Genomic DNA, 71,260 nt, shown 5'->3' on the forward strand with positions numbered 1-71,260 from the left:
ACTGCACAAGCTTTCACACACACACACACACACACACACACACACACACACACACCCATCCTGCCCAGTTCTTACTGCTGGGGCCTCAAATAAACTCAGTTTGGGTCCTATCTGAACACCATGGCCACCAGCAACATCCCAGCTCTGCCCTCAGGGGGGTGGGGTAGGGGTAACGGGTAAGGGAAGGCTGCCATAAGGTAAATGGGGAAAACTCACTGGAATAGGTCTATCACTACTCCTCCCCCTGCTCTAGATACCCCCTCTCCTGGGAACAGAAGACGCGGCCCACTTGACCACCCTTCTTCAAATAGCACCACCCTCAACTGCACCCAAGCAAGACAGGCTGGCTCTCCAAACCCAGCCAGGGGACAGCCATCCTAGTGTTCAGGTAAGGTGGGGAGTGAGATGAGAGTGGACCCAACAAGGACATGTGCCACTGATACAACAGAAACGCTCTTGGAAATATTTTAGTGTTCACATTTTAAGACAAGGTATTACCTATGAAGCGCCTCCTACATGCCAGGCACCATGCTGGATACTTTATCTCAGATCTTCTCCAATAACCCAGGAAGTGAGTTTACAAATAGGTAAATTGTGGCTCAGCGAAGTAAGGGAACTTGCTGGAAAGTAGCACATGCATGTCTCTGATGACCTCTCACTGTAAGAGACCCATCCCCCAATGACTTCCACAATTAAGATGGAGAGATAAGAAGGACCCTACTCTGGGAAAGCAGCAGCAGGGGGGTTGCTTTGCAGGAGTCAGAAGCCCAGGAGGAAATAGCCCCAGGAGATATTAAATACCGCCTGGAGCCCCTTCCCAAGGCTCCACTCCGGACGCAACCCCCAAGCTACTCCAACCAGCACAGCAAGCCTCAGTGGCTCCCCTTCAGTACAACCTATGGAGAATGTTATAAGCCCGGGAGGATACAGCCTGTGACTTACCATGGGGAGAAACCCTCCCGTTCAGGTGAGACTTAGCTTGATGGCGAAAGGGTAACAGGATAGATGAGTGGCACTCAGTATAAATCCACCTACCTCACCCTTCCCCCGGGCACTCCTATCTCCCAGGCTGATCCCAGGGGTGGGAACAAAAGCCCAGGAGAATACAGTAAGCAGTAAGGACCCCAGCCCTGTCTCTTCAAGAGTCATTCAGGCAATATTTGACTAGGAGCACTCTGGGAGGAGACCACACCAACCACCCCATCCTAGCCTACCTTCCTCCCTATTTAGGCTAGACCAGTGGGCAGCTCTGTAGTCCAGGTTTTCAAAGCTCTGGTGACCCAAAAAGGGGTGGGAGAATACTCTGGATTCCACACTAAGGATTCTTTAGTTCTGGTCTTGGGGAGACAACCCTAAAGGTCAGATTGGAGGAAGAGGCAATGCTCTTACATTGGGTCTATTATTCCCCTTATGAAAGGTTTGCTTTAATAGAATGAGCCGTGCAGGAGCCAAGGCTGGGGTCCAGGTCCTACTGTCAAGATCTTCCCTCTCAAGACTTTCCCACACAGAGGAGGGCCTCTGCACACTTTCTTGCTCCCTTCAGGTGATGACTATATGACCACTACTCATCAGATTTCCTTGCAGAGCCCTCTTCTTGGTCAGTCCACGTTCCCAGTTCATACTCAGGGCAGAAAAATAGGACCAATAGTGCATCCAGGCCATATGGAGTACACCAGCCAATACCAGAGTGACTTCCAAGCCTCAGGGTGGAATCAAGTCCTCAAAACTGACCCAGACAAAAGAAGCCAGGGGATCAAGTGAGTAACCAGAACTGTTGGCAAGCTACAGGGTTGCTGTGGGGCAAGGGGCCAGAGGAGGGCTCTATTGCCCAAGAGAAAGGTACTGATGGTCCCCAACTTATGATGGTTTCATTTACAATTTTTCGACTTTCTGACAGTGCAAAAGTGATGCACATTCAGTAGAAACCGTACTTCAAATTTTGAATCTGGATCTTTCGCCACACTAGTGTGACACAGTACGATCCTCTCTGGTGACGCTGAGGGGTGGCAGCGACCCTCAGCTCCCAGTCAGCCCCGCGATCACGAGGGTCCCCTGACAACATTTCTGCACCCACGCAGCCATTCTGGTTTTCACTTTCAGTACAGTATTCAATACGTGACATGAACACTTTCTTATAAAATAGGCTTTGTTGCCCAACTATGGGCTAACGTAAGGGTTCTGAGCACGTTTAAGGTAGGCTAGGCTAAGCTATGATGTTCAGTATTTCAGATGCATTAAATGCATTTTCCACTTAAGATATTTCCGACTTATGACAGGTTTATGTAGATGTATCCCCATTATAAGTCAAGCAAGATCTGTAATAATTTAGAACTCAGTCTTCTGTCCAATTCAGAGACATGGCTATAGAAGGCAACAAAGCAAACGAGTAATTGTTTTAGAATCCTGGATCTTCAACTAGTTCAGATTTATTTCGTCCTCACCTCACATAAGTTTTGGGCAAGGACAAACTGCCTGCTGTTCATAACTGGGGGTAAGTCTCTTCCCCCGTGCATCTCTGAGAGACAGGAGCTCAAACTGCAAGCCAGGAGGTAAAGCAGCCAGGCTTATCTGGTACTCAAGAAATTACAGAGATTCGGGCATTCCCCTTGCCCATCCTTGTCCTGGCTTCTCCCCTATTAGAGCCTGCTTCCCTTGGGGGCCCAGCATGGCCCTCTACTTCCCTCTGACTCATCCCTGAAAGGTTAGAAGGCCCAGCTCCAACGCAGAGCCAGGCATATGCGCACAGTGCCACACAAATGTTACAGAAATGTCCTATTCCACGGTGGTAGAGGAAAGGATAACCTTCACTGGGAAGTGAACAGGGATGTGAGCCTAGCAAGTAAGAAAGCTCTTTTCCGCCTTCCCCAACAAACATACCTCCAAGCTCACTTCCCAAGACCACATTCTCTAAGCCAAGTCTCTAGCTGCCTAGCAGGGCGTTCTAGAATGCTTTCCATCACCCTATCCTTTGGCTGCAGGTGTCGCATCATCTCTGCTGGGTCTTAGCATGATAACTAGGGAGTGTGAAAAAGAAACAGAGATAAAATTAATTAAAGTTTTATTTTCAGAGGAGAAATAAATGTGTATTTGAAGTTACCTGAAAACACTCTGTACAGTTTAGGCAGACACACATATGAAAAGCAAAAAAACCACGTAGATGGCCCGGTGCCCCTCTATTTGGCATGCCGGGATTGGTTCCCAGGTATAGGTCCTGACTTCTAGAAATGTGTTTACCCCTTGCAGCAAATACACCCAGACTGTGCAGAAAGACAATGCCCCTGGCTGGCAGTCCACTATGCATCAGCATCCGAAGCTGAGATGGGTGAAGCAGGAGATGACCATCCTGGGTAGGAAGAGCAATGTCAAGTTTGACGGAGGCACAGTGACCAGGGTAAAGTGCCCAAGCTCTCTGTCTAGAGGTAATCAGCATGAGGGTCCTAACTACTCCCTCAACCCAAGGAGGGGAATGGGGGTAGACAGGGAACAAAGGAAAACGTTTACCCGACCAGGACACCCCAACCCCACTTGTCTTGAGAAATCCAGAAATTTTACTTTCCTGAATCTGCAGCCACTTATGGACTCTCATATTTGTCCCTGAACCACAGAGGTGAGGTACGTATGCACTTAACATATGCTGGACACGTGGTAAGTACTTAACAAAAGATAGCAATTAAAATCATCATTATTTCCCCAGACATGCATTCCTCTCTTCCCAGATGTCTTATCTACCTCCTCCCAAATCCCTGGTAAAAAGAGTCAAGGGTAAGTGCCCCTCTAGCACACTCAGGGTCTTCAAAGCCAAGTTACAAACTGAAACTACCAGCAAGCAATTCTTCCAGGACTGTAGAACTCAGCCCCAAGTATGCTACGGAGACCTTCATCACAGAGGCTATGAGAAGCCCCTGGTAAGAACTGTTGTGGGCAGAGGACAGACCTCTGGACTACCCCTTCACCTGTCACCTTGCTATCAGGGTGAGGGTGGGTGGGGGGAGAACTGTAGGGAGTGGAGTCTGATGTTTAAACCCTGGATCTTTCCCAACCTAGAGCAATTCTGAGCAAGTTAACCTCTCTGCACAGATGTTTTCTCCTCTGCCAAAAGGAAAAGAAAACAAACCTCGATTACTAGGCACTAGACATTGCATTTCTATCCGTGACTCCTTCTGAGCATAACATGCAGGGAGGGTAAGGTACACTCCTTTTTCAGCTGACTGCTCTCTGTCCCCTCAAGAGTGTGGGTTCGCAGGCACCACCTCAGGATCAAACTACCACCAGGACCTCCTACATGCCCTTGTTTTCTGAAAGATTGAACCTCTGTAAGCCCAAGGTCAACAGCAGCAAATGGGAGCCAAACAAAATTTCTCTACTGAGCAAAGGAAAACATTCAGGTACAAAGGAAATTTGTCTTCCCAGATACAATAATGTTTGTATACGGCCAAAAAAAAAAAAAAAAAAAAAGCCAGCGTCGTGGGGCAGACATAATTCAGCTCCAGCCTGGCCCCATAATCTCTCTGCCTATTTTTACAGACCAGTCCAGCTGCCTGAAAGCCGGCTCCAGAAGTACTTTTGACAAGAGGACTCAAAATCCCAAAAAAATAATAATAATCGGGAGAAAGAAACCGCCCAAATAACCTATGCAAAAATGCACAGTTGGGTACCCATATCGAACCTTAAAACTGAGGTCCCACCGTAACTACCTCATAGAACAGACTCAGTTTTCCCGCTGGGATTTCCCAGTCACACCCTGACCCTAATACAACTCTTTGAAACTAACTGAGCAAGGGTGAGTAACCTTTTTAGAAAGGAAGGATGCACTGTGAGTCTTAGAAGGTCAGTGTGTTCCAGGACTCCTGAGGGGAAAAGAGGTCAGACTATTTCCCCCTAACGAATGAATGGCAAAGCATCAAAACTTTTCTTGTCAGTGCCATCAATTAATGACATTCTATTTGAGCTACAGCATCTGCTCACTGCTGCTTTTTTTCCCTTTACATTCTCTGAGATTATAATTCACATACCACAAAATTTACCCTTTTAAAGTGTATAATCCAGTGGGTTTGAGTATTGCTCACTGCCGCTTAAGTCTAAACTTCAGAGTGGAGAAAGTGGCACAGGAAAGGAAGGAGAACATGAGGGTCTGGACTGATTAAAACAAACAAACAAAATCTTCCACGTAGAGAAAGTATCCAAAGCCTAAGGGAGAATCTCATCAAAGTCTAAACACCAGGTCTCTCTCTTAAAAATACTTACCATTTTGAAAACAGGATTACGTTTCTGGTTTTAAAAGAGGGATAAGAAATGGAATAGGCAACTGAATTTAGCCACCTATATCCTTGAGAGATGCTAAAACACGGATAAGACCCAGAGGCCTCCTTTCCCCAGTCAGGAAAAGGCATATCACACTGCCCTCTAGTAGTCAGCCTAGGGAATGACAGCCAGCCACCTGCTGAACAGACTTGGAGGTCTCTGCCCTGGAGGATGTGCTGTGCTCACACACACTAAAGCAGAAAAATCGGAGGGAGAAGAAATTCGTAAATTTTCACCAGTGCCTACCAAACACAGAGCTTACCTACAATAAAATCTATCTACTTCCCCTCCACCTAAGTCTCTGCTTGAAAACAGATAGATTCCTTTGTTAAGGAAAAAACAATGTGGCTTAAGGTTTCTAAAACATCTGAGCCAGTCTTAGTCCATTCAAAACAAAATGCTGTAACAAAAATACCCTATACTGGGGGGCTTAAACAACATGCATTTATTTCTCACAGTTCTGGAGGCCTGGGGGTCCAAGATCAAGACATTAGCAGATTGATTTGGTATCTGATGAGGTTCTTCCTGGTTCAGAGGCTAGCTTCTCGCTGTGTCCTCACATGGCAGAAAGAAAACAAGGGAGCTCTCTGGGGCTTCTTTTACAAGGGCACTAATCTCATTCATGAGGCTCCACCCTCAGGCCCTTATCACCTCTTAAAATTCCTACTTCCTAGTATCATCACACTGGGGCTAGGATTTCAACATGGGAATGTGGGGGGGGGGCGCGGATACAACATTCAGTCCACAACAGCCTCTTAAAGCAAGGTGTTCCTAAGAGAGTGTGGGGCCCCATTAAAATGAAGTTAAAACCTGGGCCCGTACGGAAATAAAACCCAGCTGTGTATAAGAGTTGTGACAAACGGCTAGGACTTGAATGTACTCACTGCCACTTCTGGCCAAGGAAAGGGGATGGCTCACAAAACAGCTTACAAAAGCATAAACTCTGAAGTAGTAAGTTAGAATAGGATCTGGGGCCTATATTCACTGAGGACTTTTTGTAAAATAAGGTTTCTATTTTGGAAAAAATTTAAACTTCTAGCAAACTGTAAAGATGATGTAGAGTTTTGTTTTGTTACTCTTCACCCCAATTTCTCGACTGTTAAACCTCTTACGTGACTACAGTACATTTGTCAAGACTGAGAGATGAACATCGCATGCCTTTGTAGGAACTAAACTCTGGACTCTATTCAGATTTCACCAGTTTCACCACTAACGTTCTAACCTTGGGCTTTTTCACAAAATGTTTACATCAAGGAGCCAAAGGACCAGCAAGGCAGAGCGCAACCCAGTAGGACTCTGGGTTCAAGTCCCAACTATGCATCATGCTAACTGTAGAACTTGTTTTCTGAGCTTGTTTCCTATTTAACATACCTCCACCTCTCTGCCTACGCATCTCTCTGACAGCCACTGGCTACAGCTGGGGAACAGACCTCTCCAACTTGGCAGTGATTCCAGCTCAGGCTCTCCAGCTAAGAGAAGGGATGGAGTCCCTTTGGGATTTTTAGATTTCAACACTGCTTCAAAATCCACATATGTATCAAATGGCTGGAGGACGGACAGCCTTTCTTTTGGGGCCTGAGATGTGCACACTACAGCTGTCCAACAAAATCCATTCTCCCCTTCTTCCTGGGTGTGCACTGCATTTCTGGGGCTCTCTTGCATTAAGGAGCACCATGTAAGTAAGTTCTAGCCGTCAGAATAGGAGTCGAAGTTTGTGCCGCTTCTAGAGCTGCCCTGTTGCATCTCCCAAGCGATCTCCCAAGCTCTGCTCAACTCACTAAAATGACAATACCCAAAGCAAGCTTGGAGGCTGTGTTAGCATCAGCATCAGCTTGGTCCCTAAATGGCCCCCAAACAGAGAATGCTCCTCCCACTACGCCAATCTCAAACTACCCTGCACATTACATGAGTGAGGAAGGAGAAAAAACTTCTATGGTGGTAAGCTAGCCCATTCGGTGGCTGTCATGGCAGTCTGGCCTAACACAGTGCAAAATGTCAATTCTGGTAGAGCAAGACCTTGCTTCTGGATCTGTGCTCAGGGCCTCAGGGGCACAGGACTGAGGTGACCACCTGTCAGAGCCCAGGACACACGATCACATTCATCCACGTAAGGCCTCGCTTTTGTTTCCCTTTCCCTCCCATCCTTCGCCATCCCGGTTCCATTCTGTTCCCTCCTACAGACTATTCCAGGGTGTTAAGGTGTATAGATCCTCCTTAGAAAAAATGCTGCTTAGTGTGTTTTAATTTACTTAGCTGGTTTTTGCTGTAAATCGAATTCTTCTTTATTTTCCTCACCTGGAGTCTGTCATGTCACAGCAGTTCCTAACTGCTTGCGTCTGACTGCTTTTATGATATTCTCTCCTATGCACATACCACATTTTACTTATCAATTCCCTCAGGGACAGACATCTAAGTTGCTTCTAGCTTCTTGCTACCCAAACTATACACAGATAAACATCCTTTTATGTAACTCCTTGTGGATCTATCTGCAAGTTTCACTGAAGGATACAGCCAGAAGTAGAGCTGCTTTGATGTAGAGTATATACATACTTAATGCATTAGTTACCTATTGCTGTATAACAAATTACCTCAAAACTTAGCAGCTTAAAACAATAACACCCACAGAATGAGAGAACACGTTGGTAAATCATGTATCTGATAAGAGACTTGCAACCAGAATAAAGAACTCTACATTAGAGAGTGTGTGTGTGTGTGTGTGCACCCGCGCGCGTATGCATGCACATATGTGTGACACACAACCCAACTGAAAAATGGGCAAAGGATTTGAATGAACATTTCTCCAAAGAAGATATATACAAATGTTACACATTAGGCATTAGGAAAATGCAGATCAAAACCACAGTGAGATACCGCTTCACACCCACCAACATGGCTAGAATCACGGCAGATAGTTAATAGGTATTGGCAAAGATGTGGAGAAACTGGAAGTGTCATACACTGCTTTGGAAGTTTGGCAGTTCCTCAAAAAGTTAAACATGGACTTTATGACCTAGGAAACCTACTCCAAGAGAAATGAAAGTGTATGTCCGTACAAAAACTTGTACATAAATATTCACAACAGCACCATTCATAACAGACAGAAAGTAGAAATGACTCAAATGTCTATCAGCTAATGCATGAATAAAATGTGCTATCCATACAAGGGAATATTATTCAGCCATAAAAAGGAATGAAGGACTGAGATGTACTACAACACAGATGAAACTTAATAACAATACGCTCAGTGAAAAGAGCTAGACACAAAAGGCCACATGTTGTAGGACAGTCCCATTCACATACTACACGAAATGTCTCTAATAGGCAGATCCAAAGAGACAGAGAGTGGATCAGTAGTGGCCAGGGGATGGGAGAACTGGGGACAAGTGAGGAGCGATCGCTAATGGATTCAAAGTTCTTATATCCAGAGTGATCAAAATGTTTTAAAAACTGTGGTGATAGGTACACAACTCTGTGATATCTAAAAACCACTTAAGTGTAGCTCATGGGAAATGAGTTAAGTGTATACTACGTGTGTTATAACTCAATAAAGCTTTTTAAAAAGTGAACACCTATTACCTCACTGTTTCTTTGGGTCAAAAATTCGGAGGTAGGTGATTCTAGCTCAGGATATCTCATGAGGCTGTGGTCACATGTCAATCAGGGCCACATTCATCTAAAGGTCTGAATGGAGCTAGAATATCCACTTCCAAGGTTGCTCACGGGGATGGGTAACTTGGTGCCATCTACTGGTGAGAGGTCTTAGTTCCTTTCCACATGGACCTCTCCAGAGGGCTGCCTGCGTGTCCTCATGACATAGCAGTTGGCTTCTTCCACAGCAAGGGATCCAAGAAAGTACAAGGCAGAGGTTTCAATGTCTTTTATGACCTAGCCTCAGAAGTAACACATTTCCGGTACACCCTACTGGTTACACAGGACAGCCCTATTCATTATGGGAGGGGACTACAAAGGGCTTGAATACCAGGGGTCAAGGATCATCGGGGGCAATCTTGGAAGCTGGCTATCAACACCTGATGATTAGGAAGACAATAATAATAATAGCTAACAATTTTGTGACACATACTATGTGCCAAGCACTGTTCTAAGCTCACAATAAACCTACAAAGTAGGTATTATTATCTCCATTTCACAAAAAAGTTAAGTGGCTTACCAAGGTCACACTATTAGTAAAAGACACAGCTGGGATTCAAACTCAGGCAGTATAGCTCCAGAACCACATTCTTAAAAACTATGTAATACTGCATGCCAGGTATTATTTCATTCCAGTGAAGTGTTGCCCATTTGTCTCCGGAATGGATGTACCAGTTGAAACTCCTCATGAGTTTTCATTCCCCATGAGAGCTCAGTCTCCTATTTTTGCCAAACCAATAGATATAAAGTAGAAACACATTAACATTTTAATTTGCGTTTCTCTAATTACCAATGGGGTAATATACTTATTAGTCATTATGGTTTCCCTTTAGATTTTACCTATTTATATTCTTTGCCCATTTTTATCTTGTGTTTTGTTTCTCTTCCTGATTTGCAGTAGTACTTTCTATATTCAGTCTTTTATATATGCAATCCCTTGTCAGTTTTAAACATTGCAAATATTTTTTCCTAATCTGTACACATCTTTAACTTTGACTATGAGATGCTTTGTTGACCAGAAATCTTTAGTTACGAAGTAGTCAAAGGTATCAAATCTCATGGATAGTGCTTTGGGGATCTCATTTAAGAAATCTATCCTCACCCCAAAGTTGCAAAGACAGTCTCTGATTTTTCCTACTGGTTTTAACATTTTACCTTTCATTTAGGTCTTTCATCACTTTGGGATGTCTTTGTCTTATATGGTGTGAGGTAGGGATCCAACTTTATTGTTGTCCATATATAACTCAATTTTCTAAACGCCATTATCTGTTTCTTCTCCACTAATTTGTGACACTACCTTTGACATACACCATGCCTCCAAACAGCTACTTCTATTCCTAAGTCTAGTTTAGCACTAATTCATATTTTCTAAGAGGAAGGAACTATCACTGCCAAAGTTTTTACTCCCACTGCTTTCTAGATTAATGAAAAATCCAACCATCACCCTCCAAGATCCATGGAGGTTCAACATTAGCTTGTGTTCTTCCCAAAAACAGAATACCCAGTTAAGAGCATGATTGTGAAAAAATAAATGTATGTTTATTAAAAAAGAAAAACCCTAACCAAGAACAAACTCTGGGACACTGAAAATGCAATGCTTCCTCTGAAGGCCAGCAATCGCCAGTGTTGGAACACCTGAGAAGTACAGGTGCCTCAGTCCAAACATCAGGTCTCAAAATATTCTTCTGTAGTCAAAACTGGCGTTCAGGTTGCTGGTCTGTGTGGACCCTGATTACTAGCATAGACAGCTGTTACAGCTCGATGTCTGGCTGCCCTATGTCCACTACCACAACCCACAGCCGCCCCACAGCCTCAGAAAAGTTACATATCCTCAACACTCCACTTGTAGGCAAGTTCCTCCACCGCCTTCTTGCTGGCAAGCCTGGCAAAGCGCTTCTGTTCAAATCCATTGGATCTGCAATCAAGAGACACTGATCAGCCAGAATCCTGAACTGGACATTCGTTTGTGAAAAAAGAGAAGAGTTCACAACCTAATAGATAAGGAGGAAAGTAAGGCAGTCATGTGAAAATATGTAAGGCATATGCAATAGAATCAAAAAGCCAAAATACATCATTCATCCTTTTATTAGTTCTTATTCAGACCCTTCTGCCACTCTTTTGACAACTGTTTCAAACATTTACTACTCTACAGGCCCAACTCCCTCTCAGCTGATGTCTACATCTTATAATTTATCCATTCATTACACAACATTTAGTGAATTCTTATTACAGGCACCTCTCTAATTGCACTTCACTTTACGACACTTCGCAGAATGTATTTTTTACCAACTGAAGATCTGTGACAACCATGCATCAATTAAGTCTATTGGTGCCACTTTCCAACAGCATTTGCTCACTTCGTGCCTCTGGGTCACCCTTTGGTAACTCTTGCAATATTTCACATTTTTTCATTATTTGTTATGGTGATCTTTAATCAGTGATCTTTAACGAAACTATTGTCAACTGTTTTGGGGTGCCACGAATGCATCCATATAAGACAGCAAACTCAGTTGATAAATGTTGTGTGTGTTCTGACTGCTCCACTGACCGGCCACTCCCCCATCTCTCTCCCTCTCCTCCAGCCTATTCTCTGAGACACAGCAATATTGAAATTAAGCCAATTAATGACCCTACATTGGCCTGTAAGGGTTCAAGGAAAAGAAAGAATCACACGTCTCGCTTTAAGTCAAAAGCTAGAAAAAAGACTAAGTTCAGTGAAGAAGGCAAGTTGCAAGCCAAGATGGGCTAAAAGCTACGCCTCTTGCGCCAGTCAGTCAACTTGTAAATGCAAAGGAAAAGTTACTGAAGAAAATTAAAAGTGCTACTCCAACAAACACAAATGATAAGGAAGCAAAACAGCCTTACTGCTGATATGGAGGAAGTCTGAGTGGTCTCGATAGGGGATCAAACCAGCTATAACATTCCTTTGAGGCAAAGCTTAATCCAGAGCAAGGCCCTGAGTCTCTTCAATTCTGTGAAGACTAAGAGAGGTGGGGAAGCTGCAGAAGAAAAGTTTGAAGCTGGCAGAGGTTGGTTCGTGAGATTTAAGCAAAGAAGTTGTCTCCATAACATAAAAGTTTGAGTGAAACAGCAAGTGCCAGTGTAAAGCTGCAGCAAGTTATCTAACAGATCTAGCTACCTAAGACAGTCAGTGAAGGTGGTTACACTAAACAGATTTTCAATATAGATGAAATGGCCCCCTACTGGAAGAAGATGCCACCTGGGACTTTCATAGCTACAGACGGGAAGTCAATGCCTGGATTCAAAGCTTCAGAGGACAGGCCAACTCTCTTGCTAAAGGGCTAATGCAGCTGGGGACTTTAAATTGAACTTCTTAAAAGAGCTTGTATTCACTGTCTACACCTCCTCACTTTTCATTCACTCCTTAACACATTGGAACCTAGCTTTTGTCTCACCATGCCACAGTTAGCTCTCTTTCAGGCCGCCAGTGACCTTCCCTATTGTCAAATCCAGTGATTTCTCCTTCTGCCCAAGTCAGCCACCAGGTCCTGACACCTCATCCCTGAACACTTCCCTACAGTTCAGAACTCCACCTCCTTTACCCTGACCTACTGCAATAGCCTTTTACCTTGTCTCTCCACTTCCAGATGTGTGCCTTTCAAATGCTTCCCATTACTGCCTTAGTGATTCATCTATCTAATATACAAAGCTGCTGTTATTCCTTCAAGGGCCCTCCTTTGCCTTTAGGGTGAAGACCACACTCATCACAAATGCTTCTAAAGCCTACTGTGACGAGACCCCTGCTTACCTTTCCAATCTATCACATACACTCCACGTCACACCTCATGCTCTCCAACAGTAGCAAACTGCTTATGACTGCCCCCCCATAACACTATGATGTCCCATACCCTTATGACTTCGCACTTCAACCTCCTTCCTCTTCTTATGTTGGCTGGTGACTGATATCCCTTAAGACAAAGCTCATGTATATTCTAGAAAGCTTCCCCTAACCGCACTCTCCCAAGGCTGAATTTACCCTACCTTTGTGCTCCCAAGCACCCTGAAAATCCTCTATACTAATACTAGCAAGTAGTATTGAAATTATTTACTTGTCTTTCTGCTCTAGATGGAAAGTAAGTTCCTAAGCTTAGGGACTATCACTACCTGTGAGAGCCCAGCAGCTGGTACACAGCTGCCTCAGGTAATCACATCTTTGCTAAGTGTTACTGAACTGATGGAGAGAACAGGCTTCCTTCCCTCTTGCCTAACACCCTCCCTAAGGGATGAGTAGGATGAATAACAGAGTGTTTTAGGAAGGGAAGCTTACTACAAACAGCTCCATCTCTAACCTCAAAAGCATGCAGGGTATTCTAGAGCACCAAGGAAACCACTGTTTTTTGCCCTGGGGAATAAGTACTTAAGAGAACCAACACTAATATGATCATACAGACGAAGGACATATGAATAACAAACCAAACCCCACAGAATCAAAAAAACAAACCACAAGAGAACGCACAGTAGAAAAGCCTTGGACTATAGAATCAGGAGCCCATGATTTTTAATTTTTTTTTAATGTTTTTATTTATTTTTGAGAGAGAGAGACAGAGTGCGAGCAGGGGAGGGGCAGAGAGAGGGGGAGACACAGTATCTGAAGTAGGCTTCAGGCTCTGAGCTGTCAGCACACAGCCCGATGCGAGGCTCTAGCTCACGAACCGTGAGATCATGACCTGAGCCGAAATCGGACACTTCACCGACTGAGCCATCCAGGCGCACCAGGAGCCCAGGATTCTAATTCCAGCTTTTTCAGGTGAGCTAAATAACTCTAGGTAAGTAGTTAAATTTATCTGGGCCTTGCTTGTCTTTTAAATAATAATGGGATTAGATTAATTGACCTTATGAGTTTTTCCAACTACAGACATGTTCTAGAAATGTTCACTTGCAATGGGCCAAAACCAGACAAACTAAAAGAGGTGACGAAAGAGTGAATAATGAGAAAGAAAACAAAAATGAGAAAGGGAACTAAAAGGAACGATGTCAGAAAAAATGCTAAGTGGAAGAAAACTCCTGGGAGAGCTGGAGACAAATCAGATATCAAGAAAATACTAGGTCAGGGAGAGTTCTGAGTGTGGGTCCAGAATTTTTTTTTTTTTTTAAATAGAAAAAAAAAAAAAGGATGGCCTCAGTGTAGCAGAGAAAATCTCTAGGGTTGTGGCTATAAAAAGATCCACTTCTGGCTATAAGACAAATCAGCATTCTAAAAAATGTCCTGCTACCAAACAAAGAGCCTATATCCAGTGAACTGCAAACCAAAGTAGTAAGCTAGCCTGAAACCACAGCCACCCTGAGGATACCCAGTATCAGGAACTAGAGCCTCAGATTTTGATGGCAGCTTGGGGGACAGAAGACAATGCCTCAGGTCCATAGGAGGTGGGGCAATGGATTTCAGTCACAGCAGAGGAACTTGAGCAGACTACTCTATTCTCAGACAGCAATTATAAAGTCTGGACAAAATATGAAAGTGCAAGTATCTAAAATTCTTTGAAGGCATGGGAAAGTGACCAAAAGCAGGCAGAACCTGGATGAGTCCATTTGTAAAAAGATTTGTGAGCTTTTTGCCAGAGGGCACTTCCCGGTCTGCACAGCTCATGGAGGCAGAAAGTCACAGGCTTATTAGCTTGAGGTATCAGTGCAAAGAAGGCAGAGCAGCTGGAAAATCAGGAAGGAAACTCTGAAGGGGAGGAAGCTACAAAACAGATGAACTCTGCAATGTACACACAAACAGCACCTAAATCCTTGGCTAACTGCTAAACTGTGCTTGCACAGGGGAACCACACTGGGCCCAGTGAAAAAGCAGCAGCTAGAAATTGAAAGAACTGAGCGGAAATTGTAGCTGCTGCCCACTGCAAAGTTCTGACAATGTATCACTTACAGTATCCAATATATGTTAAAAAATGACCAGATATGTCAAGGAATAGTAAAATGTAATCAAACTCAAGAAAAGGCTATTAATAGAAACCAATCCTGAGGTGACCCAAATGTTACAATGAGCAAACAGGACTTCAAAGCACCAATTATAAATATTCTCAAGGAAGAGGGAAATGTCTCATAATGAATGAGCAGATGGAAAATCTCAGCAGAGAAATACAAACTATCAAATGGAAATTCTAGAGTTGAAAAATACAATAAACTAGCTGAAACAAAAAATTCACTGTGTGGGCTTAATAGATTGGAGATGGCAGAAAGTCAATGAAGTGGAAAACAGATCAACAGAAACTATCTGACCTTAAGAACAGACAGAAAAAATGATGCTAGAAAAATGAACAGGACTTTAGGGCTCTGCGGAATAATATTAAGTGGTGGAAAATAACGTAACTGGAGAAGAAGAAACAGTAGTTCAGAAAAAATAACTGATGAAAAAATACCCAAATACTTCCCAATGGTGAATAACATGAATTTAAAGATCCAGAGAGCATAACAAACCCAAAGCAGGATAAATACAGAGAAAACCACACTGAGGTACATGATAAACTGGCTAAAAACCTAAAACAAGAAGAAAAATCTGCCAGAGAAAAACAATATATTACAATGTGGGGCAGGGAGTAACAATAAAATAAATGAGGACTAAGGATTTACTTCTAATTAGAAACAGTGGAGGCCAGAAAATGATGAAACTTTCTTAAAGGGTTGACAAAACTGTCACAGAATTCTGATACTATCAATCCAGAGTTCTATGTGTTGGTTCACAACCTTGTGAGCTTCCTGGGGGAAGTCTGAAATTGGCCCCAGTACGTGGAGGGCAAGGAGAGAACAAAAAAAAAAAAAGAGGCAGGCCACTCCACATTGATAGGGGGCAAGTTTAATAGGCAAGGGAACTTACATATGAAGCCTCTCTTGGGCAGCCACCTGGCGAATCTCAAAAACTTATACAGAGGCCTTAACTGGATTCAGCCACATATTTGGCCCAGGTGGTCTCAATAACACCTTACTCTTTCAAGGCTACGTCCTTGAAAAGGGTAGGCAGGACACACATTCCAAGGACAAGGGAGCGGGTAAGAGGCCTCTGATTGCCTGGGTCCAGCTTCTGGGTCAACCAGTGGTAATGTCATCTTGATGACCTCCTCCAACAATACATCAGTAAAACTATCCTTGAGAAATGAAGGTGAGAAAAATGTCTTTAATTTAATAGAATTGTGCCAATGTCAATTTCCTTATTTTGGTAATGTACTATGGTTATGTTAGATCATCATTGGGGGAAGCTGGGTAAAGGGTACACTGTAACACACTGTACTAATTTTTCAAGTTCTTATCTAAAATTATTTCAAAACTAAAGTTTTTAAAAATTAAAGGTGAAATAAAGACATCTTCACATCAACAAAAACAGAGAATTTGTCACCAATAATCCTACACTAAAGGAATAATAAAAGTTGTTTAAAGAAAAAAAAAAAAAAGAGCACCAGAAACGGTAAATACATGAGTTAAATATTAACACTTATATATTTTGTTGTTTTTTCAGTTTTCTTTTTAAATAACTGTAAATAAAAAATTAGAACACTGGAGGGGTGCCTGGGTGGCTCAGTCGGTTAAGCATCTAACTTGGGCTCAAATTATGATCTTACAGTTTGTGAGTTCAAGCCCCACATCAGACTCTGCACTGACAATGCACAGCCTACTTGGGATTCGCTCTCTCCTTCTCTACCCACCCATACCCATGCTTTCTCTGTCTCTCAAAATAAATAAACTTTTTAAAAAAATTAGAACACTATATTGTGGAGTCTATACCATTTATGTAATATATATGACAACAATAGCACATAGAACAGAGGGTAAGTGGAACCTCAGCATTACATACAAGGTTTGTGTATTTTATGTGAAACAGTACAGTTATAAACTCCCAGTAGGCTGTGATGAGTTAAAGATACATACTGTAATCCTTAGAGCAAACACTAAAAAAGAAAACTGCAGAGAGGTTTAGCTAAACAGATAACGGAGCAATTAAAATTCAATACTAAATGTACACACCTAAAATCCAAAACACTGACAATACCAAAGGCTGGCAAGGGTATGGAGCAACAGGAATCCTCATTCTCTGGTGTAACAAAAAATGGTATAGCCACATTAGAAAACAACTGGCAGTTTCTTATCAAGTTCAACATCATCTCACCATATATTCCAGCAATCACTGGGTATCTACCCAAATGAACTGAAAACTATGTCCACATAAAAATCTATACACAAATGTTTACTGTGGCTTTATTCATAGTTGCTAAAAACTGAAGATGTCCTTCAACTGGGGAATAAACAAACTTATACAGCCACATAATGGGATATTCATGCAAGAACATGGATAAACCTTACATGCATTTTGCTAAGTGCAAGAAGTCAGACTCAAAAGGCTCCATATTGTATGATTCCATTCCTGTGACACTCTGAAAAAGGCAAAACATAGGAACAGAAAGCAGAGCACTCATCACAAGGGTTTGGTGGACAAAGTGTAACTGACTAAAACAGGACTTACAGGGGAAATTTTTGGATGATGTAGCTGTTCCATACAGTAGTAGGGTGGTGAATAAATGACTCCATGCATTTGTCAAACCCCACAGAACTATACACAATAAAAAATAAACACTAACATAAGCAAACTATAAAAAGGAAAAATCACCCAGGATGTCAGGAGATCCCAGGATAGACAGGAACTATGACAAATGAATCTATATTACAAATGTATGACATAACAGTACTGGGGCAGGGCAGTTGGAAAATGGTTCTTTCACTAGAAATTATAAGGGTAGTAACAAAAGTAACTACACTATGTTTTTGTTGGAAATCTGTTTCTTACTCCTGAATCCCTCAATTCTGAAACTGTTTTACACGTATACAGAGATGAGCAAAATGGACGGTACATGGGGGTGCTAGGTTTCTCAATGCTGGAGAGAGAAGTTACAGACAAGCTAGAATAAAAGGTAATACTCCACTAGAGTCAACATTAGTATGAACTCATATTTACGTATCTGTATACATAAACATGTACATATACAGACACATACATACAGATAAGTAGGTACAGAAATAACAAATATGTGTGTGTACATGAATTACTAGACATGTACTACCTAGCTCTGTCTGCTGGCATAGCCTAGAAACAATGACACCCCAGTAACAAGTACTTCTAGCAGTCAGATCTTGGTTTCTAAATACCATTATCCATTAAAAGCAGCCAGGGCTGCTTGGAGAAATGGCTGATTCTAGGGCTGGGACAAGGAACATACAAGATGAGCCTGGAGCATCTTGCAGTATCAGAAAGTCAGAGAGTACTCAAAAAATAAAAGGACAGGGCATGCAAAAGGGACACCTTAAAGAATTCCCAGTAGCTAAAGAACAGAACAATTTATTTAAATAAATAACAAAATAAATAACATACTACTGGATTACAATCCAGTATAAAATTGGATGAATCATTACTGATATAAATAAATAACTGACTAAGCAAATGGGGTGACAAAACAAATCCCTACAGAAAAAGCCCAAATAATAAATGTAGCTATGCCACCTACAGGTCACCTTTTGAGTACAAGCTAAACTCAGTGACTCACTTCTAGAGAACTAAGTATGTACGGAAGGGGGAAAAGAATAACGAAAATGGAGATACCTGGCAAACACTCACTACAGCTGAACCAAGTGACTGAGGTTAACACTAGGGATGTCCTGTTGTTACCAGGTACCGGTTAAATGATGTGATGAGAAGGGCATGCCACCACTGTGGCATTCTTTCCAAAAACCCATAACCCCAGTCTAACCATGAGAAAAACATCAAATGAACCCACTTTGAGGGACATTCTACAACATAACTGACCATATTCCAAAAAATTGTCATGGTGACAAACAGCAAAGAAAGACTGAGAAACTGTCACAGACCAGAGAAGACTAAGGAGAAATGACAACTAAGTGCAATGTGGGATCCTGAACAGAAAAGGATTTTAGTGGAAAAAACTAGTAAAATCCAAGTAAAATCTGGTACATTAATAGCAACATACCAATGTTGTTCTGATAAATAAATGTACCATGGTAATGCAATGAATGATAATAAAATTGGATGAGGAGTGTATAGGAATTCTTTATACTATCTGCAAATTTTCTATAAATCTAAAATTATTCCAAAACAAAAAGTTTATGTTTAAAAAAATACAAAAATTAATTTTCAAAACACTCCCCCAAACAACTGCAGGATACATATTATCCTCATATGCAAATGGACTATTCACCAAGGTCAACCATATACTGGGCCATAAAACACATCTTATACATTTCAAAAGATCAAAATATTATGGAGGATATTCTCTGACCTCATCAGAATTAAACTGGAAATCAATAATGGTGAGATACTACAGAAGTCTAAATGTTTGGAATTAATGCATTCCTAAATAACTAACTAATAGATCAAAGAATGAACCAAAATCCAACACACATTCTGGAAAAAAAAAAAAAACAAAACTGTCAGCAAACTAGGAATAGAAAGGAACCTTCTCAACTCAGCGAAGGGAATCTACAAAAACACCTATAGCTTACAACATATTTAATGGTAAAACACTGACTGTTGTTCTCCTAAGATTTAGGAAGAAGGCAAAGATGTCTGTTCTTACTACTTCTATTCAACATCTGCACTGAAGCTCTAGTTACTACAATTAAGGTAAGAAAAAGAAACAAAGGGCATTTGGATCGGAAAGGAAGAAGTAAAACTCTATATTCACAGAGGACCTGATCCTCTAGGTACAAAATCTGATGGATTCTACAAAAAAGTTATTGTACAAAAAGCTTTAACTTCAGTAACAACTGATACTTGTCACCAATGATAAAATTCAAGACTTTAAGCATAAATTAGAATTTGAATACACTTGGATCCGCCACCATAAACTTTAGCTTCCTATTAAGATTTTGGTGATGAGATCAGAGGTAACGTTAACAAATACAAATCATTGATGTTGTATAACGAAAAATGTCAACATTTGGCAGGTCTGAAAAACTCAGCAAACCACTATTTTCCAAATGACCAGCACATGATGTTCACGCACTGGGAAAAGATCCCTACAAAGTAAAAAAAAAAAAACAAAAACAAAAACAAAAAACAATTTTAATGTAACAGTATTAAAAGTTCTTTGATATGGTTTCAGACTCCATGTTATAAATCACCTTTAAGAAACTATCACCTGTTGAATTTCTGTGTAGTACAAAATATAACACACCTTCCTTTTCTAACAACCTATGTATAAGGCTGATTTTTTTTTTTTTTTTTTTTTTTTTAAAGTAGGCTTCATGCCCAGCCCGGAGCCCAATGCAGGCCTTGTGCTCATGACCCTGAGATCACGACCTGAGCCGAGATCAAGAGTCAGACGCTTAACCGACTGAGCCACCCAGGTGCCCCACAGCTGAATTTTCTAAGGCTAAACTTTCTTTCAATACTCCAACTAAACAAACTGCAACAGACTCAATGCAGAATCCTGCTATCGACTATTAAGCCAAACATTAATAAGATTTGCAAAAATGTAAATCAATGCCATTCTTCTACTTTCTTTGTTTGGAAAACAGTTATTTTTCTTAAAAAATATAGCTAATTATATTAACGTAATGGCTTTATTATATTTTTAATGAACTAATTAATAAACTTTTTAAACTTCTCAGTTTAATTTCTAATAAGGTAAGGGGCGCCTGGGTGGCGCAGTCGGTTAAGCGTCCGGCTTCAGCCAGGTCACGATCTCGCGGTCCGTGAGTTCGAGCCCCGCGTCAGGCTCTGGGCTGATGGCTCAGAGCCTGGAGCCTGTTTCCGATTCTGTGTCTCCCTCTCTCTCTGCCCCTCCCCCGTTCATGCTCTGTCTCTCTCTGTCCCAAAAATGAATAAACGTTAAAAAAAAAAAATTTTAATTTCTAATAAGGTAAATATTAATACATATAAACCACATAAACAAAAGCTGTTTGGGGTTCTCAAGTATAAAGGGGTCTTGAGATCAGAAAGTTTGAGAACCACTATGGTAAACGCTAGAACAATGTCCTTCTGTAGGCAAGAGGAGATGGGATCTACCATGTAAACAGAGGAGCAGATTTTGAACAGAAGCACACAACAGACAGTAAGTTAGAGTAAATGGGTACAGATGCTGGCCGTAGGGGTCAGGGAGATATCGTAAGTAACTCATTCCTAAGTCAGTGAAGAGAAGGTTCAAGGGCTACATTTTTAAAGATACAACATACGAAAGACTCCAGACTACCGCCCATCACTCATCCCCACTAAACCTTAGAAAATATCTCTAGAAGTGACCAATGTCAACAACAAAGGGTATCCCATTGGAAGCAGCAGAGCTGTTCGTCCAGAGCTTTAAAAAAACACTTCGAAAAGGAAAAACGGAGAAGGAGGAAGAATATTTTAAGCATGGGAAATGGGATTTGGGGACCTCAGAAACAGAAGCAAGCAAACTGCATATTATTAACTTTGTGGTTAGAACAGAAAATGAGGCAGAGTGTAGAGTGATGTAAGAACGGCTAGGAAAGGTTAGGGTCAGATGGAAAAGAATACAAAAATGTAGGAAATACTCAGGCTTACCTGTCAACTCCATCCCAGCGATATCCAGGCCAGATATTGAATCTGTTGGGAGGAGGGGCAGGACCACTGTAGCGAGGTCTCACTGGTGAGAGGAGAGAGGGAGAAGTTAGTTACCTATATAACTCAATCCAGAGTCGGGTGGCAGTGGGAACAAAAATTTTATACAGAAATCTCTAGTGAGCTGAACGCAAATTTCCAAATACAAGGAACCTAAAAAACTGTATGGGAGAGCCTTCTCTGCACCTGACTATGTATCATCAAGCTAAAGACTATCTCTCTTTACACAAGTCACCTTCATCTCTGATGAATCCCAGAAGGCTCACCTTTCTTATTCTTGTTCTCCTTAGCCTTATTCTTCTTGATAAAGTTGGCCATGGGGTCCCCCTCTCTTTCCTGTTCTCGCAGCATCCGATCCAGATCTTCATCATCAATGTAGCGCGCCAGAGGCTTTTGCATTTCCTTCACTGCATCCTCCACATTTTGTTGCTGCTGCCGGCTCTGGGCAAGCCTGGGCAAAAAGAACCAAGAGTGTATGCTGTCCCGTTTAACATTTGCACTCTCACACTGAGCGGACCATACTGCTGCATTTGGGGAACTTCCTTTTCCCAGCAGCGTCGGCCAAATATTGAAAAGAGCAAAACTAGAATACCAATGCCAAGTGTGGAGTACCCCAGTATCTTAGGAGGGAGACCGAGCACACTGAACCTTCCATTCCTGAAACAGCTGTGAAGGCACAACGAACTAACTCACTGGTCAGAAAAGTAGAGAATGACCTCCTCCAGTCAGCACAGTCTTGTTCTCCGTTTCAGTGGTTCTCTTACCCTTTTCCCCACTGAGCGTACAGCTCCTCTCTCTCCGAGTCCTTCTCTGCTTTTCTCCTTTGCTCTAAACGTTCCAGTTTCAAATTCCTCTTACGACCAGACTTATCTCGAAATACAGTTTCAGCATATTGGAATTCAGCTGCAAAGGAAAATTATACTTTTAAAGATAAACACCCAGGTATCAGAATTGGGAATAATATTCTAACAGTTGAAATCAACGTGGGATTCTGATGCTGAATAAAAATTTTTGCAGCCAGACTACAAGTAGCTCCTACCAATGTCTAACTAACCTTTGTCAAGAAAGAAAAGAACCACTTGGGACCACTAAGAAGTTAAAATAATGCATAAAACCAGAGCTGAAATTTGATCTCAATTAAAAGTTTAAAATATCAGATACAATAAGTTACATTAAAAAAATAAAATCAGGGGCGCCTGGGTGGCGCAGTCGGTTAAGCGTCCGACTTCAGCCAGGTCACGATCTCGCGGTCCGTGAGTTCGAGCCCCGCGTCGGGCTCTGGGCTGATGGCTCAGAGCCTGGAGCCTGTTTCTGATTCTGTGTCTCCCTCTCTCTCTGCCCCTCCCCCGTTCATGCTCTGTCTCTCTCTGTCCCAAAAATAAATAAAAAACGTTGAAAAAAAATTTAAAAAAAAATAAATAAATAAAATAAAATGTACATGAGCCTCGACTGGTCTCTGCATTTTCACTTTTACCTTCAAACGCCGTAGTTTCTTGGTCCCGTTTCTTGAGCTCTTGCTGCTCTCGCTGTATGTCAGTTAACACCAACCCAGTTCTTGCCCCAGAATACATGTGAGCAGCCTATGCAATGGAAAAGGGAGCATCCAACATTAATGAGACGATGTAGCAGCAGGCTCCAGGGTAGACAGGTGCATTTTTGCCCAACGATGAGCAATAACCAAACCAAACGACTCCAACTTTGTATTCTCATTATCGACCACAAGATTCACAAAATAAAAAAGAAATAAAATTGAACTTCATGGCAAATTAATAGTACTACCAAGTTTGAAGAATAAACACAAACACAAACTAACAAAATACTAAAGAAAAAGCTAAGCATCTAAATAGTTCTGACTTTTCAGTGTATAAACTGCATACATGAAGACACATTCTCAGGTCACCTGATCAGAAGCCTGTATCAAGCTCTAAGCCCTTCAGTGGAGACCCACACTAATAAAATATTCCATTTAAACTACAAACTCAAGGAAGTCTAAGGTCCCTCAGTTGTGGATATATTTCAGGATAATGACAAGTTGTGACCAAATCAAACCTTCTTACTAAACCCTATTTCATAGCAAGATAACCAACCAATGCATAAACGGAGTATATAGTGTATTGTGGTATCCTTAAGCAATGTGCTTAATTTAATATGAAACTATCCATGAAGTAAACAGATACGTAAAATGTCAAGGGGTCCAGCTGCAACACAGACCTCACTCTGTTTCCCAGGAAAGAAGAACCCTACTTCCTGGGCCAGGGACAGGCTGCCAGGACCATGTGGGCTACAGAGGAGACTTGCCTGAAAAGTCTGGGTTGGAGGTAAATGTGCATACTACAGGCTCTATTATTCTGTTTCTTAACCAACTCACTGGAATAAGATTCTTTTCCTAGCACTGGGGTGCTTTACAAAACAACTGCTCCAAGTTCATGCAGATGTTCTGGGTAATTCATGCTTCATCACAGATTTAAAATAAAACACAGACTTCCCAGGTGGTATGATTCGTAAAAGTAATTTTATATTCTAAATGTCTCTTAAGATCTGCAAATGGAGACTGGTAGTCCAATTTAAAACAATCAATTGCTTACACTAAAGTCTGACTCTTTCTGGGCACTGTGCTAAGAGTTTTACTTATACAAGCTAATTTAATTCTCACAATAACCTCATGAAGTATATACTACTATTATCCCCATTTTACAGATGAAGAAGCTGGGGTTTAGAGATCTCACATATCTTGCTCAAATCTCATAGACAGTAAGCAGAAGCAGGAGGATTTGAATGTCATCCGATTAACACAAAGTTTGTGCTCCAAACTCTACTCTGTAAACTACAGCTCTCAGTTTATTCATGAGAAAATAGGAAGTTTTTCCGGACCCATTAAAAAATGACATTTGTGGAATAAAGAGGATATAAAGTCAGAAGCTACTTAGGAACTGGTATTTGCAAGTTCATCCGGGATGGGTCATAGGCAGTCCTGCCTTCAGAAGGAGCAAAGAGCTCCAGAGGTAACTCTGCAATAGATTTACTCTACTACCAGGAGCTACCCCCTCCCTCTCTGGTTTATATCTCTGAAACTTGTACAGAAATAGAAAAGAGCAGTCACTCTAAAAGAAGGTATGGCTCCTGAAAATTCCTACCTTCTTTCCTAGAGGCTGACTCCTTCGAGGTGGAGACAGATCGGAATCAGAAGATTTGGCCCTCTGTTTCCTCCTTGGTGGAGACAGGTCAGAATCAGAGCTCCGGTATGTAGGTCTATTCCGTGGAGGTGACAGATCTGAATCAGAATTTTTGTGCCCTGAACTCTGCTTTTGCCGTGGAGGAGAAAGATCTGAATCAGAGGCTTTCCGACTATCATCTGGGTAGGAGGAAGAGTCCAACATGTGACTCTGATATCTCCTAGGCGAAGAGTTTGTATGAAATTTCCTATGGCTGGGGGAAGAGTCTAGAAATTAAAAAATAAAGTCTTTAATCCCATTGGTGGAATCTTAAAAACGGAACTTATCAAGCTAATGTCCAATATTCATTTGGTCCTCCTCTAAACAGCTATCACTATCCTAAACACAAGTACAGATGACATGGGAAAAGAGCAGAGTCAGACACAACTTTTACAACCAATAGGCAGGATGTGGGGTTCTATTCCCAAGTTACTAGTGACTGTGACTAGCATGTGAGGTCTCAACATACTCACCTATGTCATATTTATCTGAGCACAGAATGGGAGAAACAACTCACACTCAGATCTCAGGGCTGTGGCAAAAGTTACAACTGCCTAGAATACACTGTGATGTCAGAGACTAAAAGATAACAATATACTTTATTTAAGAATGAAAACAGGGGCGCCTGGGTGGCTCAGTCGGTTGAGTGTCCAACTTCGGCTCAGGTCAGATCTCACGGCTCGTGAGTTCAAGCCCCACGTCGGGCTCTCTGCTGACAGCTCAGAGCCTGGAGACTGCTTCGGATTCTGTGTCCCTTTCTCACTCTGCCCCTCCCTCACTCATGCTGTCTCTCTCTCTCTCTCTCTCTCTCTCTCTCTCTCTCTCTCTCAAGAATAAAACAGTAAAAACTATTTTAAAAAATGAATGAAAACAGTACCTAGTGAGTAAACAAATCTCACTGCACAGGCCTGAGTTGTAGACAGAAACATCACAAATCACCTCCCAAAGAAGCAATGGGTATCCACAGTCTTAAAACCATACATGCCCCTTAACCAACAAATCAATTTCTACTTTGTTTCCCAGGAAACATATCTAGAAGTACTTAAATTTCCAGGAAATCTATCTAAAAGTAGATAAGGAAATAATCCAGAATGGAGCAATGATTTATCTACAAGGATGTTCATTTTAAAATTATAAAAACAAAATTTATAAATAACCTAAAATATGCACTATTAGGGAAATGGTTAAGTACATTTAGGTAACAGAACACCAATAAAGACCACGTTAATTTATGACACGGCGAAGGTAACATTAAGTGAATAAACCAGGCAAGATTACACATATAACATGTATATACTACATAGAAAGGGCTCAACTATATAAAAAAATGAATAGAAAAAGGCTTTAAAAAACATTGGCCACAACACTGAGAGCAAATGGCTTTCAATGAATTTTGTACCTTTCTTCTGCTTCTTTGTACGTTTCTATACACTCTGAAGTTTCTACATCAAACATGTTGTATTTTCACATGGGGTAGGGAGAAAAAACAAAAAAATATATAAAAATGTCTTCCTTGGGGTGCCTGAGTGACTCAGTTGGTTAAGCGTCCCACTCTTGGTTTTGGCTCAGGTCATGACCTCAAGGTTCGTGAGTTCAAGTCCCATGTCAGGCTCTGTGCTAACAGCATGGAGCCTGTTTGGGATTCTCGCACATGCGCTCTTTCTCTCTGCCCCTTCCCCCCTTAAAATAAAAATAAACTAAAAAAAAAGGTCCCCCTTGCCACTGTAAATTTTAACTCTCCTCAGCCCAACCTCTCCTCATTTCCCTACAGTTTTTAAAACTTCTCCAAAGAAATGCCGTTCTCATTTCTAAAGACCGCAAGAAGTAAAAGGTCCAAAAGAAAGCACTCAGAATAAGTCCCTCTATGAACAATCAAATGCTTACCTTTAGAATCATGCTTATGGGATTTTGCTCGCTTTTTTCGTGGAGGAGAGCGGTCCGAGTCATACTCATATTTGCTGTTCTTTGGGATTGATGTGTGAGATGGTCCCGGCCCCTTCGAATGTGGAGAAGTTTTCCTAGAAGCTCTCTCTGGGCCTTTACTGCTTTTGGGTCTGGGCAGTGAATGAGGGACACTAGCAGCCAAATCAGGGGAGTTATGATGGGCCCTCCTGAGCTGCGATGTGTCCAAGGAGTCATAAGTCCTTCTAGGTTGAGATGTGTCAGGTGAGCTATTTTGAGCCCTTCTGGGAACAGAGCTATCTGAGGAATTGTGACAGGCCCTCCTAGGAAGAGATGAATCTGGTGTGTCATGATGGGTTCTCCTAGGAGACATGCCTGAAGAATGACGATGAGGCTTCCTGAGGGGAGAAGGATCCAGAGAAGTATGACGGACCCTCCTGGGGGGAGATGGGTCCGGGGTGTCATGACGGACCCTCCTGGGGGGAGATGGGTCCGGGGTGTCGTGACGGACCCTCCTGGGGGGAGATGGGTCCGGGGTGTCGTGACGGACCCTCCTGGGGGGAGATGGGTCCGGGGTGTCGTGACGGACCCTCCTGGGGGGAGATGGGTCCGGGGTGTCGTGACGGACCCTCCTGGGGGGAGATGGGTCCGGGGTGTCGTGACGGACCCTCCTCGGGGGAGATGGGTCCGGGGTGTCGTGACGGACCCTCCTCGGGGGAGATGGGTCCGGGGTGTCGTGACGGACCCTCCTTGGGGGAGATGAATCCAGGGAGTCACGACGGAAGTGTCTGTGTGAGGGCAGATCTTCACTGTGACCTAAACACAAATAGCAAAAGTAAGATCCCCACAAATGCCCTATTCACCCTTGATATGCAAAGTTTCAAAAGATGGCCCAGGAGCAAACATCTCAAAACTACTCAGAAATCTTCTGCTTAGGGGCAATAAACCAGCATTCACTCATGAATACCTTAAAAATAACCTCTCCTAGGGGTGCCTGGGTGGCTCAGTCGGTTAAGTGTCTGGCTTTGGCTCAGGTCACGATCTCGCAGTTCGTGGAGTTCGAGCCCCACATCAGGCTCTGTGCTGACAGTTCAGAGCCTGGAGCCTGCTTCAGATTCTGCGTCTCCCTCTCTCTCTGCCCCTCCCCCACTCATGCTCTGTCTCTGTCTCAAAAATAAACATTTAGGGGCGCCTGGGTGGCTCAGTCGGTTAAGCGTCCGACTTCAGCCAGGTCACGATCTCGTGGTCTGTGAGTTCGAGCCCCGCGTCGGGCTCTGGGCTGATGGCTCGGAGCCTGGAGCCTGTTTCCGATTCTGTGTCTCCCTCTCTCTCTGCCCCTCCCCCGTTCATGCTCTGTCTCTCTCTGTCCCAAAAATAAATAAACGTTGAAAAAAAAAAATTAAAAAAAAAAAAATAAACATTTAAAAAAATGTTTTAAAGAAAAAAATAAATAACCTCTCCTATCTGTCTAACGAGCCATTTAAATGCATTTTTCATATTATACCTTTTAAGGTACACTGGGCAGGTATCCTTGTTTCACAGACATGTGAAACAGAGGCTCCAAGGAGCTGAGTGATTTCTTACCAAAGGTCACAGCCACTAAGACGAAGAGATAGGCTAACACCCTGATCCTCTCTCAATCCAATGCTCTTCCCAAAACTGTGCCTGTGCAGAGCTCCCAGTCAGAGGCTCCTACTGATATTTAGACTAGGTAACACACAGTTTATACTCACTCTTCTTTCAAAATGCAGACTGACTAAGCCTGTGCCGCATCAAAATGAAATGTAATTAACTATTTGATCAATGTCACTGTGCTCTTTACTGGGGGGGAGAGCACCAGAAAAAAAGAGGGATCAGCATTTCCTGATCACGTATTACAAGTCCATGGTTTATATGGATTCCCTCACTGAATTCTCACAAGCCTGAAAGATAAATACTGTTATCCCATTTTATAGATGAAGAAGTTGATACTCAGAAACACTAAGTCCTACTGCCAAAGTCACACTGCTAATAAGTGATAGAGGATCCATTCCAGATCTGTTTGACTGTAGAGTCCATGTGCAATTTTTTAAACTAGGTAGCTGAGGAAAGAGTTTGAAACTTCCAGTTTTCAAAGGTATAAGAGAATGAAATGTTTACAGCAACTCAGGACATTTCCAAAATCCAGTATTTCTTGTCATTGAGCTCCACATCCCAAATTCAAATAAATGCTCGGTAGGACCCAATAAATACTTGCTAAGTGGATGAATTAAACCAAGTCAACTCCTTTACTTTGGGAAATAGTCCTATCTGATTGCAATCACCACTCAGAGAAAAGTACTGATATCTGTGGGACACCTGACAGCAAATCTAATCCATGGCGTTGATAAATTCCATGATATTTACAAAAAGGAAGTAAGAATCAGAGACCAAAGAGGATATTTCCAGTGACAAATGGGGATGGAGCAGTGAGACTTAAGTAGAAGAAAACAACTATTCAAGGGTGATGGGGTGGGGGTTCGGTATCTCTTCCTAGACCTATAAATATGGAGACCTGAAGATTCTCTCTGAAAAAAGGACTGTGGAAAAAACAATAAATAACAACAAAGAAAAAAGAAAAAAGGATTATGGAAAAGATTAGAAACACACCCACAGAGAAAAACAAAATAGTAAGAGTGAACAAGATTCGGATAAAAGAATACATACTGATAATAAAATTTTAATTCACAGAACATAATAATAATATACTGAAAAGTAACTGAGGCAATAGTGATCACTAACCTATAACCAACAGTCACTTTTGTTATGCATGTTTTTCTTATCAGAATTGTAGGATAATTAACATAAGCACAAAATATAAAACAGAAAGAACAAATCTTGTTTAGGAGTTAATTCGTCTACTACTCTGCATGTATGAAAAAGGAACAAGTGTTGAGAGCAAACTAGAGTTAAATGGCTATACAGCAGCAAGATTCCTGATTATGCTAGGTGGGAGAAAGACCAAACCAATTACGAACAGGTCTTGTCAGGGCACCTGGGTGGCTCAGTCGGTTAAGCGGCGGACTTTAGCCCAGGTCAAGATCCCACGGTTCGTGAGTCCGAGCCCTTCATCAGGTTCTGTGCTGACAGCTCAGAGCCTGGAGCCTGTTTCGGATTCTGTGTCTCCCTCTTTCTCTGTCCCTCCCCTGCTTGCACTCTGTCTCTCTGTCTCTCTCTCTCAAAAATAAAAATAAACATTAAAAAAAAATTTTTTTTTAAAAGAACAGGTCTTATCTCCACTCAAGACATGACAAACAAATGTCATTTGTCCATTCTCAAAGAACTCAAAAACTTTTTAAATAGGGAGTTAAATTATTAGCCTAGGGAGAGGGTACACAGTGGGCAAGTGGAGGATAATGCACTGCAAAATACCCATGTTTAAAGGAAGAACGAAGAAAGACTTAACTACATACTAAGTGCTCTCCTATTTGGGCCAGAGGTCAGTGGTTACTGCAAGGCCCCCACATAAGTCACTTCCTGACTTATGTGTAACCTAAGTTAGTAACCCTAACTAATGCCGAAATAGAAGAGAAAATGGGACACCTGGTCTCTCAGTTCCCATGTCTTGCTACCTCCGAAGAAGTTCTGAATTCTTTTTCGCACTGTATTTTTCAGGATTAAGGACACACTAAAACAACCTATATACTCCTCTAAAAAAAAAAGTGTAGAGAAAAAAAAAAAAGGCTTGCCCTATAAATGGGAAATTTAGATTTATCTACTGTTGAAACTAACCTCCTAGAAGCTTCCATTTGGCACTGGAACGAAAGGCTTCCATCTGCTTGACCTCTTCTGGCCGCTCATCCACAAACTCAGCCACCTGTCAGAGTTAGGACAACTTACGTTGAGAAAATCCACAGGATCCAGGCAAGGAGCACTACTGTTTCGGGAACCTAAAGCTATCACCATTCCCATTCTCAACGCACACGGCACACACGAGTCCAAAACAGCCATGAAGAAACATGTAGAAATATGTAGTGGTCCTCAGTTATGTTTGTCCTATGAGATGTTTATCTGATTGTCACTGGATAGTTTAATTATACATCTTTCTCTGACTAATCAATTTTCCTCCAAATGTGAACTTCTTCATTACAAACCTTCTTTATCAACCTGTCAGGTGCACAACTGCCCCAGGGAAGCTGAAAGCTAAATTCCTTTCACCTTTCTACTTTTATGTTATATCCAGAGTGACAATACAGGCCGGCTCCCTGGCACTCCTATCACTCATCAAGGGCTTCAGGCTCCTTATGAAACCTTTGTTGTCAGAGGTAGTCACAATGACAGATCTTCTTAAATCCAACCAAAAGAAATCATTAAGAAGTACACAGAATCACAGAATCTTTAAGGGATAAAAACATTTCAGATCATCGAAATTCCCAAACAAATCTGGAATATTCTTGTATCCTTGATAAATGACCACTCACCCAGTCCCTCCCTGACAGGGACCCAATTAATTTACAGACAGGGAACTCATTATATTACAAGATAGTGCATTGTATTTGAGGGCAGTGCTAGAAAATCCTTAGTTTTATTGGACCTGTACCGACTTTCCTGTAACTTCTTTCCAGTAACCCTAGTTCTGACCCTGATGCAACTGATGCCCTTTCCACAAAACAGACTGTCAAAGATGGCTGGTGTAATAAATTCTAGTTCAAGAGTAGCAACCATGTGCCAGGTACTGTGTTTGGGGTTTACTTATATTATCTCACTCAATCCTCACAACAGGCCTGCAAAGAAAGGTTCCACACTAATAAAGAACAAACTAAGACTCAGAGGAGATAAGTAAATTTCTCAATGTCACAAGCCAGCAAGTGGCAGAACTGAAATCCAAACCCAGGTCATAATTCACCTCTATTTCTCTGCATCACTCCTCAAGTAACCTGGTTTTGAGATATCTCACCAGGTAATAAAAGCACAGGCTTGAATTCAAGCAAGATGAATTGAGATCTAATCACCAGCTCTGCCACTGAAAATGTGTGCAGCCTTTGGCAAGTTATTTTCTCTAAGCCTCAATTTCCTCATTTGTGAAAGGACTCAAAGGATTGCTATGAGGATTCAGTGAGCTAATTCATGTAAGCTAAGCAGCTTGGGACATGGTAAATGCTCAATAAATTACACGTATTATTCTTGTGCTCCCACTGCTATCGTACTTGTCCTAATTATTTTGCCATTGTTACTAGTGGTGGCGATGGTCTTACAGTAACAAAAATGAATTCAATAATCAAGACCTGTTTTAACCAGAGTAGAGAGGAGTGGAGCTAAAGCCTTCCTCGTTCAGGTTTTAAGGCAATCATAAGAGCAAAAGACAGTATCGTAAAGGAAAATTAACAGACTTGACTATAGAAATTAAAATTTTTAGGGGCGCCTGGGTGGCGCAGTCGGTTAAGCGTCCAACTTCAGCCAGGTCACGATCTCGCGGTCCGGGAGTTCGAGCCCCGCGTCCGGCTCTGGGCTGATGGCTCAGAGCCTGGAGCCTGTTTCTGATTCTGTGTCTCCCTCTCTCTCTGCCCCTCCCCCGTTCATGCTCTGTCTCTCTCTGTCCCAAAAAATAAATAAACGTTGAAAAAAAAAAAAAAAAAGCCACCGGGCTCTCTCTAAAAAAAAAAAAAAGAAATTAAAATTTTTAAATGTCAAAACTACTATAAATGAAAAAACAAATAATAAAATATATCTATAACAGGTAAGACAGGTAATATATTGTATTACATAAACACCAAATCAATGAAAGAAAATTTTAAGTCCAACTTTCTAAACAATGGAAAAAATACCAAAAAATTCACAAAATACGAATGCCCTATAAACATAGGAAAAAAATTATTCACCATTTTTCTAAGAAACAATACCATTGTTCACCTGCAAACTGGCGTAAGTTCACTATTATTTCTGTTGTTGTAAATAATGCTCCAGTATTGATGAAGAAATGGGGAAAATGGCATTCTCAAACAACTGTAGGGGAAGGAGAAACTGGTACCACCGTTTGGAAAACAATACAAGAATACAGCTCAGGGGCGCCTGGGTGGCGCAGTCGGTTAAGCATCCGACTTCAGCCAGGTCACGATCTCATGGTCCGTGAGTTCGAGCCCCGCATCAGGCTCTGGGCTGATGGCTCAGAGCCTGGAGCCTGCTTCCGATTCTGTGTCTCCCTCTCTCTCTGCCCCTTCCCCGTTCATGCTCTGTCTCTCTCTGTCCCAAAAATAAATAAACGTTGAAAAAAAAAAATTAAAAAAAAATAAATAAATAAATAAAAAAGAATACAGCTCAAAAGGACCATACTTTCTAACCTATTAATTCCACTTTGTGGGGATAAAGAAATAAACAGATTTCTACAATGATTTATGCACAAGAGGCTTCTCAAAGCGCTATATTTCAAAACAGAAAACAATCCATACGTCCAGTAAGAGAACAGGTTAAATTAATGTATACAATGAACTACCACTGAAACCACTAAAAATCACATTCTCAAAGAATATTTTAAAGTCTCACTAAAGTATTCACAACATATTATTAAATGAAAGAGCAAGCTCCAAAACCATAATTCAGTATGATCTCAATTATATCTTAAAAAATAAATAAAACAGAAGTCTGTATTATCTATGGATTAAAGAGACGGGCATCCAAATGGGAGCAGTTGCCATCTCTGGATAGTCACAGTATAAGTGATTATTGTATTATTTTCAGAATTGTAAACTTTCTTATAATTTCCAAATATTCTACAATTAATATGTATTGCTTTTGGAGTGCCTAGGTGGCTCAGTCAGTAGAACACATGACTCTTGATCTGGGGGTTGTGAGTTTGAGCCTCACACTGGGTGTAGAGATTACTTAAAAATAAAAATAAACATTTAAAAAATTATGTATTGCTTTTATAACATAAAAAAAATTTTGTAAACATTAATTGACTGGTTCTGACTGAAACTAAATTGGTCACTTATGATCACTACTTCCCTTCTTCCTTTTCTTTTGTTTTTAAAGTAATCTCTACACCCAACACGGGGCTCAAACTCAAAACCCTAAGATCAAAAGCCACTCGCTCTACTGGCTGAGCCAGCCAGGCACCCCACTATTTCCCTTCTAATTACTGATAAATTTTCTCTTAGATGATGTACTACAGAATATGCTGGACATCAACATTCAATATACTCATCAGGAATTCATTTTTACAACTTTAGTGCAATACAGCCCAAGAACAGCTCTCCTTTTCACCTTGTTTCTCAGCAAAGTTTCCATGACGGTACTAATTCAAGATTATTTGCCTATCCGTTTGCCCACTTGGTTCTTACTCATCCTTCAAAACTCAGTTTGGATATTTATTTACTTCCTTGATAGAATCTCCCAGGAGAATAAAAAAATGTGCCACTTTCCCTGTGCTCTAATAGCACTTGGTACGTATGTGAAATGTCTCTCCACCATTTATCACATTGTTGAAATTATTTGAAATTCTGTCTCCCATCTAGGGTATCATCTCTAAAGTACAGACACTAGGTTTTATTAACCTACATATCCACAATACTTCGACAAAAGTATACCATTTTAAACTTCGCTGAATCAATGAAAAACAAGGAGCAAATAAGTTTCCTGTAACTGAACCTGAACACTGTTTGCAAGGTACATTCCGATAAACTGAACTATGGCTAATCGTAAACATATTCTATTGCTGATGTTGAGAAATTTTGCCACTCTGGGATTAGTTCCCATTCCCAGGCTAACAGGGCCCTCCATAAACAAAGAAAACAGTGCACAGGCATCATCAAAGAAGACTACTTTAAAGCATCTTTGACAGGCATCTAGGTGGCTCAGTCAGTTAAGTGTCTGACTCTTGACTTCAGCTCAGCTCATGATCTCTCGGTTCATGGGTTCGAGCCCTGCATCAGGCTCCAGGCTGACAGTGCAGAGCCTGTGTGGGATTCTCTCTCTATCCCTCTCTCTCTGCCCCTCCTGTGTTCTCTCACTTTCTCAAAATAAAAAAATAAAAAAAATAAATAAAAATAGCTCTTTGAAAAGTGTCACCCCTTTTCTGCCCTCAACGTTCCCCCTTATAAATCTACCCTGTACCGGGAATGGAGACTGAGAGACAGGCTTGCATTTCAAAGTCCTCATCACAGACTCAAAAGATACATACCACAGGCAAATCTCCATCATCTTCCTCTTCCTCCTTTTCTGGTTTAGTGGTGGAAATAGATGTCCAGCTCACATCATCATCCACGATCCGCATTCTAAATGTTAAAAAAAAAAAATCAAAAAAGAAGAATCAATCTTGGATAACAGCCTACAAACACTACAGATTGTAGCATAGAGCTCAAAATCCTACAAGATTCTGCAAGGTCCAGTCTTTGCCTATATGGCCCACTTCATCTGGTACCCCTGCCTCCACAAGTTCACTACCTCACTTTTGGTGCCTGGAATGAACCAAATTCCTTACCACATCAGTTTACACATAAGCAGTTCCTTCCCTCTGTCTGACCTACTCTTCTCGTTCTTTACTGGAAAACTCTTACTCATTCTTAAGATCCTAGCATACATTTAACTTCCCGGAGCATGTCTTCCTTAACTTCTCCCCTTATTTCCCTCAACTAAGAACCCGTGTTACACATCCTTGGAATACTTTCACTGCATTAATGCAAAGAAAATAAATCAATTCGTTGTGCAATTAGACGTTTAAAGCCTGTATCCCCATTAAACAATAAGGTCCGCCACAATGGGGACTAGGCCTTCTCATTCACAGGGATATCCTCAACGCCCTGAAGTAACTGGCATAGCAAGTGCGTACTGAATAAACGTCGGTCACACAAACCATGGAGAGTCCAAATAAATAACAATGACTGCCATAATGTGAACAGTTCTGTTTGAAAAGCCAGTATCACTTTATACATCTCTAAATCTTGTTTGATGTTTATTTTTGAGAGAGACAGAGACAGAGTGCCAGCAGAGGAAGGGCAGAGAAAGACACACAGAAGCTGAAACAGGCTCCAGGCTCTGAGGTGTCAGCACAGAGCCCAAGACAGGGGTCGAACTCACGACTGTGAGATCATGACCTGAGCCACAATCAGACGCTTGACATGTCCAGGCACCTCTACTTTATACACCTCTAATCATAACCATAAAATGCTATCATTATTACTCTCTTTTATTTATTATGGGGTAGCACAGCGGGGGAGGGGCAGAGAGAGGAAGACAGAGGATCTGAAGTGGGCTCTGTAAGGACAGGCTGACAACGGCGAGCCTGATGTGGAGCTCAAACCCACGAACCCTGAGATCACGACCTGAGCTGAAGTCGGACGCTCAATCGGCTGAGCCACCCAGACGCTCCAATTATTACTCTATTTTAAAGATGAGGAAACATGGGGCGCCTGGGTGGCGCAGTCGGTTAAGCGTCCGACTTCAGCCAGGTCACGATCTCGCGGTCCGGGAGTTCGAGCCCCGCGTCAGGCTCTGGGCTGATGGCTCAGAGCCTGGAGCCTGTTTCCGATTCTGTGTCTCCCTCTCTCTCTGCCCCTCCCCCGTTCATGCTCTGTCTCTCTCTGTCCCAAAAATAAATAAACGTTGAAAAAAAAAAAAATTTAAAAAAAAGGATGAGGAAACAGGCGTAGAGAGACGACGTGTCCCGCCCACAGCCACACAGCTCACAAAGTGGCACAGCTCGGACTCAAAACTGTGGTGTCACTCCAAAGCTCAAGCTAGTTTCACTGCGTGGCACTGTCTCCAAAGAATCCACCCAAGTCAGGAGGGCAGGAAGACAGAAAGCGAGAATAGGCAAGAAACAAATCAGGAAAGGAAATGGATTTGTTCTTTGGAACTGGGCATATTGGTTCCCTAGGGCTGCCTAACAAAGTACCACAAGGTGGGTGGCTCAAAACAACAGAAACTATTCCCTCACAGTTCTGGAGGCTTGAAGTCTAAAGCCAAGGCGTCTGCAAGGTAATGCCCACTGGGAAGGCTCTAAGGGAGGACATTTCCTTGACTTCGGATAGCCCCAGGCATACTCTAGCTAGTGGCAGCCTACACCCAGTCCAATCTCAGCCTCCATCTTCACAAGGCTGTGTTCTCCCTATGCCTCCCCCCACGCCCAAGTTTCCCTCTTCTTAAAAGGACACAGTCATACTGGATTTAGCACCCGTCGTAATGCACTAGGAGCACATCTTAACAAATTACACCTGTAAAGGCACTATTTCCAAAGAATGTCACATTCTGAGGCTCTGAGGGGACATGAAGGGGGGAAGGGCACTATTCAACCCAGTACAGCGGGCTACAAAGTTTTCTCATTTGAACAATGGGGATATTAAGAATACCAACTTCGTGGTAGTATCATAAAGCTTAAATAAATTCATCTACGTCTAAAGTACTTAGAACAGCATCTGGTGCATGACAAGAACTGTTAATAGCAACACTATGAAGACCAACAGGAAGTAAGCATAGGTCTCTCACTCAGAACCGGAGTCCCTGGGATTGCTGAACCCCACAGACAGGTTCTGGGCCCTAAATACCCAAACACGGAGGCTTTGGATGAGCTCCACTATTATTCTCAAGGCAAGATACTCATTCTCTACTGGAGTGGACGGAACGCTACGAGGGCGGGAAAAGAGGAAAGTTACAGCCGGGCTGGAGACGTCGAAGATACCGCCCAGGGTTGCGAGGGGTGCGCAGGGCGCCAGAGCGGGGCTCCGGGCTCCGGGCTCCGGCCGGACGAGCCCTGCGAGGAGCGGGGCAGGCGGCCCGGAGAGGGGGAAGCGCCGGCCGAGGGCGGAGTTGGGGAGAGGGGCGGCGAGTCGCCTCAGGCCCCGCCCCGCCAGAGCCAACTCACCCCTTGCCGCCGACCCCGCCAGGCTTCGGCCGCTTTTTGCGGCGCCTGCGACCCGACTCAGGGGCCCCATCGACGCCGGCACCTGCCCCAGACAAATAACGCTTCAGGTACTCGGCCTTGGAGACCGGCGGAGCTGCCGCCATGGCAGCGGCGGGGGCGGAGAGACGGCTCGGCGCTGGGGACAAAATTCTTGAACGCAAAACGCACGGAGAGGCCTTGAGGAGGCGGGGCCGGGACCGGAAGTGGTGAAGAGCTGTGAGAACGGCCTGGGGTGACACGAGAGCGCGTCCGCGGGGTGACGAGGGGCGCAGCCACGTCCGGCGTCCCTCCGCCAACGCAACGATGGTTTTGCGTGCGTCTATCCATCTGATCTTTCAACAGGTGGTGCACCAGCACGAGGCCACCACCACGACCCGAACAAGATCTCTGCCCAAGGCAACTTCAAAAGCACCAGTGTCAAGGACAGGGGCCCTGGAAGGGCAGAGTATGGAGTCGGGGCTCCGTTGACTTCCTAGCTGTAGGACCTTGGGCAAGTCATTTAACAAAATGGGGAGAATGGCACCTAACTGCATGGTTGGGAGAAACGAGATACTATTACTGCGTGAAGTGCTAAGAAAAGTGTCTAGCGGACAGTACGTATTACCAGTTATTTGTATTAGTATAGGTTTAGGTGGGGGAGTTTAGCTCTAATAGGTTTAGCTCTAATAGGCTAAGAACGACTCAAGAGAGGAAGTCAGGAATTCCAAACCCAGTGTAATTACTGTGAAAAAACATGGTTTCCAACCCCTGAACTTCCCCGTGTTTGGTATCATAGGTGGCCCCTAACTATCGCTTGCCTAGAATCTTTCCAATGAAAAGGACTTGTTCCTACTTTCAGCATAGCAAACCAGGGAAGCTAGAGAGGTTGAATTCTAATTCTCAAGTATGTTTCACAAATGAGAAAACAGAAGCCTGGTGAGGTTAAGGAAGTTGCCCTAACTTCACACAGCCAAAACATGACCCTTGGGAACAGAGGCTAGCAAAGTGAGGTGCAAGAGGTAAATCCAAAGTTTTTGAAATAAAATATTAGCTCGTGTATTTTCCTTATCTCATGATAAATTTTTGTCAATCTGTGACAGTATATTAGTCAAGAAGGCTTGTTATACTTTGTAAGTACTCAGAATTCAGGCTACATGTTCAAAAAATACATGTATTAAAATAGGTGCATGCATAAACTTTTAGCCACTGGCTTATCCTGAGAGGTCCAGCTCAGGCCCAGGAAGGAAGGCAGACTATGTCTCTGAGGGCTTGTGGGAGGGGGATACTGGACTGATATAGGGCTTCATTAGCTGGAGGGCCCCATGGGTCCCCCTCCAGACACAGCCCTGTGTTGGCTTCTAGTCCACTTCGGTGGATCTAACTGAACAGCAGAGCCCTGCCTCTGCCCTGCTGTCAGCAGGCATCTGAATGCTTCCTTCTTCTGCTCCAACAAGCATTACCAGTATCACCCTCTCCGCCCCATCAACCCATCTCCTGCCCATGTCTCCAGTTCTACCACTCCCTTCCTACTCACTTTGGCCTGACAAGTCCCAAGCTCAGACCCCAACCCTATCTACCCCAAAGGGCAGTTGAGCAGGATTAAATTTATGCCCAGTGGCACTGTCTGAGCTTTGCCCTCTAGTTTATTAGCTGCATCTGGTAAAGCAAATGCAGGAATTATGGACTTGACCTCAAAAATCCACTTTAAGCCCCATGGCTGGAGGGCTTTATTTTGTTCAGTTCTGTGGTATGCCTGGCCCAAAGGAAGCACTCAAACATCTACTGAAGGAATGAATGAAATGTCATCTCCAATCCCCAAATTGGCTACCCCGGGGTAAAAATTTTCCTCAGGAAATTGAATTCTACCAGCATAGTATCAAACAAGGACAGAGTGAATTCGGAGGCCAATCCTGTTGGAAAGCCATCATTTTAATGAGAACTTCTCCTGTGCTGACTCCCTCCCCTCAGAAGACTCTTTTCCTGTTGAAAGCCAGTACTTTCTATTCCCGAACCAACTCCCAAACTCCAGATATTGCTGTCTTCCATCTGCAGAGTTCCAACCCTAGCAAAAGCATTATGTGGAGGGAGGGTAAAGACTCGACAGGAAAAAAAGCGATGATGACATGCCCCATGGTTCATTTCTGGGTTTCTTCCCAGGCCAATTCAAAACCTCCAAAATACGGTCCAACAGGCTTGCACTTCTGTGACAAACTGTTCACAGACTGTGCCCACATCTCTGACTCAGACCAGGTGTCCTCCCCCCAACATGGGCAAGGCCTGGTGGGGAGGACACCCCCAGCCTTTCCCAATACTAATAAACAGCCCCTTGGTTTGAGCAGCACTGGAGGCGGGCTTGGGAACCATCCACTACTACCGCTGTGGGGCCAGGCCTGTCTCATAGCCCTCTGTCTTCATGTCATTGAGCCCTAGCTCCTCATTTTGGTCAAATGTGCGCTTATAATGCTCCACCTTCATCTCAGGATCATCTTCAGGTGCATACACATTCTGCAAGGTCAAGGACAGACAATCAGTGCCTGTGCCACCCAGCTATCTGCCCCCTCACCCCACCAGGTGGCTTCCAACTCCCGCCTTCCCAAAAACGTAATGAGTTTTTTTATTCTAAAGGCCTCCAATTCCCCATAGCTAGTCTCAACTAGCGAGCAGCAACAGAACCCAACAGAGTCCCAAGAATGGGACCCTCCAGCCCTAGACAGAATTAGGTAACAGTCTGTCTAAAAAACTTTCTATCTGCACCTTCTTATGAAGAGTATAGCAACAGTCTTAATCATAGAGAGACCTTAAACAGTTCTGCCTGACCAACAAAAACTGCTCAGTAAATGTTAAAGTTATTATAAATCACCAGAATATCTCTCCAGTCAGTTTAAAGCCTCTCTGGTGTCCTATTTCAGCCTCTGGACAAGGCACCATTTCTCCTCACTCCACAATTAGATTTGCAAAATGACAACTCCATTGCTAGGGACAAGAGCTAAACTAGAGAAAGAAGGAGCCTAGGAGTAGCTTTTTTTTCCCCCCCTCTTGGCACACACTTACAGTCTCTCCTGCCTGCCCTCACTTCCTTAGGTCTCAAATTCTAAGAGGTCTCAAATTCTAATATATAAGAGGTTCCTTGATAAAGAGCAGTTCATTTAGAATCACGTCTCCAGCTTCTGGAGAAATAATACATATTCAAGGAAGGTCAGAAAATAGTTCTCTGTTAACTATCAGGGAAGGTCGACCGTACCTGCAAGTAGCTGTTTCCTGCTGGATCATTCATAATAAAGTGGGCCTTCACGTTACCCTCAAGGATCTAAACGAAAGAGAATACAGCACATAAATTTTACATCCCTCCTAGTAGGAAGGGGCTGGTCTACCAGACAAGAACCAACCCAATTTACGTGGCAGAATTCCCAAAAGTTTTAGAAACTGCTGAAATGAGGTACCTCTCAAAGTGGAGCAGAGAAGACCTAAAATAAAGGCTGTATGAAAGTTACTTAAGAAGCAATGTGACATCCTGGATCTCATCTCCCATTCCACATAGGCCCCTTCTCCCTCCACCCCATCAGAAAACTACAGGATTCACACTATGGCCTAGGGGGCGCCAGCCTAGTTGAAGGATGGAGGGACAGGAAGCAGAGACCGGGAGGTTAAGAACGTGTTGTTATTAGAAACAGATGTACATACCCAGCCCTATTCCCACACTCAGCTCTCAGAACACTGCCAGCCAACTAGTCCTCCTCAGGCCAGGAAATGGAATACCCACTGATGGGGTGAGAAGCCCAAGAGGGAAAACCTCATGACACTGGCACTGGGGTTTTATAGCTCAACAAAGAGCTAAGCTAACTCCCCCTACAAGGAGCCCGACGTGAGTGAGATTCACCTCCACGCTGGTGTTTCAGCCCTCTGCTTTTAAGTTGACAAGGACTATCAGCTACCCGAGCAAAGCCCCAACCTTTGAAAGACAGAAAGTTAAATGGAAAAAAAAAAAAAAAAAAAAACTTAAAAGGAAATGGAAACTATGCAAGGAAAATAAAACATCAAAAAAATACAAACCAACATCAACATTCTCATGAGAAAAAAAACACTACATCCTTAAAACAACAGGATGCTACTTGGAAAAGGGAGGAGGGAGAGTATTCCAAAACCCGAAAAAAAAAAAAAAAAAAAAAAAAAAACCTCTTGGAAAAGTAGTATAAATGAAAAACATGAAAAACCCAACTGCAGCTACTAAAGCGCTCCAACAAAACAAGGGAGAAAACCAAGAAAGAAGAGGACACGGCCTATCGGAAACCAGGAGAATCCCCAACAAGTTGGTTAGGTGTTTAGAAGGTGGCAGGACAGGGTATGTGGCCTCTTGCCCACTGGCACCCCAGGACCACACGCACCGAAGGGCCAGAATCAACTCACCTGGTCTAACTTCTGGCTGAACTCCCGCAGTTTCTCCATCTGGCCAGGATTGGAACTGTCACCCAGTGTGAAGGGGTTCTTGGTCACCTGCAATAATCGGCATCCAAACTGCTAGAATACCAGGTTTGACCATTAAGCTCGTGGGGAATGGCAGGACGGGGCCCAGTCGGGGAAGCCTAGGTCTCCACACCACCATCCTGACCTAGGCGGCCACTGCTAAGAATACAGAGATTAACCTGCCAAGATGACAACTGGCAATATGAAACACAAACTATAAAATGTCCTGACGGCACAAACTCTCGTTCCAGTTTGAAAAAGAAATGCAAAGTATAATTTACAAAAACAAAATGCCTGACGACTGAGAATCAGGTAAGTGAAATGACTGAAGAGAATAAATATACGGGCTAAATCAACACACATGCCTATACATGTTGGGGAGTTTCAGGTTCTGGAAGGACCCTCCTCCCCACATTTTACAGTGAAATGAGTGACTTACCCAAAACTACAAAATGCCTACATTGTTCCAGAGGTAAGCCTGAGAGTTTCCATTCAGAATTTCTCGTCAACTTATCTTCACAACCCAAACTAATATTTAAGTCTCTCAAAATCAGCTTTAAGGCAAAGAAACCCCCAGTTAAGAGCTCCAAAAACCAGGGCGTGTGAAGCCTTCTAGCCCCCTCCTCACAGCCACACTGATGAAGCAGCCTTGCGCTATACTCAGGCAACTCACCAGTTCCCGGATGTCTTTCAGTAGCCCCTCCAGTGTGGTGAACTTGCCCCCGAGGACGGCCATTCCCAGTTCAAATTCCAGCTCTGGGATTTCCACACTACACGTCTCAGACTGGGAGATGAGAGTCAAATTAGGCTTGAGAACAGAAGCCTCTTAGAAAAAGCTAACCAGAGTCCTCCTGCCAAATTAAAACTGCCAGTGACAGTCTGGGGAAAAACCTGCCCCATTCTCTCCGACTCTCCAGTTAAAGCCAGGCTCATGCCTCTCCGTGTAAACCACAGAAATGGAACCACCCTAATAAAGCGACATTCTGAGTCATGGCTCCAAGTTGCCAAGTATCCTGTCATTAAAGACCAGAGACAAGAGCCCTTACAGACACTGGAGGCATAAAGCTGCCAAGTCATCAGAGAGAATTTATGGGTCACCTTCTGAATCTGTACTGCCTAGCATGGATTACCTCTACTCAGGGATCCTGAAACCCAGGGAAGTTAGGTGGTACCACACGATCCCAGGATGTAATTTTAAAAAGGCAATTTCCCTAGATAGAGACAGCTATGCAAGGCAGACAGACACTTTTCCAAGCAGGATGTTACCTTGAGCACGTCTCTCGTCAAATCTGAGGGATGTGTGATGTGGAAGGTGATCCTGGTGCCCAAGGGTTCTACTGCACCTCCAGATTTCACCTGCACAGACAACAGTGGTCAGGAACAGCAGCAGAGAAGATGGGATCCTCCCCTAGGGCCTGGGAGACCTCAGAAGGGGGCGGGGGGGTTTGACCTCCAATCAGGCCCACTAACAGCTACCAAGGACAGAGCCTTGTAAACTAGCAGGGGTGGCAGTCACCCAAACCGAAGCCACCAAGAGCTGGCCGGGAGCCTGCCAAACCTTACCCCAAATTGCCACCAAACTCTGAATTTGCCTTTGAAAAAAAAATGACTCTTCAGGTTGAAAGGGAATTTCAACCGCATGTAACATGTGGATGCACCTTATAATATTCTGGGTTCAGAATTTAAATAGCTTTAAAAACAGTAAGAATTTAACCAGCTTACGCTTGGGTACACTCAGGGAAAGGTAATATACAACCCTCCAAGGCAGCCAATTCTATTTTCAGAAAGAGCTAGAAAGTTTTTTATTATTGAGTCAAAATCTGTTTCCCTGCACTTCCAATCCTTTAAGAGGTGGGTCAAAAAAAGGGTCTCTCAAAAAAAAAAAAAAAAAAAAAAAAAAAGAGCGAGCACACCCCTCTCTTCCATATAACCAATCTTTAATGTCTTTAATGAGTTATAGTCTAACTTTTTTTCTTAATTCCCAGTTCCTTCAAGGACTCCTCACCCTGCCTTAAATCCAAGAGAAAGACCCAGCTTCCTCCCACTTCATCCCAAAGCAGATTTAGGACAGATCAAAGTTAAACAGGGGTTACCTCATTGGTCCGATGGCCACAGCTGTCACAATTGGTAGCCATGATGATAACCTCCTTAAAGTGGGGGATTTCTGGAAGACGGGAGTTAAGGAAGTCTGCTTCCAGGATAGCAAGAGCACCTTCTGGGGAAGAACAAATCCAAACCTTCAACACAGTTGCTAGTCCTAGGACTGTAGGAAATAGGTCACAAGCAGTAGCCTAACTCAGGCAGTTCTACAGAAGAAGGCAACGTTGCAACCCACGGCAATCCTTGTTCACAAATAATTGAAGATAGGACTCAGGTCAAACACAGGACCCTAAAACCATGGCCTCATTCTCTCTTTGAACCCAAAAGCCACGGTGCACAGTCTCATCAAAGGCAACACCTTCCTCATCGCTTGGAATAAAACACATGCTTTCCCTGAAGGGAGGACTCCTCCCCAGCCTGCATACGCTCTTCGTGCCCGAGTTACAGGAGGAGCAGCCCAAATGCCTGACAAAAGATACGAACTAGTTTCATGTTGGTCTGAGCCGGAGCATTGCATTCTGGACAGTTTGTGTTGAACTGCAGCACCTGGAACACAACATGCGGACGGAGGGTGAGCCCAGCTCCAGCTAAAACCACGCAGTAGGTGAACGCGCACGCAGTCGCCGCCCGCGTTGGTGGTGAGGGACTGAGCAGCACCAGTCTCCGCCCACAGCTGTGCTCCCTCCTCCGCAGCAGCCCATGGCACTCACTTCGTTTCTGAGATCTTCCTCTTCTGGCTTCTCCTCTGGTGCCTCAGCCTAGCGTAGCAGAGATACAAATCACACGCTGGCACGTACACCCCAGCTTCCCAACACCCTGCCTCGGAGTGAGAGAAAATATTCTGGCCTGTGTATGTCGGCTGGCCATATGCGTTTAACAGAGAAACCAGGAAGCAAAGCCCCAGTCCACAGAAGAACAGAGCTTAAGATAGGATCACAGTCACCAGCAACCTTTGTTGTACAGTTTATCCTAAGTCTTTTTAAAAAAAAAATTTTTTTTTTTTTGCATTTATTTATTTTTGAGAGACAGAGAGAGATAAGAACACAAGTGGGGAAGGGCAGGGAGAGAGGGAGACACAGAATCCAAAGCAGGCTCCAGGCTCTGAGCTGTCAGCACAGAGCCTGATGCGGGGCTCGAACTCATGAATTTGGAGATCATGACCTGAGCCGAAGTCGGACGCTTAACCGACTGAGCCACCCAGGCACCCCTAGTTTATCCTAAGTCTTGACATGAGCTAAGAGACGCACAGACATGCGGAGATAGGGTACGCAGGGCAGCAATGACAAAGGAAGATTCCACTGATTCCAAGCAATCCAGAGCAAGATAATGCCAGAGCATTCTGCCGGCTTCTTCCGTCTACTTACCTGGAGCCCCAGCATCTCTTCCTGTTGTACAGTCCGGTTATAGTGTGTGATCACCAGGGCATGATCTTTCTGGGGAGCATGTGGGTTTTCCACAAAGCTGTTTCCTGAGGGGTCATCGATGATCTGATGGAGGGAGTCATCACAACAAGAAATTACATATGCTCTTCCACCTACCATCAGACCTCTCCGGCACCAGTGGAAAAATCCCAGTCTTAAAGGTCTCTCGTCCCCTAAATCTAGGGAACCCAGAGTTCCTCAGTACTCACCAGAGTGAAAGGAGAGGCCACTCGCTTTAGCTCTTTCAGTCTGACAATGAACTCATCAATTCTTTCAGCTACAGCTTCTTCATTTGCCTGACATGAACAGATGGTAAAAAGCATTGGCCCTGCTGATAGACCCCACTCCCTGTCAATCCCACACCACCTCCATCAGGAAGTCACCACCTGTCTTAGTATAAGTGGGAACAGAGAGACTCAGACTTCACAAGAAGATACAGCAGGTAAGTTTGGTTGTGCCGAACAAGATCCAATTTCTCACTCATTCAACCATGTATAGAGCCCAGGCTCTCACGCCCGTTTAGAAATACAACAGTAAATAAACCAGAGTCCTCTCATGGGGCTCCTCAGCCAGTTAGGAAGACACATGACTAAATATGCAATTATATTACTTCCTTTACAATAAATATAAGGTACGGTGGAACGCTCAGGAAGTAGAGATGAACCCAAGGGGATTAGGAAAGGCTCTTCAGAGGAAGTATCATCCTACCTGTCTGAGATGAGGTCTGAATCTACACTGGGAAAAGGGAAGTAGAAAAGATAGTAGATGCAAAATAGACAACATCCTGGCAGCTACAGCATCACCATGTGCTTCCCCCAAAAGTTCTCCAACATTTAATCAGAGACAGTTCAGCTACATGGGAAGCTGAACACTCTGGATACATAAATATACGTATACACACATAGCTATATACATATATACACACATATACGTATACATATACATATATACATATATATATACGTATGTATACGTATACGTATATATACATATATACGTATGTATATATACGTATATACGTCGTTATTGCTTGAGTTGCTGCAATCAGAAAGCCCCAGCTTACCCTTCGTGTGGGCTGATCCTGCTCCAGGCCAGAGATAGCACGGCTGATCAACCCTTCAACGGTGGTCAGGGCTAGTGAATAAGAAAAAAAGACAAGAGAGTCTTGACTATGCTATCAAATGCCTGTATGACTCTGAGCAATTCACTTGAACTCTCTGGGCTTTGATTTCAACTGTAAGATGAGGAGGCCTGGAACAAGGTTCTATTCATTTGTAACAACAGTGACGCTAACATTCTGTAATATGCACATTACAGTCTATCACACTCTACTGTCTCAAGCTGTTTTATCTTCGCTTTCAGTTTATGTTGAACCAATGAAGACCACAGCAATACCACACCCAAACCCATATACTAGCCACCAGGCCCGGCACTAGGGTTCTTGCAAGAAAGCAAGATTGTAGCCAGGCATGAACAATGAACAGTCCAACCACCCTGATCTTATACCTACCTCCCTTCTGAGTGAAGGCAGGAATTTCAAAATCCAGCTCTGGGATGCTTGTGGTGGCAGAGTCCGTTTTCACCACTTCTCTGTTCATGTCCTGGGCAGAAAAATTTTCAGTCCAGAGAGGTCAACAGTACAGCTTCTAGGGAAATACCCAGCAGTTTCTTCCTCTGTCCATAGCAGGGGTCCGGACGACTCCCACCAAATAGGCCATGCATGAGCCCAGCTGCCCAAATGCTGAGAGTACTATTCATAACAACTACTACTCATTTCATTCCCTCTGACAAAATAAAATGACAAAGCACTTTCACAAGCCTTATCGGACCTGAACATCTGACAGCACCACAAAGGAGGAAACTCAGGCTTGCGCACCTAGAGGTATTCATTCGCGGCCGCGCCGCCTAGACCAGAGCTGTGACTCCAGTCCCCAAGTCCTCTCTTGGACACTAGGCTACCTGCTCTAGGCTCCTCTCACCTCCTGGGTCCTGACGGTCAAAGCGTAGCGCACTCCCTGATCCTGGATCCTGCCTGCCGAGTGGATCTCCGTGTTGTTCCAGCCACAGTGCTCACAGGAAAAGGAGCTCACGATTATTTCTCTGAAGAAGGGGACCTTGGTGAGCAGGAGGCGCGTCGTGCCCTGAGAAAGCAGAATGCAGCTAGAAAGAACCAACGAAGCTCCAGTTCCCGTCTACCGACCCGCGGGCGTGCCTCGCCTCCGGGTCTCCAACTGGGCCTACCTGGGTCGCCGACCCCACCGCCCTTCCCCGCTTCAGCTCAACCTCCCGCCGCCCGGGGCCGCGCCCCCGCCTCACGTTGCGGTAACAGTTCATGCACAGCGACTCGATCTCAGTGGGCTGCTGCTCCTCATCCTCGGCGCTGATGGGCCGGAACAAGTGCTCGGGGGCCGGAGCCTGGGCCGGGGCGGGTGAAGGGGCTGCAGTAGCCGCCGCGGCCCCAGGCTCCACAGCCCCGCTAGCCGCCATCGCCACCACGCGCAGCTCACGCCCCCACTTCCGCCTTCCGCTCTTTTCGTGGCCCCACCCCCTTCCGTCACTTCCGCTAGCTGTCGCCCCCGTCTTTTCTTAAAGAGACCGCAGATTTGGGACCCTAGGGAACGGTGTCTGGCAAGGTTTCCTCACTGCTGGGATTCTATGGTCCAGACTTCCAAAGCCAGCCGGATTCAGGCTTTGCCTCCACCGCAGTTCAGGCGTTGCTTCCCCGCAGGACGACCTCTCAGACCCAGGGCACTGTTTGGCTCCTTCGCAATAGCTCCATCCTACAGGGTTCTAATTATTGTCCGTAAATACAAGAGTCTTGATGGCAAGAGGCTTGGCTTGTCCCTCCGTACCCACAAGGAGGTGCGGTCCAACCTGGGCTCTGGCTCCACTCCATTGTTGGGCCAGACATTTGCTTTGGCTATAGATCCCCCTCCCTCAGTCCCTCAATCCCTCTCTCCCTTTCTGTTCTCACTCCCTATTTCTGTCCTTATAAACACCTGCCCAAATTCCAACCTCAAATACACAGCCCTCATTTTTACTCCCGCCCCCTCATCCCCAACACATCAAACCCCGGCTGACTCACCCCTCCTAGTTTCCTAATTAACAACAAAAACAACTCTTTTTTTGGTAAACTTTCCTTTCTGGTATCTCCTCTCCCTGGGCACCTCTCCTCCAGTTCTGTTGCTAAATCTAGGGTGTCAGGGAAGAGGTCCAGCCTGTGGGTATGATTAGGCCAAATTCATATGGGGTACTGAGAACCCTGTGCCAGGCAGGCTGCATGGGGAGGAAAAGGTGTTGGACAGGATATTCCCAAAGGTCCCAGACGGGGTGTATTTACCCTTTCCTCTTCCCCCCACTTCACCCATCCCCAATTTCAAGTTCCCAGAAGGATCTACGAGGACATTTGTTGTCCCTGAGTGAATGTGTACATGGGGAGCAGGGGCTTAAGATTTGGAAGTCCCAAGAAAAGGGTCCATCATAAAAAAGCCATTCAAAATCTCGAACAGCAGAAGCAAGGGAGACAGGCCACCTCAGGAGCCTGAAATTCATGCACACTATCCTGTGATAAGGTTGGCGAACAATGCACGTGCAGAGGAAGGGTCTGTAACCCAGGCGGACACCCAGGCATGACAGACAGCAGTCATCTAAGGCAGGCCTAGCTAAAGCCAGAACCCTCTGACAGACCTGGACTGGGAGGGGGTCCATGAGACAGAGCATTGAGGGACTTGAATGAGTGATGGGTGCGAGGCCACTGCTTTCAGACACAGCCCAAATAGTCACACCAGACAAATATGCATCCACCATACACCTCTATTTCATCTGAATCAGAAGTCTAGGCTTCAGCCTGGGAGTCAGAAATGAGGGGCCCCAGATGGAGAGGACACAGAGTAGGCTTCCCTGTGGGTTAAAGAAGCCCACAGAGTCTGGAGGGTTTGGTCAGCTGTTTCCATGTAGAGCTATATAAGGAAATACAGGCTCTGCTCCCTCTCATCACAGCCCCCAGCACCTGTAGCCACCGGCATCAGAGCCAGCAGGGGTATAGACACACCTTCATATGCTCTTACATATTTTCCTCCCTTTTCCCTTTCCATTCCGCAACAGAAGCTGTCATGGCAGCCCTGGCGAGAAAAGAGCTCCTGTCTGTAGACCAGCTGTAGCAGCGGCCACCAGGCGGCCAGAAGTGATCGGAGTCAAGTCCCAGGAAGAAGAGGCACAGGCTTCCGGCACCATGGCAACAGGCTTGCACAAAATTACCTGCACACAGAATGCCTCTCTCCCTCCCCACTCCCACCATCCTGGAATGGAGCAACTTATGAGGATTCCCAAATGAACACGGGAAGCTGGGTTTGCAAAGCCTGGTGAGTATAATGCATCCGGATGGGGGAATCGCCAAGAGGCTGAATATTCCAGGAACAACAGTCCCTTTGGTGGCCACGCCTATCCTGTGCAGGGCCCTCCACCCTCTGCCCAACAGGCCACTGTCAAGGACTGAGCCACACCTGGTGGGGGCTCAGATCCTGAGCTCCGACAAGAAGCCTGGAAGTGGGCCTGGACAAGGAGACAATCAGGGCTCCTCTTGATGGCCGAGACCATGGTCATGAAGGCTATAGTTGATGTCTTCCCACAGGTCTTCGAGACGGGCCTGCAGCTTGCTCAGGGCCTTGCCACTGTCGGCTTGGAGAAACTCTGGGGCGAAGGCACTGTGACCTGGAGGGGGCGGCGCCAGCTGCAGCTGGACCTCCTCGGTCTCCCGGTCAATGGCACGGGTGAAGTCGGCGATCTGCAGGAAGGTGTCGTGGCGGAAGGCCTGGAGTCGCTGACGCACCTCCTGGGACAGCACCTGGGGGTCCCGGCTGGTCCCTTCAACCGCGCCATCAGCGCGGGCGCCGGCAAAGGCGCTGAGCTCTTCCCGCAGCTGGTCCAGGTTCTGCTGGATGCGCGCGTGCAGCGCCTTGGCCTTGAGCGTGAGTTTGAGCGAGAGCGACTGCACGCAGCGGCTGAGGCGCGCGGGACTGGCGACGGCGTGCGGGGCCACGCTGCGGTGCAGCTCCTGCACGTGGCGCCCGATGCCGCTCACCAGGCGCTGGGCGTAGGGGTGGAAGAGCGCCTGGACGCGGCCCGTGTGGTGCGCCACGAGGTTCTGCAGCTCCCGCAGCAGGCCCCGCGCCTCGTCCACGCCGCCCAGCAGCTGGGCCTTGGTGCCCTCTCCGACCACGCGCAACTGTTCCTGCAGCTCCTGTACGCGCAGCGCCACCTGCTCCATCAGCTCCGCGGTGTAGGGCTTCAGCTGCCGCCGCAAGCCCTCCAGGTTCCAGCCCACTTGCTCGTGCGCCTCTGCCATGTAGGGCTCCAGGCGCGCCCTCACCTCCACCAGCTCCTCCTGCAGCTGCCGCCGCACGTCCGCCGGGTCCTGGGGGAGCGCAGGAGGCTCCCTCGCCTGCCCACTGAGAGGGCCCAGCTTTTCCAGGAACTTGTCTATATTGCTGAGGTCTTGCTCAAGGCTGTCTTTCAGGCTCCTGGGGAAGGGGACAGACACGCAAGTCGTCAGACTTCTAGCCCCATCATCGCCTTTGCTGCGGACACATTACTCACTGATCATCTGCGGAAACCGAGGATGCAGGGCGGTGGCTCTAGTCCCACCTGCGGGCCAACCACACAACCCCTCGCACGGAAGTACGAACACGCACGGCACGTGCACATCCAGACCAAAACTGCGCCCGGAAACACAGAGGCACCCGGACTCTCGCGTATTCCTTTCATTCTGGGAACACCGTGGGGGGGGGGGCCTCTTTGCAGCTCCCGGGTCCCACCCCTCAGCGGACAGGGGCAGCAGCCATCAGTGAGAGCAAGGCGGACGTGGGGGCGCTGCTGCTGGCAGAGGGGGCTGCACAACCCAGGAAGTCTGGACGGGATAAAACTAGCACAATTCGGTTCCTCTGTGCCAGTGAGGACTAAGGAGGTTGAGGAATCAGAGGCGGCACACCACAGCTCAGCTGTCTCCTCCCTGCACCCACACCCCTTGTCCTACTAGCCACTCACGTGGGTTCCCATGCCAGCTTCTGCCGCTGGACCTGCTCGGCCTTGCCTTTGTCCCCGCTGCTCTGGCTGAAGTAGTCCCAGAAGCCTTTCTGTGTCTGGGCACTTGCAAGCGCTGTGGACAGGGATGTGGTAGTTAGGGGCTGTGTTTCCTTCCCCAGGGTGGATGGGGGACCATCAGTCCAGCCTCCACCCACCGCTCCGCGTCGAAGTCGGGCCGAGACCCACCTGGGAGCAGAGCCAAAGCCCAGGTCAGAAGTGCAGTCATGCTGGCCATTATCTACTCAGAAGGAGGATGAAAGGAGGCCTGGTTAGGATGAAGAAGCCAAGGAAGGGACATCTCCCAGATTTGCACCAGGGGACCCTGCTCCAGGGGCAACCTGCCCCATCTGTTAACCCTTCCCTGGGGTGTGTGGAGCACAAGGCTCTTGGGGCTGACGAGGGCTGATCTAGGTGAGCATGGCTGGGAGAGGAAAGGGGGGTTCGGGGAGGAGGACTTCTTTATCACCTGGGCCACACAGCATGGAGTGTGGAGCTCTAACTGCTTTGTAAAGCCCCACCCCCACCCCCCAAGCCCCCAGGAGCAGCCCCTTCTGCCACCGCCCACCCCCTTGCTCACCCACCTTCCTGCCTCCCACCGTATGGTACACCTTATGGAGTACCCCACGGGCGAAGAAGCAATCCTGCCAGAGTGCTCCGAGAGGATGCCCCTGGTCCTTACTTTCTGCCCCCAGCTCTCTGCTGAGACCCCTGCAGTCCCCTCCCTTGGGACTCTGACCCACATCCCTCCACCCAGCCTCTGCTCACCTGCTCGGTTCTGGGCACAGAGAGCAGACATTCAGCTTTATACTCCAGGGGCCTGGGCCTCTGGCAACAGTTGCCCTGAGTAAATACCACGTGGAGGTTCAAAGAAGGATGACCTCAGCTGCCTCCCAGCACTCACCTCCTGCCCTTCCCTGGCACCCAGAGGGTTAATGAGTGCCCTGGTTTCAGGGGGGCTCTCCAGCAGAAGAGTGAGGAGTAAGGCCGAACTCCTCACCCAGCTCCCCCCAAGCCCTGTGACCTTCAACCGTCCCACTGACCAGCCAGCTGGCCCACCAACAGAGAAGAGCCTCTCTGCTAAGGGCCCTGCTCTTACTCAACTGCCCGAGGCCCTGTGCCCCAGCTAGACAGGGACGACGTCCAGGGGCCCGGCAGAACCTGAGCAGCTCTGGCCGGCTCCATCACTGGCTACTCAAGCAGCCTGGCCAGAGCCAGATTTATAGAGTTAAGGACACTCCCATCCTCCATGAAACAATCCTGGAACTGCTGGGAAGTCAGATGTGACAGGGGGAAGATGAGATGGTTAGAGGCCCCTGGGTCCAAAGAATTAGAGCAAGAGGAGGATTCTTCCCACAGGAATACTCCACCCACAGGGCTTCGGAGGAGGGGAAGCCAGAGAGCCCAGACCTTTGTCTGACGTCACTCCCACTCCATAGACTTAGCCACACATTCCTGAACTCCTGATTTTTTGATCCTAAGTGTACCTTGAATCGGCCCCCTCTCCTCCATTTCTGCTACCAGTCACATCACAGCCCCTCTTGCCTCTCACCTCGATCACATCCATAGCCTCAGACAAGTCTCTCTGCCAAAGTCCTGCCTACTCAGTGTATTCTCTGCTGTGGCTCATCCCAACCCACTCTGGTCTCATCTCCTACCACACAACACCCTTGGCGTTCTCCAAGCACACGGTCTCTTTCAGGACCCTCAGCCTTCATACATGCTGTTCCCTCAGTTTGAAATTTCCTATCCCTTGGTGAACTTATGTTCTCTCTCTCTCTGTCTCTTTTTTTTTTTCCAGACTTAGTTTGTATGAGTTAGGATTAGTTAGAATTACAATCCCACTTTTGGGTATACACCCAAAAGAGTTGAAAGCAGGAATTAGAGCAGATATCTGTATGCCCATGTTCATAGCAGCATTATTCACAACAGTCAAAAGGTGGAAACAGCCCCAACTGTCCATTGGCAGATCAGTGGATATGCAAAACGCGGTATAGATACACAATGGAGCATTATGTAGCCTTAAAAGGGAAGGAAATTCTGATATATGTTATAACATGGATGAATCTTGATGACATTACGCTAAGTGTAATAAACGAGACACAAAAGGACAAATCTTGTATGCGTCCACTTAAATGGAGTACTAAAAATAGGCAGAGGCCAAAAGTAGATTAGAGGTGACCAGGGGGCTGGGAGAGGGAGGACAAAGAGATAAATTGTTGAATGGCATAGAGCTTCTGTTTGGGAAGATGCCAAAGTTACTGGTGGTGGTTGCACAACAATGTGAATGTACTTAATACCATTGAATAGTTGTGCACTTAAAAATGATAACTTTCAGGGTGGCTGGGTGGCTCAGTCGGTTAAGCATCCGACTCTTGCTTTTGGCTCAGTTCATGAGCTCATGGCCATGGGATGGAGCCCTGTGTAGGGTTCTGTGCTGAGCGTGGAGCCTGCTTAGGATTCTCTCTCCCTCTCTCTGGCCTTCCCCATTCTCAAAAATAAATAAATAAACATTTTTTTAATGATGATTTTCATGTTATGCATATCTTCCCATATATTTTTTGAAAAAGCATTTTTCGTACTCTATTGGTTTTCGGAGAGGCTATGATATAAAACATAGCTGCACTATAGTTTCTGTTTGCAAGTTAGTACCATCACCACCCCTTCCAAGGTCTTGTCCGTAATGCAGAAGAGACACCTGGAACCATATTTCCCAGAATCCCCTTTCTCCCATAGGCCTAGGTTAGAGTCGGTGTGAGAGGCAAGAGGAGAGACTGTTACTCTTCACTGGTAGTTGCAGGAAGATGCGTAGGCAGACAGACGGGTTTTAAAACAGCTTCGGGATGACCTTGTTAAGAAGCACACCCATTGGTTTCACAGACTAAGACAATTAGGTGAGCTTCTCATTTGTAGCTACTAACAGGTGAACTTTTTTGAGCGTCTCTCCTTCAAGCACAAGCTGAGACGGTCACTCCTCCAGCACTTCCAACAGCTTTATCAACCTTTAATTCTCTGTATGAAAGCCTTTCATACTTGAAATACATAGAGTGGCTTCTGTTTTTTCTGACTGAATCTACATTAATACAATAGGTGGATACAAGACACACTCGTGCTTCCCTATTTGCTACCATCGTATGGTTTTAGTTTCTGTAACATTTGGGTTGGTTGGCGGTCTTTGCACATGTGTATGTGTTACAAGCTTTGTGGGTGGAACCATTTGAAATAATGGTAGACAGCAAACAACTCCTAACAATAAAGACAATTCTTTTTTTTTTTTTAAGATGTTATCCTTATTTTTAAAATTTTTTAATGTTTATTTATTTTTGAGAGAGAGTGACAGAACGCGAGCAGGGGAGGGCAGAGAGAGAGGGAGACACAGAATCCAAAGCAGGTTCCAGGCTCTGAGCTGTCAGCACCGAGCCCAACGTGGGGCTCGAACTCATGAACCACCGCGAGATCATGACCTGAGCCGAAGTCAGAGGCTTAACTGACTGAACCACCCAGGCGCCCCAAGAATAAAGACAATCTTACATAAATACTATTATCACACCATGACAATTAACATAATTCTTTAGTGTCACCTAACATATACCGAATATTCAAATTTTCCCAATTCTCCCAAAATGCCATTTGTATCTATTTTTTCCTTTTTTCTTTTTCTTTTTAAATTCAGGATCCAGAACATCATATCAGATTGTCATGCCTCTATGGTCTTTTTTCATTTAGAACAGTACTCCCTAACCCTTGACATTCACTTCTTTCAAGGAGTCCAGGGGAGATGTCTTATTAAATGTTCTGGATTTGACTGTTTCCTTATCATTACATTCAGGTTAAACATTTTTTGTTTTGCATCTTTGGATGTGAAAACAAGTTTCCTACAAGCCCTTTCTTACAGAAGAAATCAGCTACTACATGTAGATGGGATATAATCTTTTTTAAAAATTACGGTTTTTGCCGTCCTCAGATAATTGATTCAAGCAAGGATCATCAATGACTGGTAAAACCATAAGGTGAAAAATTATTGGGCAAAGGGATGCTCACATGCCTTCAAAGTATCACCCCACAGATGGGTGACTCACCAATTACTAAGATGTGCTTTTACAATGAAGAAATCTGGTGGATCATTTTAACCAAGTGATCAAACTTAGCATCACCAAATAGCGGGAAAACCTAACGTTTTGTACCCCCAGATGTGGTGAAATGAGAAGGGCCCTGCTATGAAATATTTTAAACCAGATAATTTCCACATGAACTTGTTTGCATTTCCTTTTTCTTCATGTTTCTTTGTTGCTTAGTATCTGATGTTCTCAGCTGAATTTTTAGAAGAGAATTACCCATTTGGGTTTTTTTTTTAATCCAGGAATTGCCAACATAATCTGGATATCAAGTAAAAACAATTTTAAAATGTGTATTTGTAAAGATTAAAAGGTACCTTATTCTTTAATGTTCTGTATTAGCAGTTTTGCTATGAACACATGAAATACACACGTATATGGATTTCAAATAAAATCTCAACATGCACCAAATGAGAAGATTTCTTAGGCAGTCTTCCTCATGCGACCTGTCATTTAAAGGGACATTAGTGACTCCTTACTCTAAATACAGAATTTCCAGACTTATGGAGTTACCTCTTAATAAACGCATCCCAAACTGAAAATGGTTGTGGTAAGTCAAACTTGTTGCAAACTGTCCTCCTTCAGTCTTGTCTTCCAATAACTCAGGTGTAAACTGAGATGAAGCAGTTGTTACTCAGTGTGACCGCAGTTCCCAGGTTCTGTCTCAGAACACACCAGGGACGGGGTAAAACAGAGTAAGCATTCATGATGGATCCATTTTATGTGGTTTATAGTGCTCTCACCAGGCCTAAATGGAAGTCTGTTTAAAAAACAATAGCAAATATATACCTCACATGCACTAAAAAAAACCCCAAAAGGTATTTAACATGGCATTGAAATAGCCAAGCATGTTTAGTAGTGACCTGTGCAATCTTTTTTTTCTTTGTCTTGAAAGATGTATTTGGATTATTTGTCAAAAAGAAAAGTAATTAAATAGGCCATCTAGAAGTGGAAAAATATAGTCATTAAAATGAAAAGAAAATCATGTGTCTACAGTTGGAGAAAGAATTAGTACACTAGAAGGTTGACGTGAGAAAAATCACCCGGAAAGAACCATAAAGAGAAGGAAAATATGAAATGGAAGGTAAGAGACATGGAAGACAGAATGAGAAGGTCCAATACATGCCTACCAGGATTTCTACAATGACAATAGAGAGACTTTGGTAGAGGCAATATTCCAAAAAAGACAGCTGAGAAATTTTCAAAATTGAAGAAAGATATGACCTGAATTCTCAGCTGCAGGAAGCATCCTTGAGTCTTGAGTAGGATAAATGAAAACAAAATCCAGACCAAAGCACATTGTCATGAGTGTGAAGAACATCAAAGACCAAGTAACTTAAAATCAACCAAAGAGAAAGGACTACAAATGAAAATGGCCAAACCGACAGCTGATCTGTCAGTACTATATCTTCAAAAAAACCAAAGGTAAATTAATGGCCAACCAAGAATTATACTCAAGTGAACTATTATTATTTAAATGTAACAAGTTAACTTCCGAGAAGAGCCTAGAGCATTGATCACTCATAAATCCTCACTAAAAACGAAAGAAAACTCAGAGAGGAGTGGGGGTACAAATAGACACAGAGGAAGGAATGAAATTACTAAATGTTTAGGTAAATTGAAAATGTGTTCGTGATTTTAAATGACTTTCTATAAATGTGTGTTATCTATTTAAACATACATACACTTAAAATTACTTCTTTGCAACTAAAATTTGATCCAGTATTGGCAACTTCATACAGTCCAACCTAACATAAAATACCTTTAAATGTAGTTTAGTCTTATTCCCTGCTGTGTTTCCGGTGCTTAGAACATCGCTTGTCACATGGCAGGGGGCCTCAATAAATATGTATTGCTGAAGGGATTACTTTGGAGGAAGTGATATAAACAATGAGGAATCTCAAATATCAGACCAAAGAAGCCTAGAAAATCGGAAAGCAGAGATCAAAGTTAAAGCATTCTACAGTCTTTGCATTATTCAGCAAGAAGATAGGGATATTGATTATCTTTTAGACTTTGTTAGGTCAAGCAGGAATATTAAAATTTTAAGGATAACCCATTAAAAGAATACAAAGGATGTATAGCTTTCAAACTAGTATATGGGAATGAGACTAAAGAACATCAGATTGACTTTTAGGAAACGATGGTGGATTGATTGCATGCATTAGCCTGCAGTCTTTTCTTGAAATCCCAATAAAGCCGCGTTATAGGGCACTTTAAAAAATGCATAAATTCACAAAGAGAATAGGAGACAGGATATTTTGGAAGTTGGAAAGCTTCCATGTGCTCAAATGGGCATCTTTTTAGATACACCTAGAAAGATGAGTTTTACAGCAGCATTGGAGAAACCCAAGAAACCCCCTGATTTGTACCACTGAATGCCCCGAAAGTTCAGACATAAGAGGTGATAGGTCTTTCTAGAAACACAGATGACAATGGAGCTAAAGATATGGCAAGTGGCTGCAAGTCTGTCTGAAAAGCAGATGTCCTCCCCAACTTCACACAGCTGGATTACTGACCTCCCCCCAAAGCAGCAGGAAACCAGATGTTTATTCCCAGAGAGGGTAAGAGGGGTCTCTGGCCTGGAGAAAACAAGGTATTATTGGGGCCAGCATTCTTATACCCCAAAAAAAGAGGATTTAAGTAAAACTTTATATACTAAATTATGAAATGCCTCCCTTCACATCACCTTTCTCTTTGGCCAAAATGTTGGTCAGTTAGACCTTGTCCTCCAGGAAGGAGACTAGAACATTCTCCTGAGAAATATGACTACACCAAGAAAATAGGCAAAAAGAAACACTTTGGGGGTTCTTTGTGGTCAAGACGGTCCATCCTAATGTGACTCATGGATGCAAGGGTTCATATCACCTTCATTTTTTTTCTTCTATTTTACTATGAAAATTTTCAACCATACAGAAGAGTTGAAAGTACAGTGACCATCCTTAAACTCACCACCTAGGTGAGTTTATTAATTGCAAATTAATAATATAGTAATTAATATTTTGCTATGTTTGCTTCCTCTATATATATGTATTTCATATGTATGCTTGATTTCTGCTCCCTAGCCTGCTTCCCTATATTCCAAATTTACACAACTGGGTAAGAATCTGGGGGTAAATTACTGAAACGTATAGAAAACCAAATAAACCACAACAAAAGACAATTATTAACTGCAAGTAGAAAAAAAGTACTGGAAAAATTACCATTATAAACCACATATGAATAGCATATACATAATCATGATAATATAAATACTGGCTATGATATTGTAGTTTGAATAAGACCTATGATATAATAGAGGCAACTGGGTTGATCAGTGGGTTAAGTATCTGACTCTTGATCTCAGCTCAGGTTTTGATCTCAGCTCAGGTCTTGATCTCAGGGTCGTGAGTTTAAGTCCTGCCCAGTGTGGAACGTACTTAAAAAAAAAAAAGACCTATGATATAATAAATTGGAAGGCAGGGGACAGGAAGTGGTGTGTGTGTGTGTGTGTGTGTGTGTGTGTGTTGTTTGTAAGGTGTGTATATGTGAAAGAGAACCCCATTTTCTTTGGCCATAGTGGACAATCATAAGCCTAAAGATAAGATACACCTAAAACTGGAAAATCAGAGAGTAATAACATAGAATTTGCTAAGATCCAAAAGAGGTTTTTGCAGAGTGGAAAACGGGGATGAGCTTCAGGATTTTTTACTTTTTTATCCCAACTTGGAGAATTGTTTGATTCTTTAAATTGTGTAGTTTGATAAAATAAAAACTAAATTTAAAAGTGCATACAATTATTTTTTAAAGGAACATAACAAAACCAGTAGAAGTGCGAGCAGAAAGATAAAAGGTGCAAAAAAAAAAAACCCATGGTAAATAGAAGATACAAAATAATATGATAGAAACAAATCAGTAATCACAATAGAAGGGGATAGATTAAAACAGTCCATAGAGTATCAGCTCTGGAACTACATTGTGTGGGTAACAATGCTGATATGGATTAGCTCTGTGACCTTAGGCAAATTACTTAACTTCTCTGTGCTTCAGTTTCCTTATTAGCAAACTGGGAATAATTATAGTACTTCCCACATAGGTTCTGTGAGAAATAAGCACTTTAATATATTAACAAATGAAATAAAAATACTGAGAGCAAAGCTTGGCACATAGTAAGTGATGCATAAGAGTTTACTCTTGTTATTGGTAACAATTAGATTTATAAAAATTAGATGTTAAAAAATTCCAGTCATTTACTACGTAAAGGGGCATAATGAAACTATAACATCAAAGAAAAACTAAAAATATGGCAGAGGAGAGGGACTTTAAAAAGACATACGAGACAATGGGGCACCTGGGTTGCTCAGTCAGTTGAGCATCCTGCCTTGGCTTAGGTCATGATCTCGCAGTTCGTGGGTTCGAGCCCCGCGTCGGGTTCTGTGCCCGGAGCCTGCTTCAGATTCTGTCTCCCTCTGTCTCTGCCCCTCCCCGCTCATGCTCTGTCTCTGTTGCTCAACAATAAATAAATGTTAAAAAAAAATTTTTTTAAAGACATACCAGACAAAAATAATGAAAAGAATGAATATATAACAATATAATATCAGAACGTGTAAGCTTGGGGGCAAAGAGGATTAACAGAAAGAAAAACTTTATCAAGGATAAAACATTTACCAGGACCATAAAACTTAACATCATACCCTCAAAAAACATAAACCAAAACACTGCCGAGGCTCAAAGAGAACTCAACACATTTGCTGAGAGATTTCAGTACCATTTTCTCAAAATGGATAGAATCACAGAAAAATAAGAAATGTGAAAAACCGGCAATAAACTTGATGTGGAAAGAACCCTGTACCTCAGGAAATACAGAATCCTTACCATAACTGCATACACACTAGGCCTCAAGGGAAATCCAAGTATTGTTTTTAATAGGAAAATAATAATAATATAATAAATAATAATAATAATTTAATAATACATAATAAATTTAAAATTTTTTTTAAAAGGAAAGAAAAACAGCCTAAATGTCCATCAGTAGACGGATGGATAAATTCTGGTATATTCACAGAATGGAGTACTATATTCGCTGGTAACAATGAATACATTATATAGAGAGAGACAGGGATATATCCCCAAAACAATGTAAAGTGAAAGAAAGCTAATTGCAAGACGATACAAACAATTTTATATTGTTTACATAAATTCTTATGGCATGTGAAACAGCACTGCTCATGATTTGTACATACATACTTATGTATGAAAGAATAAAACCGTGGATGGAAGGGAGACTCATCAGCCTCAGGCTCATGAGAGCTCTGAGGGAACGGAAATGGATGGGGGGAGGAACAACAGGGACTTTTGCTCTATCTGCCACATTTTGTTTCTTAAAAAAAAAAAAAAAATTCTAAAGACAAAAACATTAGTGTTTGTCAAATCTTGGTAAAGAGGGCGTGGGCATTAGTCAAACTATCCTGTGTACTTTTATGTGTGCTTGAAATAGTTCATTAGGAGATTTTAAAGAGAAGCAAGAAGTCCTCCGCGTCAAATGGCTGGAGAGAGAAAGGAAGGTAAAGGCTGAGTGAGGCGTATCCCTGGGTTTTGTACATGAGAGGCTCCCGTGAGCCCAGCAGAAGCAGAGGCGGTGGGCCGGTGGATGCAGAAGCTCCAGGCCATGGAGATCTGAGCAGAAAGGAAGAAAGGAAGGGACCTGAGCATCCCTGGGGTAGCTGCTTTGGGGAAGGGGACAGAGACTTGAGCAGGAACTCACAGAAGGCTGACCAGACCCTAGCCACGGGCCCACTGAGAGCTGGAGGCCTTGACTTCACAATGGTATAAATTGGAGCAGGATTTTCTCTAACGGGGCTCCACAAGGTGAAGCTGGAAAAGCAGAAGCCGGCTTGATTCTGGATGAGGTTTTGCCGGAGGAATGAAAGAGAAAGACAGGGGATCTCAGGGAATCTCAGCAAGAGACTTGAAGCACTGGGCAGGGTGGAGGGTGAGGCCAGAGCCCAGGAGTGGGGTGAGGGAGGCAGCGAGAAAAGAGAGGGCTGGTAATGTGCCTGGCAAGGGGGATGTTGGAGAGAAACGTGCTAGAGGCAGAGAAGTTCAGGTGTTTGGTCACCTGAAATGAGATGGAGGAAAAGGATGCCAAAATTGAGGTCAAGGAGCTGAGAGGGGAGCATTTGGCTGCATTTTCCACATGGATTTGATATCCCTTGCACAAAGGCAAGCTCCCAGAAGAGATAGATGCTCAACTAGGAGCCAGGCACACAGTCTCCATGCATGTGGAAATCAGCACTAAGCGCAAGTAGGGAGTGTAGCCAGATAGAACCAGCCTCAAAGATTTAGGGGTCTGGAAACAGCAGCCGGGCCTGAAGAACACAAAGGAAGGCTACAGGGAAACCAGGTGTCCTGAGCAAAGACCAGCTTCCAGCAAAGGCCAAGAAGTGGAGGCTGAAGACAAAGGGGTTTGTTCCAGAGGGTGAAGAAAGGAAGAAGCAATATGCATGGCAGGGGTAAAGGCTTGGAGGCAGGAAGCCATGCCATGGTAGCATGGTGGGTGGGGGGGGGGCGGGGAATGAGGGAGGGCTCCGTCTGGCCAGCACTCAGCAGCAGAACAGCCTGGGAAGAAAGCCTACGAAACACCTGCAAGTGTCCCTGCCCTCTGAGCCCAATAGGATTTGAAAAACTTGATCACAGTGACTCCTCTATTGAGCGCCTGCCATGTGCCCAACATTTACCTTTAGTACCTGTAACGCTCCAAAGTAGGTATTGTTATCCTCATTTTACTTACAGAGAAACTGAGGCTCAGAAAGATTCGGTCACTTGCTCAGGGTCTTGCCCTGCACCAATCCCAGGTCTGTCTGACTTTGGAGTCCATGCTCAATGCACCACCTCACGTTGAGGATGAGAGAACCCTGCTCCTGGGACTGGAACCACAACAGCCTCTACACTCCTTGCTGGGAGAAGCCAGGAACCCACTGTGCTCAGTAGAAAGCCAGATCCTGCCCCTTCATCCCAAGGGGTTTACAATTTGGGACAAAGAGGGCTGTTGAAACACGGGGAAGCCAGGGTCCGTGTGTAAGCTGATGTAGACACAGGAACAGCGGCTCAGGGCCAGCCAGGGGAAGGACAGCCAAGCCCAGGGACACCTGTCAAGTTACCACAGGGAGTGGAGTCCACCTCTCCCTCCTTATCCTATCCCATACTTAACATGCCCCCCTCTGTTCTCCTCCTCTCCTGCCTGTCCTCGCAGAGATGGAACCAGCTCTAGCTATGGCCAGAACAACAAGTCCTTACGGCTTTAGCCTTGTCACTGTGACCTGTTTACCCTCCACAGTCCATGATCTATCATGTCTGAGAGATTCCCACCTGCTGGTGATGTAACAGCTTGGTGGGGCCAGTGACGTGAACTCTAATACCACGAAATGTACTGGGCACATTCTGAGTCAACAAAGTGCTGGTGTGCCAACAGAGATAAGGGTTTTCATTGTTTATTTGTTTGGGTTTTGTTTACACATACCCTTTTCCATCTCCAAAGATCTGAGGCTACTGGCAGTCAAAATTGAGATGATGATGATGATGATGGTGGTGGTGGTGGTGACAGGACCAGTGAAGATAAAAATAATAACACAAAACCATAATCTGATAAGACACAAGATCTAAAAGACAATCACAGAGGCAATTAGGTATGAGAAAGTTGTAATTGTTGACTTCATATTGGTTTGGGTTTTCTGGAAGCCCATGAGGCGAGAAATTCAATGAGTTACATTATTGTCCTACTCAGAAGAAGGAAGCGCACCAGACTCAAACAGAAAATGAAGCTTTTCCAAACACAGAATAGCTAACTAAATATCCCCGTGGGACTTTATATACAGGGACCTTAGAATTGTAGCAAAAAGTCCCTGGTCATTGGCAATTCTGCATAAGATCGAGGTGAGGTTGCCCAAGTGTCTAAGCTTCTGGTGGCCTGACAAGATCTATGGCTGGAACCAAGAGCGCCTTGGCATGTTGAAGTGGGAAGTCCTGTCTATTAAAATATTAACATTAATAGTTTTTTATTTTGTTAATATGTAAAAGACTAGTACAATGTAGAAAAGTATAAAATACAGAGAAGCACAATTATATATAATCACCCATAACTCCACCATTGGCTCTTGTATATTCTTCCATATTTTTTTATCTAGGCATATATTTACATTCATTTTTGACAATTCACTTTTATAGTATCAAGCTGTTCAGTAACCTGACTTAACCTTTTCAAGAGCATATCATACTTATACGTCCATGTCAATACATGTTCACTCACAATATGATTTTCAGTGGAGGTGAATACGGACATACCAATAATTTAACAATCCCCTCTTCTACATTGTTTTGTTTTTGATTTTTAAAACAGCACTGCAATGGACATCTTTATAGCTAAATGCATGCATTCCATGGTGATTGCCTTAACATAATTTTTAAATAGGAGAACATTTTCTGAACAGATACATTCCTATTCGCAAACCCTTTGCAACAATTCTGAAGACCTCCCAGGTAGGTTGGAACCAGTGGCTTAGACTTCAGAGGCATAGATGCACCACAAAGCTCTCAATGATCTTCCATCTATGCTACTTTTGTGGACTTCCAGATAAACATGGAAAAATGAATGCATGTATCTAATTTCACTTTTTTTCTGAAACCTCCCTCAAACTATGGTAAAGAGATATTTTTTTAAGAAAAGACTTAGACCCATAGGACCAGGAAGGATAGACGAAAAGGTGCCAGCAAGATAGTAAAGGTAGAAAATAGGCAGACCCTTTGCAATTGATTCAGCAGTCCTGAGAGAGCGGATCGTAAGTTGGCAGTGGGGAAAGGTGAGTTCCCACCTTTTTTTTATCGCACTGAATTAACAAAAGGCTTAAGGAATTATAGTAGATCTGCAGCTAGCCTACGTTGCACCTGTGTGTGAATTAGAACTGACCTCCTCATTCTCAAGACACACTACTGCCATCTGCCAGAAACTTGTCATAATCAATACACAGTTCAATAATGTCCATAGTGTGAGAAAGGTGTCCTCAGAATTGGGCAGTGCACAGCTTGTACAGACATACATAACAGCCCTGAACGCAAGGCACCAGTTACCACTAGAGGTGAATGAAGAGGCTGTTGTAAAATAGGAAAGATTGGTTGAAATTATTTATTTACTTTTTTTTTTTAATTTTTGTTAACGTTTATTTATTTTTGAGACAGAGAGAGACAGAGCATGAACGGGGGAGGGTCAGAGAGAGAGGGAGACACAGAATCTGAAACAGGCTCCGGGCTCTGAGCAGTCAGCACAGAGCCCGACGCGGGGCTCGAACCCACATACCGCGAGATCGTGACCTGAGCCGAAGTCGGATGCTCAACCGACTGAGCCACCCAGGCGCCCCACGGTTGAAATTATTTAAAGAGCAGGTAAAACTTTAGCTCCTTTATCTCACCTTAGCAAAGACTGGAGGTTTATTTTCTAAAAAGGCAAAAACTGAAAAAGAAAGTCAGGCAGAGTTGAGAACAGGGATGCTATGCTAGAAATAAAGGGATTAAATCAAAGGACGCCCTCTGAATGCTGAGCCCCATCCTGCTTCTTCCACTGAGCCCCAGGAACACTGGTATCCAGGCCTTTACCCTCCAGGCAGGAAAGTGAGAGAAACTTCCTAAGGACACATGACCAACTCAAAAGGAAATGCCTAAATATTTCTACATTAGGAGTTCCCCAACTGAACATTCCAGAGGATCATCCAACAGTGAGGCTCACAGCCAATGAGTGCCACTCATGTACTTGGAGCGTCAAACCAGCTTTAAAATCCTGACTCTTAAAGTTAAGCAGACAAGCAAACATTACCAGTTATTTGAGGACAGACCCTAATGTGAAAGATAGAGACCCAAAACAAACATTTCAAAAAGAACTTGAAGAAAACCAAAGCTATACAGAAAGAACACTTAAAAATACCATGAATATTGGGGTAGCTGGGTGGCTCAGTCACTTAAGAGTCCAACTCTTGATCTCAGCTTGGGTCTTGATCTCAGGGTTGTGATTTCAAGACCCATGTTGGGCCTGTGTTGGGCCCACATTGGGCATGGAGCCTACTTAAAAAAAAATACCATGAATATCATCAGAGAGTTAAATATATCACATCGATGAAATAGGAATAGGGTATTATAAAAGAACATTCACAGATTTTTTTTAAAAGATCTTGCAAATTAAAAATAAGGATGCAGAAACGAAAACCTGAGTAGAGGGTGAGGAAGTCCACCAGAAAGGGGAGCATACAGAGAAGGAAGACATCGGAGAAAAAGTAAGGAAATTAGACGGCTTGTCCAGAACTTTCCTAGCATTGGAAGAGATAAAGAAAAAGTGGTACAATCAGCTTGTAAAACAATTCAGCATGACCTGGTAAAGATGAATACACACGTATTGTACCACTGAGCATGAGACAAAGATTCATTAAATTTGTTAATTTATTCAACAAATATCTATTGTGCACCTGCTAGGTTCTAGTCATTGTGCGAAGCACTGCTCATATGAGAATAAACAAAATGGGCGAGACCTCTCCCTTCTCAGAAACCAACCGAAATTGTTCATGCCAAGGCAGAGGTGAAGTATGGCACATCTCTGGCTCAATTTTGTCTACGAGGTTTGGGGCTCTGTGCGAGGAGTGTCTGGGTAGGCTTCCTGTGGACAGAACACACATATAAGGGGATTGTAATTATTCTGTGGCTCAGAAGAGAAGCAAAAGTACCACCAATGCTGTATTGAGAAAGAACAAGTTTAAATCTAATAATCTTTAACAGAGGGGGTGCCTGGGTGGCTCAGTTGGTTTAGCATCCAACTCTTGACTTCAGCTCAGGCCGTGATCTCACAGTTGGTGAGTCTGAGCCCCACGTCGGGCTCTGTGCTGACAATGTGAAGCCTTCTTGGGATTCTGTCTCCGTCTCTCTCTGCCCCACTCCTGCTTTCTCTCTTTCTCTCTCTCAAAAATAAATAAAAATAAACTTAAGAAAATAATCTTTAACAGAGTTGTTCAAACATAAAACCAATCGTCTGGGTAGATGGCAAGTTGGCTGTCAGTGGAGGTGTTCGACGCTAAACAGGATTGATTCACTCAACCGAGTGGTGACTGTGTGCCAGGCACTGTGTGAGGCATGTGTATTAGTCAGCTATTCTGCATAACAAATCACCCCAAAACTTAACATCATATGATCTCTCACAATTGCTGTGGGTCTGTGGCTAGGCTGTGCGGTTCTGGTCCAGGATATGTCATGAGGTTGCAGGCAAGATGTTGGCTGAGGCCATAGTCATCTGAAGGCTTGACCACACATCTGTTTCCAAGGTGGCTCACTCACGTGCCTGGCAAGTTGGTGCTGGCTGTTGAGCAGGGGCTGCTGTTCCTCTCCGTGTGGCCCCCTCCCCAGAGCTGCTTGAGTGTCCTCCCAACAGAGTAGCTGTCTTCCCTCAGAGTCAGTGATCCAAAGGAGAGCAAGGTGCGAGCCACAAGGCCCTTTGGACCTAGCCTCAGGAGTCATACGCCGTGACTTCCATAGTACCCTATTGATCACACAGGTCAGCTCTCCACCCATGAGAGACACCGCACAGGGCGTGAACCAGAGAGGAGGATCAATCTCGGAGCCATGTGGCAGGCAGCCTGGCCACCACAGACTGTACACACAACGGTGGAGGAATGGGGTATCTGTCTGTGCAGAGTTGTGTTCATTTGCTAGAAACAGTGTCAAGGAATTGGCCCGAGAGACAAGGCGATTCCCTCCAAACCTCAAGTCCTATGATTTTGTGCATAGGTCCTAGTTTTTCAGTTACCGCATCACTTGCCTACCGTCTCAGAACCAGCTGCTCAAATCCTCTTTTTTTTCAATGTTTTATTTATTTTTGAGAGTGAGAGCATGAGCAGGAGTGGGAGGAGGGACACAGAGAGAGGGGAACGGAAGATCCGAAGCAGACTTCGTGCTGACAGCAGCAAGCCCGATGCCGGGCTCAAACTCACAAACCGTGAGATCGTGACCTCAGTTGATGTCAGATGCTCAACCAACTGAGCCCCGAAGATGCCCCTCAAATTCTCACTCTTCTGGGCAATGCTGGGGTCTCTAACTATTTCCCTCCATTATTAGCTGCTAATTGTCACACGGTGAGATAACCATGGTTCTGTCCTCCATGCTTTCCGACAGAGAAGTCCCAGATAACCCCACAATTGTGGTTTCTCTCCCCAGAGCATGCCATCACCTGTGCGCCCCATCCTGGGATCACGGGGTGTCCTATGATAACACCAAGAGAACACAGCATCCCCGCTGTTTTTGACTGGGCTGGAACAATCCCTCAACAGGAGTAAGGCCCTGTGGGTTCAGGAGGAGAGCAGGCCCCACACCCTTCCTTTGCCTTGTTGTGCTCTCCTCTCCCTAATCAAGGCCGTTCCATCACCAGACACCTCAGGGGTAGTGACCTCTCTGACGTTCTCAAATGACCTCTGACCTTTGAGCTTTGGGGATGGGTGCAGGTGTGTGGCTAGTGTCTCAGCCCAGCCCACACCAGAGCTGGCTGACACTCTTTGGGGGCACTAGCCCATGCCTGTAGAGGAGTCCATCACATCCGGGTCACCTGAGGGGCCACGGGGGGTTGGGGGAGCTTCAGGCCTGAGATTGTGCTGGGCTCTGGACAAACTGCACTGGGCGATATTGATGTGGGCTGTGCAGAAGTCCAGGAAACACCCCCTACCCGGCACTTGCAGGGGACTTTAAGTACATGGTTCTTCTGAGTTTAAGTGTTTCAGTCTTGCTATGTGGTCAAGCCTGGATCCCGGAGTAGCTCTGGTGAATATGTATTAATTTATTTGTTTGTTTGTTTGTTTATAGTTTTGAAAGTAATACTATTAGGATGGCTATTATTAAAACAACAATAGAAAATAACAAGTGTTGGAGAGGGTAAGGAGAAAAGAGCCCCAGTTCCCTGTTGACGGTAATGTAAAACATTTGCATGAAAATATGGTGTTTCCTCAAAAAGAATCAAACATAGAATTACCACATGATGCAGCAATTCTGATTCTGGTTATATACACAGAAGAATTGAAAGCAGAGACTTGAAAATAGCATAATAGCATTATTCACAATAGCCAATGGGTAGAAACAACCCAGGAGTCCATCAATGGTGAGTGCCTAAACAGAATGTGGTCTATACATACAATGGAATAGTATTCTGCCTTTAAAAAAAAAAAAAGAATAGAAGAAGAAGAAGAAGAAAAAGAAGGAGGAGGAGGAGGAGGAAGATATTCTGGTCCATGCTACCACATGGATGAACCTTGAAAACATTATGGTAAGTGAAAGGTGAAAGAAGCCAGACACAAAAGGACAAGTATTGTATGATTCCCTTATGCATATTCTCTAGAACAGGTCAACTCCTAGAGACAGAAAGTAGAGTAGAGGTTACCAGAAGCTGGCGTGGGGGGTGATAATGAGGAATTCCTTAATGGATACAGAGTTTCCTGTTTGGGATGATAAAGAAATTTTGGAAAGGGGCACCTGGGCGGCTCAGTCGGTTAAGTATCTGACTTCGGCTCAGGTCGTGATCTCATGGTTCGTGAGTTTGAGCCCCGCATGAGGCTCTGTGCTGGCAGCTCAGAGCCTGGAGCCTGCTTCGGATTCTGTGTCTCCCTCTCTCTGTGGCCCTCCCTCACTCACACTCTGTCTCTCTCTTCCTCTCTCAAAAATAAATAAAACATAAACAAATTTTTTAATAAAAAAAGAAATTTTGGAGATAGCAGTGATGGCTGTACAACATTGTGAATGTAATTAATGTCTCTGAATTATATAATAGTTAAAATGGTAAATTTTATGTTATATATATATATATATGTGTGTGTGTGTGTGTGTGTGTGTGTTTACCACAATAAAAAGGTAATACTAAATAGTATCTTAAAATCCCAATACTATATAAAGTATATGAAGTGGAAAGCAATATCTCACCTTTCTGAGATGAACCCTGATGAATTCACCACCTGAGCTTTCAGTTTTCTTTCTCCCATGGAAGTCAGATATCAAGAATCGAATATGATCCAGCAGAACCCATCTGCCCCTTGGGTGGTGGGCATCGCCCCTGCTCTGTGGGGTTCTCGGGGGCTGGACGGCTTGCTTGGGTTTGAAACTCCGTTCCACCACTTGCTACCTAATGTACCTCACCATTCTGAACTGCCTTTTCCTTATCTGCTGTATCTTCAATGTTACAGTTTGTTGGGAGGAGTATATGAGTCAATGTACATATACCATGGGGGGCTGGGGGATTTTGTTGTTGTTATTGTTGTTTTGTTTCAGTGTTTATTTTTGAGAGAGAGAGACAGACATACAGACAGACAGAACGTGAGTGGAGGAGGAGCAGAGAGTGGGAGACACAGAATCGGAAACAGGCTCCAGGCTCTGAGCTGTCAGCACAGAGCCCGACGTGGGGCTTGAACTCATGAACCGCGAGATCATGACCTGAGCCACAGTCAGATGCTTAGCCAACTGAGCCACCCAGGTGCCCCTGTTTTTGTTTTTTTTGATATTTATTTATTTTTGAGCGGGAACGGGCGGGAGCGTGCACAAGCGGGGAAGGGGCAGAGAGAGACAGAATCTGAAACAGGTTCCAGGCTCTGAGCTGTCCGCACAGAGCCCATCATGGGACTTGAAGTGACAAGCCGTGAGATCATGACCTGAGCTGAAGTCAGATGCTTAACTGACTGAGCCACCCAGGCACCCCTCCACTGTGTTTTATAAAAGCACCTAGCACTAGGGAGCGCAGAATATCAGCTTTATTGCAATGCCTGTATTATAACTTTCTGCCACTGGACATTCCTCATTCCCTATTTTCTCTTCTGTAACCCCCCTTCCTTTCCTACTATTTACCACTGCCTCAAATGCCTGTACGGGGCATGCACAGAATCCATTTCTTTCCAGCCTATTCCTTAACGTTTCCTCTTTAGCAGCCAACATGGAGTACCAAATACAATTCTCTCTCTGAGAAGAATTTTAGGTCTAGCTGTTGAATTAACGGACTTTTTTTTTTTTTTTTTACCTCCTTACACATTCACATACAAATATACATATGTTTCTGAACGGGGTTGTATAATGCATAACATCCAGAACCTGGCTTTCGTTTGCTTAAAATATCTTGGACATCCTCTCATAAAGAGATGGATTCCCCAAACCAAATCAGAGCATTCCTCTTGTACTTGGGAACTCACGAGAGAGTGAGCCCCGTTGTCAGAACATGTATGAAAAGGGTGGATAGAGCCGGCTAAGTGAATATTTCGTCTTTGGATAACATGTGACATCTTTTTCCACCTCTCCTTAGAGCACCCTCGAAAGCCCTCTCAGCACTCCCTGCCCTCACCCCTCCTGCAATCTCATCCCCCCAGCCCTTGGTGTCCCTCAAAGTATCCCCTGCCGGCCCCTGCCAAGCTTTGCCAAGCCATGATTTTCACCCAGCTCAGGCCCACCAACGCCGAGAAGACACGCTGCGACCAGACTGGACTAGTTTCTCAGCAGCTTTATTGAGTAGCGAGAGGTAGTGTGTCTTTCCACTGGACATGTGTCCTCAAGCTTGTACAAGA

The 71,260-nt window shown here is 44.2% G+C and overlaps 3 protein-coding genes across 3 annotated transcripts; all 3 read right to left on the reverse strand.

Moving 5' to 3' along the window:
• Positions 1 to 10,466: 10,466 nt before the first annotated feature.
• Positions 10,467 to 37,650, reverse strand: BUD13 (BUD13 homolog). Its single transcript, XM_047070870.1, has 10 exons — positions 37,481 to 37,650; positions 34,802 to 34,895; positions 30,418 to 30,502; positions 26,650 to 27,483; positions 24,688 to 24,992; positions 23,028 to 23,133; positions 22,318 to 22,456; positions 21,820 to 22,004; positions 21,497 to 21,578; positions 10,467 to 10,864 (listed from the first exon to the last, which is right to left on the reverse strand). Exons 1-10 carry the CDS (start codon positions 37,621 to 37,623, stop codon positions 10,771 to 10,773), a joined length of 2,067 nt encoding a protein of 688 aa, XP_046926826.1. The 5' UTR covers positions 37,624 to 37,650; the 3' UTR covers positions 10,467 to 10,770.
• Positions 37,651 to 39,409: 1,759 nt separating this feature from the next.
• ZPR1 (ZPR1 zinc finger) lies at positions 39,410 to 47,988 on the reverse strand. Its single transcript, XM_047070871.1, has 14 exons — positions 47,797 to 47,988; positions 47,460 to 47,621; positions 46,991 to 47,081; positions 46,544 to 46,614; positions 45,690 to 45,776; positions 45,424 to 45,546; positions 44,770 to 44,817; positions 44,539 to 44,605; positions 44,053 to 44,123; positions 43,226 to 43,315; positions 42,633 to 42,743; positions 41,903 to 41,989; positions 40,740 to 40,805; positions 39,410 to 40,003 (listed from the first exon to the last, which is right to left on the reverse strand). Exons 1-14 carry the CDS (start codon positions 47,965 to 47,967, stop codon positions 39,869 to 39,871), a joined length of 1,380 nt encoding a protein of 459 aa, XP_046926827.1. The 5' UTR covers positions 47,968 to 47,988; the 3' UTR covers positions 39,410 to 39,868.
• A 2,059-nt stretch (positions 47,989 to 50,047) lies between these two features.
• Positions 50,048 to 51,796, reverse strand: APOA5 (apolipoprotein A5). The gene is made up of 3 exons (XM_047070005.1): positions 51,748 to 51,796; positions 51,523 to 51,634; positions 50,048 to 50,999 (listed from the first exon to the last, which is right to left on the reverse strand). Exons 1-3 carry the CDS (start codon positions 51,794 to 51,796, stop codon positions 50,048 to 50,050), a joined length of 1,113 nt encoding a protein of 370 aa, XP_046925961.1.
• Between the last annotated feature and the right edge of the window lie 19,464 nt (positions 51,797 to 71,260).

This window comes from Lynx rufus, unplaced genomic scaffold (assembly GCF_022079265.1).
Source record: "Lynx rufus isolate CCGP_SWC_20201006 ecotype Redwood Valley unplaced genomic scaffold, mLynRuf1.p SCAF_9, whole genome shotgun sequence".
Classification (NCBI taxonomy): Eukaryota; Metazoa; Chordata; class Mammalia; order Carnivora; family Felidae; genus Lynx; species Lynx rufus.

Excerpts from the sequence above, each read along its gene's own strand:
- BUD13 (XM_047070870.1), bottom strand. The coding sequence starts at position 37,623 with ATGGCGGCAGCTCCGCCGGTCTCCAAGGCCGAGTACCTGAAGCGTTAT. Across the intron at positions 23,134-24,687 it reads GTCAGCCTCTAGGAAAGAAG|GCTGCTCACATGTATTCTGG; the intron begins GTAGGAATTTTC and ends TCCATTGCATAG. Across the intron at positions 10,865-21,496 it reads CGCTGGGATGGAGTTGACAG|ATCCAATGGATTTGAACAGA; the intron begins GTAAGCCTGAGT and ends TCTTGATTGCAG.
- ZPR1 (XM_047070871.1), bottom strand. The coding sequence starts at position 47,967 with ATGGCGGCTAGCGGGGCTGTGGAGCCTGGGGCCGCGGCGGCTACTGCA. Across the intron at positions 42,744-43,225 it reads TGACGAGAGACGTGCTCAAG|TCTGAGACGTGTAGTGTGGA; the intron begins GTAACATCCTGC and ends CTCATCTCCCAG. Across the intron at positions 40,004-40,739 it reads CAGGAAACAGCTACTTGCAG|AATGTGTATGCACCTGAAGA; the intron begins GTACGGTCGACC and ends TTGACCTTGCAG.
- APOA5 (XM_047070005.1), bottom strand. The coding sequence starts at position 51,796 with ATGGCCAGCATGACTGCACTTCTGACCTGGGCTTTGGCTCTGCTCCCA. Across the intron at positions 51,635-51,747 it reads GGCTTTGGCTCTGCTCCCAG|CGCTTGCAAGTGCCCAGACA; the intron begins GTGGGTCTCGGC and ends CCCTGTCCACAG. Across the intron at positions 51,000-51,522 it reads AAGCTGGCATGGGAACCCAC|GAGCCTGAAAGACAGCCTTG; the intron begins GTGAGTGGCTAG and ends CCCCTTCCCCAG.